This window comes from Staurois parvus, unplaced genomic scaffold (assembly GCF_062004578.1).
Source record: "Staurois parvus isolate SC_StPar_1 unplaced genomic scaffold, SC_StPar_1.0 ptg003877l, whole genome shotgun sequence".
In the NCBI taxonomy this organism is placed as follows: Eukaryota; Metazoa; Chordata; class Amphibia; order Anura; family Ranidae; genus Staurois; species Staurois parvus.
The window spans coordinates 1-53,628 of NW_028321672.1; the positions used below are offsets into that span (position 1 = coordinate 1).

The 53,628-nt window shown below is 51.8% G+C and overlaps 2 protein-coding genes across 3 annotated transcripts; one reads left to right on the plus strand and one right to left on the minus strand.

Moving 5' to 3' along the window:
* Positions 1 to 1,507: 1,507 nt before the first annotated feature.
* On the minus strand, positions 1,508 to 33,836 carry SLC2A4 (solute carrier family 2 member 4). Of its 2 annotated transcripts, XM_089668128.1 has the most exons (12): positions 33,455 to 33,836; positions 31,121 to 31,223; positions 30,904 to 31,017; positions 24,522 to 24,691; positions 9,586 to 9,710; positions 7,424 to 7,539; positions 7,166 to 7,328; positions 6,813 to 7,000; positions 6,596 to 6,700; positions 3,000 to 3,101; positions 2,583 to 2,786; positions 1,508 to 2,360 (listed from the first exon to the last, which is right to left on the minus strand). In XM_089668128.1, the coding sequence occupies exons 2-12, from the start codon at positions 31,157 to 31,159 to the stop codon at positions 2,154 to 2,156; spliced, it is 1,533 nt and encodes a 510-aa protein (XP_089524254.1). In that variant the 5' UTR covers positions 31,160 to 31,223; positions 33,455 to 33,836; the 3' UTR covers positions 1,508 to 2,153. The 2 variants fall into 2 exon arrangements, with proteins under 2 accessions (XP_089524254.1, XP_089524255.1); XM_089668129.1 differs by lacking the exon at positions 33,455 to 33,836 and having other exon boundaries at positions 30,904 to 31,042; positions 31,121 to 31,710.
* An 11,284-nt stretch (positions 33,837 to 45,120) lies between these two features.
* On the plus strand, positions 45,121 to 53,622 carry LOC149427323 (claudin-7-B-like; the record flags this gene model as incomplete). The annotated part of the gene is made up of 2 exons (XM_089668126.1): positions 45,121 to 45,387; positions 53,555 to 53,622. Coding segments are annotated over exons 1-2 (291 nt in total), but the record flags the coding sequence as incomplete, so codon positions are not given.
* Positions 53,623 to 53,628: the final 6 nt, after the last annotated feature.

Sequence of the window (53,628 nt, forward strand, 5' to 3'; positions counted from 1 at the left end):
AAGGTTCGGTTGCACGAATACTGACTTCCTATTGGTCTGTTCCTGTGTTCTGCGTCACTGACCAATAGCAATGGTTGAGGTTTTATTTGTGTAATCAGGCTGCCTGGGTTTGGGTCTTCCAGGCCGGGTCAGAAGCTGCCTACTCCCTCCTGATAGCGGAGGAGTACATTTATCGGGACACACAGGCCTATTCTAGGGAGAACCTGTACTAGATTTTCATCACGAGTCCCATCCAGAGCAATTCTAATGTGACCTTCTCTATGGTCAGGTAGGTTCTCCCTTTGGTGGAGTCTTTTAATCAAGGAGTGATATTCGTGCCTCTGCTGAAATAAGATCATTTAACCACCATGGACCTCCGACATTTAGAGTGGACTTGATAGACTTTTGTAGTGAGAATGGAACAGTAAAGTGCAATCTCTGTGCAGCGCCACAAAGCATCAACTCCGATCAGCCATAACATTCTGATTACTGACAGGTAAAGGGAATAACATGGATCACCTCCTTACAATGGCAGCTGAAAGTGGGCGGGATATATTAGGGAGCAAGTGAGCATGTTGTCCCTGTAGTTGATGTGATGAAAGCAAAACAAATGGACAAGTGTAAGGATTGGAGGGACTTTTAGACATTACACTTTGGTCCTTGGCAGACGACAGAGGCAGAGCAACTCCAAAACTGACGCTCTTATGGGATGTTCCCCGTCTACAGTGGTCAGGACTGACCAAAATTGGTCCAAGGAAAGAGAAATGGCCAACCAGTGACAGAGTCATGGGGGGGGAGGCTCCAGGATGGAGGTGTGGGAGGGAAGGCTCATTGATGGAGGTGGGGAGGGAAGGCTCACTGGTGGAGGTGGGAAAGGGAAGGCTCACTGGTGGAGGTGGGAAAGGGAAAGCTCATTGGTGGAAGTGGGGGGGCGGGAGGGAAGGCTCATTGATGGAGGTAGGCGAGGGATGGCTCCTTGGTGGAGGTGGGGAACGAAGGCTCTATGATGGAGGTGGAGAGGGATAGCTAATTGATTTGAGGGAAGGGAAGGCTCCTTGATAAAGGTGGGGAGGGAAAGCTCATTGGTGGAGGTGGGGGGGTGGGAAGGCTCACTGATGGAGGTGAGGAGGAAAGGCTCATTGATGGAGGTGGGTGTGGGATGGCACCTTGGTGGAGGTGGGAGAGGGATGGCTCCTTGGTGGAGGGAAGGCTCATTGATGGAGAGTTTTGGGTGTTGACTTGGCCTTCAAATTCTCCAGATCTCAATCCATCAAGCAGCTGTGGGATGTGCTGGAAAATCAAGTCATCCGATCCATGGAGGCCCCACCTCCCAACTTAGAGGACTTAAAGGATCTGCTACTGCTGGCTTAGTGCCGATACCCCAGCGTACCTTCAGAGGACTAGTAGGGTACATGCAGGACAGGTCAGGAAAGGGGGACCTCCCCAGTATGAGGTGGGTGGTCATGTTATGGCTGATCGGGGTATAAGCACATACTCTACAGTGCCCGGAACATCTGCGGAAACCATGGCATGTACCTCATAATTTATTATCACAGCAGAAATATATACAGATTTATACATAATATATACCTCTATAGGACACATTGCACCCAAAATGGCTTCTGCTCCCCTGTAGGCCTCTGTGGTGGACACGCTCTAAGGGGGAACTCTGCCATTTCTCGGGTGATAGGAAAACATGAGCAAATATTAAATTATACATAATATATGAAAATCTAGCTAGGTCAGAGTGTTAGGTTCCAGTGCTTCCTGTACGAGGTCGCGGTTGTTGCTGTACGGCATGTGCAGTGATTTCTAGGAGCTGAGACTACCCTTGGCGTCATCCCTGGTATTCATATGTAATCACACATAATATGTTGGCTATGAACCTTCTCACCACATACACTGGCTGTATGACTCCTGGTCACCTTCTGGAAATGGAAAGAGCCTGCCGATGATGGGGTTGGGGGTAGCTGCCTCCTTCCAGCTCCTTGACCTTGTTATCTAGAGCTGGCACTCCTAACAAGTACAGAATAGCACTGCACCGTCCGTAGGCCGCGACCCCTTCAGAACGTTTTTGGTGAGTTCAGTCAAGTTTTTGTCCTGCATTAGTCTTCGCTCCAGGCAGGTGCCTTCAGAGCTTCCCGACAATGCTTCGCTCAGGATGGGTTCTCGCTTTATGCATCGTCTCCACCGCCAAGACTGTCCAGCTCGGTGCTGGCCTTAATCTCGTGGTCCAACAACGAGGGGTTCCTTCTACGAAAAGCATGAGCAATCTCATCAAACGATCTTCCTCTGGTTTCCGGGACGCGGAAATATGTGAATATCAAGAAACCCAACAATAACGAGGCAAAGAGGAGGAAGACATAGGGCCCACAGAGGTCCTGAAAATGAAAAGTTGAGAAGATGAGTTATGGAGCATCTTCAAGCTTACCCCCTCATATCGTGATAACAGCGATGACCTACTGGGTATCTAAAGGTCGTGTAGGTAGTGACCGTCACCCTCTACGGGTCGATGAATGGGAGCGTTCTACTGTATCTTATGGAGACATTATAAAACTGATCCAATAAATGAGTCTGACAGATAAAATGTTTCGGTTTCTTACCGCAATGTATGGGAATCCCATCCCAATGATGAAGTTCGATGTCCAGTTGGTAAATCCAGCAATGGCCATGGCTGCAGGCCGAGGACCTTGACTAAAGAGTTCAGCCACAATAAACCACGGAATAGGACCGGGCCCGACCTCGAAGAACGCCACAAATCCAAAAACAGCGGCCATGCTGAGGGAGCTGATGGCGGGGATGGTTTCCTGGAGGGGTGGGAGGAAAAAAAAATGCTGACACGATTTCCACGTCAAACGGCAACCAATTTTCTTACACTGGAACATGTATGGCTTCTAGCACCTCAGCGGGTTCTGTTATCCATTATCAATGTGAACGTCTGCTCCAGTGCAGGAATGTCTGGCTTTACCTTGTGACCCCCACCCCCCCAGGGGACCCAGTGTACCCAGACACCTTCTCACCTGTAGGACCATGGCCACCGTCATTAATAAGGCACATAGGATCATCCCCACTAGGCCCACCAGGTGCAGGGTCCGTCTTCCTGCCCTCTCCACTAGGAAAAGCTGCAAAGAAAACAACAAGAGCCCAAAGTCATGGAAGACAACCAGAAACTGGCCAGAACATGGCAGAGGTTCTACAAATGGATGGATACAACCAAGTAGGACCCAAAGGAGACCTCTTAGACATGAATAGGAGGTGTGATGGTGACTCCTGGTGGGAGGGGGGGGGAGGGGAAGAACAAAGGACAGACGTGTGTGAGATGGAATGGAGCCCTAGGCATGGTAGCAGCTTTGCTCAACCTTCATAAGAATGCACAGAGAAGTCGCCCCGTCCATACTGTCTGTACCGGCATGGCCACACCCACCAGACACTAACCGCCTAGCTGGACCCACTGCGCTGCCCCCGGGTTTACTGCAGGAGAACAGGAGGGCAGGAGAACAGGAGGACAGGAGAACAGTAGGGCGGGAGAACAGGAGGGCGGGAGGGCAGGGGAACAGGAGGATAGGAGAACTGGAGGGCAGGACAGGAGGTCAAGAGAACGGGAGGGCAAGAGAACAGGAGGGCGGGAGAACAGGAGGGCGGGAGGGCAGGAGAACAGGAGGGCAGGAGAACAGGAGGGCAGGAGGATAGGAGAACTGGAGGGCAGGACAGGAGGTCAAGAGAACGGGAGGGCAGGAGAACGGGAGGGAAAGAGAACGGGAGGGCGGGAGGACAGGAGGGTAGGAGGACAGGAGGGCAAGAGAACAGGAGGGCGGGAGGGCAGGAGGATAGGAGAACTGGAGGGCGGGAGAACAGGAGGGCAGGAGAACAGGAGGGCGGGAGAACAGGGGGCGGGAGAACAGGAGGGCAGGAGAGCGGGAGGGCAGGAGAACAGGAGGGCGGAAGAACGGGAGGACAGGAGGGCGGGAGGGCAAGAGAATGGGAGGGCAGGAGACCGGGAGGGCAGGAGGACAGGAGGGCAAGAGAACAGGAGGGCAGGAGGGCGGGAGAAAAAGAAGACAGGAGGGCAGGAGAACAGGAGAATAGGAGGACAGGAAGGCAGGAGGGCGGGAGGACAGGAGGGCAAGAGAACAGGGGGGAAAGAGAACAGGAGGGCGGAGGAACAGGAGGGCGGGAGAAAAGGAGGGCAAGAGAACAGGATGGCGGGAGAACAGTAGAACAAAAGGGTAGGAGAACAGGAGGGCAGAACAGGAGGGTAGGAGGGTAGGAGAAAAGGAGGACAGGAGGGTGGGAGGGCAGGAGGATAGGAGGGCAGGAGAACAGGAGGGTAGGAGAAAAGGAGGACAGGAGGGTAGGAGAACGGGAGGGCAGAAGAACAGGAGGGCAGGAGAACAGGAAGGCAAGAGAACAGGAGGGTAGGAGAAAAGGAGAACAGGAGGGTAGGAGAACAGGAGAGCGGGAGGGCAGGAGAACAGGAGGATAGGAGAAAAGGAGGACAGGAGGGTAGGTGGGAGGGCAGGAGGACAGGAGGGCAGGAGAACAGGAGGGTAGAAGGACAGGAGGGTAGAACGGGCCCCCTGGACACCCTGCAGGCATTGGGCTCCATCCTAGGATTCCTGGTGTGAGCCTCATGGTGGCCGACGTTCCTTGAGGAGGTTCCTGGGCGTCACACGGGATTTTCCTACATAAACCTCTCGCCGGTAACGGGCCCCGCCGGCCCCAATGGCCCCACATTCATCATCGACTTGTAAACTCATTTCCCTTCATTGTGTTCATTCCTTGTTCTAATTCTTCCAATGAGTTCAAAGTATTCAAATCAAATTTGACTGGAAAATATCGAATTGATCCGAATTCCTTGTGAAGAACAGCTGCTTCTATCCTATTCCAATTCTGAAAGACGGTTACATTCTATTGTATTCTGTTCTTTTTGAAATTTGAATTTCAGGAGATGGTTATAATCTATTCTATTTTTGTTATTCTACGCTTTAAAATTCTATTCTGTTTTATTCTATTCCTTTTCAAAATTCGAATTTTGAAAGAAGGCTATATTTTATTTTGTCCTATTCTATTCTTTTCTATTCTTTTATTTTCTATTCTAATCTTTTCTATTTTTTTTATTTTCTATTCTATTCTATTCCTTATTTTCTAATCTATTCTATTTTTTCTATTCTGTTCTTTTTAAAATTCAAATTTCGTTAGACGGTTATAATCTATTTTTTTTTTATTCTACTCTATTGTATTTTTTTTCTTTTCTTTTCCATTCTTTTCTATTCTGTTTTATTCTAGTCTTTTCAAAATTAGAATTTTGGAAGAAGGCTATATTCTTTCTATTTTGTCCTGTTCTATTCTAGTCCTTTATTTTCTATTTTAACCCTAACTCTAATATATTCTAATTTTTTTTCTTTTTCTATTCTGTTTTAGTCTTTTATTTTCTATTATATTCTATTTTTTTCATTTATCTATCCTGTTCTTTTCCTTATTTTCTGATCAATTCTGTTTTTTCTATTCTGTTCCTTTCGAAATTTGAATTTCATAAGACGGTTATAATATATATTTTTTTCCTATTCTACGCTATTGTATTTTTTTCTTTCCTTTTCTTTTCCATTCTTTTCTATTCTATTCTGTTTTATTCTATTCTTTTTGAAATTTGAATTTTGGAAGAAGGCTATATTCTCTCTAGTTTGCCCTATTCTATTCTTTTCTATTCCTTTATTTTCTATTATGTTCTAATTTTTATTCTATTCTATTTTTTATTTTCTATTCTTCTCTTTGTTTTCTTATATATTCTATTTTTGTTTTCTATTCTTTTTAAATTTCAGAAGACAATTATAATACATATATTTTTTCCTATTCTACTCCATTGTATTGTTTTTTTTTCTCTTCTTTTTCACCCTTTTCTTTTCTTTTTCTATTCTATTCCGTTCTATTCTATTTTCTCTCCTTTTCTGTTCTCTTCTCCGTCATTCTATTCTGTTTTATTCTATTCTATTCAAAATTCAGAAGAGGACTATATTCTAACACTAACACAAGTCTTTGAGAGGAATCGGCAATATGTTTACATTACGAATTCAGTTTGTATAGTTTGTTATTTCGGATTTCTATTGTAATTTGGACTTTCGGATACATCTGAATCTCTGAATAATGAAAGTTTTGTCAGAATTTTGATTAGTAATGAAATGAATTGCACATGACTACTCATCCCAGCATTCGCATGCTCCTCTAATAGTTGCCCTAAGAAGCCTCATCACCCCGGTGGACCGATTTACAAGCTTAAACTTTATGCCCCGCCCCCGAGGAGCCTTATGTTACATTTTCAGTAAACTCAGCAGCCTGTGACCTCTGAGGCACGGAGCCGAGATTAGTTCCAACTCCTCTGTGCATGATAATGGCTGCTTCCCAATATGAAAGCCAACCCAATCCTCTCCACTCCTTCCTCTTCTACACAGAAGATCAGCAGAAAGAAGATCCCGCTGGTAATATTTCTGGTCACCGTGGATTCCACCAAATAGTGGTGGGATCTCGTGTATGACAGGAAGTAGCCCTGTGCAGCCAGGATGGTAGAGAGACCTTGGACGGTGTCATGGAGAGATACAGAGAATGGAAATAGATCTCGTACCGACACCACAGTAAATGCCGTGTTGACGATTCCGGCCCCAATTGTTGCGTAGATTGGCTGATCCACCCCGGCTTTAGAAAAGATATCGGTGGAGTAATAGAAGATCTGAGGAAAGACAACGAGAACCATCACAGCGGGGAAAATGCCACCCACACCTCAATCTCCTGATCACATTGCTGAGGAACTTCAAATATGAAGGCAAGTGGAGAAGACTCACCGCATTGATTCCGGACAGTTGTTGGGATAGTTGGAGGATTATGGCCACAATGATGGGTTGCCGGTATTGTCTGGATCTGAAGATCTGCAGGATGGAGACTTTCTGCTCTGTGTCCATCTGTCTCTTCTCTTCCTTCATCTCGGAGAGGGCATCCGATACATCCATGAGACCGGTGAGACGCCGCAGACCTGGGAAACGGGTGACGAGCCATGTCAGGAGACCACCATACTTATTGTCATCGGTACACGCCATTCTGTGATCACCTGTACTCCAATATACTCCACTCATACTGTGCTCAGGAAAATATCATGATCTCAATGTACCCTTGGGTAGGTACACTGAATGCCACTTACTGGTCTTGGCATGTCCCTCCTGCTCACAGACAATGTACAGGAAGCGAGGGCTCTCCGGACAAAATGGCAGCAACACTGACTGCAGAGCAGCTGGGATTAGAGTCACCCAGAAGAGGACCGGCCACCGAGAGTTTGTGCCCAAGAACGATTCCAGACCCAGAACCTGAGAGACAAGACACAAGGTGAAGAAAAGAGACACGAACGTGGGGAGACGATCGGGAAACAAAGGAAGAATGGGATTGCCATCCATCAGATTACCTGAGCCACAAGAATACCGATGACCAGTGATAGCTGGTGGAGGGTGCCCAGCGCCCCTCGGAGGTGTGTCGGGGAAATCTCTCCTACATACATTGGAACCAACCCAGAGGCCAGACCTGGCATGACAAAGAGAACGTGTCACTGAGACATCATGGGGAGGAGATGGAACAAATGCAGCAAAGAGAAGGTCCAACAGATCGGTGTCACATTACATAATGAAGACATTACAACACGCACATGATATGTGAGCCGGCCCTCAAACCATTTACATCAGGTGGCCACTCAGAGCCAATATCCTGAAAGTTGGTGATGTCATGTCACCACTCAGATCCAAGGAAGTGAAAGTTGGCGATGTCATGTGACCACTCAGATCCAAGGAAGTGAAAGTTGGCGATGTCATGTGACCACTCAGATCCAAGGAAGTGAAAGTTGGCGATGTCATGTGACCACTCAGATCCAAGGAAGTGAAAGTTGGCGATGTGGTGATGTCATGTGACCTCTCAGATCCAAGGAAGTGAAAGTTGGCGATGTGGTGATGTCATGTGACCACTCAGATCCAAGGAAGTGAAAGTTGGCGATGTCATGTGACCACTCAGATCCAAGGAAGTGAAAGTTGGCGATGTCATGTGACCTCTCAGATCCTAGGAAGTGAAAGTTGGTGATGTCATGTGACCTCTCAGATCCTAGGAAGTGAAAGTTGGTGATGTGGTGATGTCATGTGACCACTCAGATCCAAGGAAGTGAAAGTTGGCGATGTCATGTGACCTCTCAGATCCTAGGAAGTGAAAGTTGGCGATGTGGTGATGTCATGTGACCTCTCAGATCCAAAGAAAATGAAAGTTGGTGATGTGGTGATGTCATGTGACCACTCAGATCCAAGGAAGTGAAAGTTGGCGATGTGGTGATGTCATGTGACCACTCAGATCCAAGGAAGTGAAAGTTGGCGATGTCATGTGACCTCTCAGATCCAAGGAAGTGAAAGTTGGTGATGTCATGTGACCTCTCAGATCCAAGGAAGTGAAAGTTGGTGATGTCATGTGACCTCTCAGATCCAAGGAAGTGAAAGTTGGTGATGTGGTGATGTCATGTGACCTCTCAGATCCAAGGAAGTAAAAGTTGGCGATGTATGAATGTCATGTGACCACTCAGATCCAAGGAAATGACAGTTGGCGATGTGGTGAAGTCATGTGACCTCTCAGATCCAAGGAAATGAAAGTTGGCGATTTGGTGATGTCATGTGACCACTCAGATCCAAGGAAGTGAAAGTTGGCGATGTGGTGATGTCATGTGACCACTCAGATCCAAGGAAGTGAAAGTTGGCGATGTGGTGATGTCATGTGACCACTCAGATCCAAGGAAGTGAAAGTTGGCGATGTGGTGATGTCATGTGACCACTCAGATCCAAGGAAGTGAAAATTGGCGATGTGGTGATGTCATGTGACCACTCAGATCCAAGGAAGTGAAAGTTGGCGATGTGGTGATGTCATGTGACCACTCAGATCCAAGGAAGTGAAAGTTGGTGATGTGGTGATGTCATGTGACCACTCAGATCCAAGGAAGTGAAAGTTGGCGATGTGGTGATGTCATGTGACCATGTAGAATGTAGTTAAATTATATCTAAAGCCAGAATTTTGCTTCTTTTAGCTTTAGATAGAGATGTAGAAGGTGGGGGATGGTACCCTGTCAATGTATTTTTCTCTCTCCATCCATTTCCCATTAAGGTGACTTCCCTTCATGTCTTGTTCTGTAAACACAACAGGAAGTGAAAGGAAATCTTAGCCAGTAGTCACCAGAAATTTGAGGATGTCTCATTCGTTGCTGTTCTGGTGCCAATTCAAAAATGTTGGATTTCTCATCAATTTCTGTATCGGGAACAATGGTCACCAGGATGAAAAGGGTGACTCTCCACATCAGGGACAGAGACAATAATGAAGAACCAACCCCACACCACTCCAGTGGCTGTAGATACATGTGGGACAGAGATGTCATGTGATAACTCAGAGATGATGAGTTGTCAGATGACCTTGGCGATGGTATTTGTTGACCCCAGAAGCTTGAGAAGGTCTACAAGGACCTCTCTTGGACAATAGTGTCCAATCGGTGGCCTGCAGTGTCATTGTACTGTGCGATATCTTCTGATGGTCTGTGTTCACCTCTCCTACCTGAATATACTCCAATAACGAACCTTCCCAGGATCATCATCTCATACGACTGGCTGATCTGACATAGTCCCATCATGGTCCCACCAACGAAGGCAAAGATATTATTCACAATCATGGCTCTCTTCCTGGTCAGGGGTGGAAGGAAAGAAAGACAAACACCATCAGCACAGAAACAAGAGACTCCATGTTCTCTCTGCTCCCGACTTTGATTCTAGTATAACTCACATCATTGTAAGGATCTGCAATTCTGTCCAGCCAGTCCGGAGATGTACGCACCTGACTGATCGAACTGCACAGCCAGGAAGGTGATTATTTCCAGGATCAATTCCCTCCTCATTGGATAGAGGTGAGGATAAAGGTTCAATGCTTAGTGACCCTTCGTGCTTACATCACCCTGGACCTCCTTCCCTCATACTCCTCATATTCCTGATCTCCGTGTACATCCTCCTGGACCTCCTTCCCTCATACTCCTCATATTCCTGATCTCCATGTACATCCTCCTGGACCTCCTTCCCTCATACTCCTCATATTCCTGATCTCCGTGTACATCACCCTGGACCTCCTTCCCTCATACTCCTCATATTCCTGATCTCCGTGTACATCACCCTGGACCTCCTTCCCTCATACTCCTCATATTCCTGATCTCCGTGTACATCCTCCTGGACCTCCTTCCCTCATACTCCTCATATTCCTGATCTCCGTGTACATCATCCTGGATCTCCTTCCCTGAAATTCCTCATATTCCTGATCTCCGTGTACATCATCCTGGATCTCCTTCCCTCATATTCCTGATCTCCGTGTACATCATCCTGGATCTCCTTCCCTGACATTCCTCATATTCCTGATCTCCGTGTACATCATCCTGGATCTCCTTCCCTCATATTCCTGATCTCCGTGTACATCATCCTGGATCTCCTTCCCTCATATTCCTGATCTCCGTGTACATCACCCTGGATCTCCTTCCCTCATACTCCTCATATTCCTGATCTCCGTGTACATCATCCTGGATCTCCTTCCCTCATACTCCTCATATTCCTGATCTCCGTGTACATCACCCTGGATCTCCTTCCCTCATATTCCTCATATTCCTGATCTCCGTGTACATCACCCTGGACCTCCTTCCCTCATACTCTCCATATTCCTGATCTCCGTGTACATCACCCTGGATCTCCTTCCCTCATATTCCTGATCTCCGTGTACATCACCCTGGATCTCCTTCCCTCATATTCCTGATCTCCATGTACATCACCCTGGATCTCCTTCCCTCATATTCCTGATCTCCGTGTACATCACCCTGGATCTCCTTCCCTCATACTCTCCATATTCCTGATCTCCGTGTACATCATCCTGGATCTCCTTCCCTCATATTCCTGATCTCCGTGTCCACCATCCTGGATCTCCTTCCCTCATATTCCTGATCTCCGTGTACATCATTCTGGATCTCCTTCCCTCATACTCATCATATTCTTGATCTCCGTGTACTTCATTCTGGATCTACTTCCCTCATACTCCTGATCTCCATGTACATCACCCTGGATCTCCTTCCCTCATATTCCTGATCTCCATGTACATCACCCTGGATCTCCTTCCCTCATATTCCTCATATTCCTGATCTCCGTGTACATCATCCTGGATCTCCTTCCCTCATATTCCTGATCTCCGTGTACATCACCCTGGATCTCCTTCCCTCATACTCATCATATTCTTGATCTCCGTGTACATCATCCTGGATCTCCTTCCCTCATATTCCTGATCTCCGTGTACATCATCCTTGGATCTCCATCCGTTATACTCCTCATATTCCTGATCTCCGTGTACATCATCCTGGACCTCCTTCCCTCATACTCCTCATATTCCTGATCTCCGTGTACATCACCCTGGACCTCCTTCCCTCATACTCCTCATATTCCTGATCTCCGTGTACATCACCCTGGACCTCCTTCCCTCATACTCCTCATATTCCTGATCTCCGTGTACATCATCCTGGATCTCCTTCCCTGACATTCCTCATATTCCTGATCTCCGTGTACATCATCCTGGATCTCCTTCCCTCATATTCCTGATCTCTGTGTCCAACATCCTGGATCTCCTTCCCTCATATTCCTGATCTCCGTGTACATCATTCTGGATCTTCCCTCATACTCATCATATTCTTGATCTCCGTGTACTTCATTCTGGATCTCCTTCCCTCATACTCCTCATATTCCTGATCTCCGTGTACATCATCCTGGATCTCCTTCCCTCATACTCATCATATTCTTGATCTCTGTGTACATCATCCTGGATCTCCTTCCCTCATATTCCTGATCTCCGTGTACATCACCCTAGATCTCCTTCCCTCATACTCATCATATTCTTGATCTCCGTGTACATCATCTTGGATCTCCTTCCCTCATATTCCTGATCTCCGTGTACATCATCCTGGATCTCCTTCCCTGACATTCCTCATATTCCTGATCTCCGTGTACATCATCCTGGATCTCCTTCCCTCATATTCCTGATCTCCGTGTACATCATCCTGGATCTCCTTCCCTCATATTCCTGATCTCCGTGTCCATCACCCTGGATCTCCTTCCCTCATACTCTCCATATTCCTGATCTCCGTGTACATCACCCTGGATCTCCTTCCCTCATATTCCTGATCTCCGTGTACATCATCCTGGATCTCCTTCCCTCATATTCCTGATCTCCGTGTACATCACCCTGGATCTCCCCTCATATTCCTCATATTCCTGATCTCCGTGTACATCACCCTGGACCTCCTTCCCTCATACTCTCCATATTCCTGATCTCCGTGTACATCATCCTGGATCTCCTTCCCTCATATTCCTGATCTCCGTGTACATCACCCTGGATCTCCTTCCCTCATATTCCTGATCTCCGTGTACATCATTCTGGATCTCCTTCCCTCATACTCATCATATTCTTGATCTCCGTGTACTTCATTCTGGATCTCCTTCCCTCATACTCCTCATATTCCTGATCTCCGTGTACATCACCCTGGATCTCCTTCCCTCATACTCATCATATTCTTGATCTCCGTGTACATCATCCTGGATCTCCTTCCCTGACATTCCTCATATTCCTGATCTCCGTGTACATCATCCTGGATCTCCTTCCCTGACATTCCTCATATTCCTGATCTCCGTGTACATCATCCTGGATCTCCTTCCCTCATATTCCTGATCTCTGTGTACATCATCCTGGATCTCCTTCCCTCATATTCCTGATCTCCGTGTACATCATCCTGGATCTCCTTCCCTCATATTCCTGATCTCCGTGTACATCACCCTGGATCTCCTTCCCTCATACTCCTCATATTCCTGATCTCCGTGTACATCATCCTGCATCTCCTTCCCTCATACTCCTCATATTCCTGATCTCCGTGTACATCACCCTGGATCTCCTTCCCTCATATTCCTGATCTCCGTGTCCATCATCCTGGATCTCCTTCTCTCATATTCCTGATCTCCGTGTACATCACCCTGGATCTCCTTCCCTCATATTCCTCATATTCCTGATCTCCGTGTACATCACCCTGGACCTCCTTCCCTCATACTCTCCATATTCCTGATCTCCGTGTACATCACCCTGGATCTCCTTCCCTCATACTCCTCATATTCCTGATCTCCGTGTACATCACCCTGGATCTCCTTCCCTCATACTCCTGATCTCCGTGTATATCATCCTGGATCTCCTTCTCTCATATTCCTGATCTCCGTGTACATCACCCTGGATCTCCTTCCCTCATATTCCTGATCTCCGTGTACATCACCCTGGATCTCCTTCCCTCATATTCCTGATCTCCGTGTACATCACCCTGGATCTCCTTCCCTCATACTCTCCATATTCCTGATCTCCGTGTACATCATCCTGGATCTCCTTCCCTCATATTCCTGATCTCCGTGTCCACCATCCTGGATCTCCTTCCCTCATATTCCTGATCTCCGTGTACATCACCCTGGATCTCCTTCCCTCATACTCCTCATATTCCTGATCTCCGTGTACATCAACCTGGACCTCCTTCCCTCATACTCCTCATATTCCTGATCTCCGTGTACATCATCCTGGATCTCCTTCCCTCATACTCCTCATATTCCTCATCTCCGTGTCCATCATCCTGGATCTCCTTCCCTCATATTCCTGATCTCCGTGTACATCATCCTGGACCTCCTTCCCTCATACTCCTCATATTCCTGATCTCCGTGTCCATCACCCTGGATCTCCTTCCCTCATACTCCTCATATTCCTGATCTCCGTGTCCATCATCCTGGATCTCCTTCCCTCATATTCCTGATCTCCGTGTCCATCATCCTGGATCTCCTTCTCTCATATTCCTGATCTCCGTGTACATCATCCTGGATCTCCTTCCCTCATACTCCTCATATTCCTGATCTCCGTGTCCATCATCCTGGATCTCTTTCCCTCATATTCCTGATCTCCGTGTACATCATCCTGGACCTCCTTCCCTCATACTCCTCATATTCCTGATCTCCGTGTCCATCATCCTGGATCTCCTTCCCTCATATTCCTGATCTCCGTGTCCATCATGCTGGATCTCCTTCCCTCATATTCCTGATCTCCGTGTACATCACCCTGGATCTCCTTCCCTCATACTCCTCATATTCCTGATCTCTGTGTACATCACCCTGGATCTCCTTCTATCATACTCATCATATTCCTGATCTCCGTGTACATCATCCTGGATCTCCTTCCCTCATACTCCTCATATTCCTGATCTCCGTATACATCACCCTGGATCTCCTTCCCTCATACTCCTCATATTCCCGATCTCCGTGTCCATCATCCTGGATCTCCTTCCCTCATATTCCTGATCTCCGTATACATCACCCTGGATCTCCTTCCCTCATACTCCTCATATTCCTGATCTCCGTGTACATCATCCTGGATCTCCTTCCCTGACATTCCTCATATTCCTGATCTCCGTGTACATCATCCTGGATCTCCTTCCCTCTTATTCCTGATCTCCGTGTACATCATCCTGGATCTCCTTCCCTCATATTCCTGATCTCCGTGTACATCACCCTGGATCTCCTTCCCTCATACTCATCATATTCCTGATCTCCGTGTACATCACCCTGGATCTCCTTCCCTCATACTCATCATATTCTTGATCTCCGTGTACATCATCCTGGATCTCCTTCCCTCATATTCCTGATCTCCGTGTACATCATCCTTGGATCTCCATCCGTTATACTCCTCATATTCCTGATCTCCGTGTACATCATCCTGGACCTCCTTCCCTCATACTCCTCATATTCCTGATCTCCGTGTACATCACCCTGGACCTCCTTCCCTCATACTCCTCATATTCCTGATCTCCGTGTACATCACCCTGGACCTCCTTCCCTCATACTCCTCATATTCCTGATCTCCGTGTACATCATCCTGGATCTCCTTCCCTGACATTCCTCATATTCCTGATCTCCGTGTACATCATCCTGGATCTCCTTCCCTCATATTCCTGATCTCTGTGTCCAACATCCTGGATCTCCTTCCCTCATATTCCTGATCTCCGTGTACATCATTCTGGATCTTCCCTCATACTCATCATATTCTTGATCTCCGTGTACTTCATTCTGGATCTCCTTCCCTCATACTCCTCATATTCCTGATCTCCGTGTACATCATCCTGGATCTCCTTCCCTCATACTCATCATATTCTTGATCTCCGTGTACATCATCCTGGATCTCCTTCCCTCATATTCCTGATCTCCGTGTACATCACCCTAGATCTCCTTCCCTCATACTCATCATATTCTTGATCTCCGTGTACATCATCTTGGATCTCCTTCCCTCATATTCCTGATCTCCGTGTACATCATCCTGGATCTCCTTCCCTGACATTCCTCATATTCCTGATCTCCGTGTACATCATCCTGGATCTCCTTCCCTCATATTCCTGATCTCCGTGTACATCATCCTGGATCTCCTTCCCTCATATTCCTGATCTCCGTGTCCATCACCCTGGATCTCCTTCCCTCATACTCTCCATATTCCTGATCTCCGTGTACATCACCCTGGATCTCCTTCCCTCATATTCCTGATCTCCGTGTACATCATCCTGGATCTCCTTCCCTCATATTCCTGATCTCCGTGTACATCACCCTGGATCTCCCCTCATATTCCTCATATTCCTGATCTCCGTGTACATCACCCTGGACCTCCTTCCCTCATACTCTCCATATTCCTGATCTCCGTGTACATCATCCTGGATCTCCTTCCCTCATATTCCTGATCTCCGTGTACATCACCCTGGATCTCCTTCCCTCATATTCCTGATCTCCGTGTACATCATTCTGGATCTCCTTCCCTCATACTCATCATATTCTTGATCTCCGTGTACTTCATTCTGGATCTCCTTCCCTCATACTCCTCATATTCCTGATCTCCGTGTACATCACCCTGGATCTCCTTCCCTCATACTCATCATATTCTTGATCTCCGTGTACATCATCCTGGATCTCCTTCCCTGACATTCCTCATATTCCTGATCTCCGTGTACATCATCCTGGATCTCCTTCCCTGACATTCCTCATATTCCTGATCTCCGTGTACATCATCCTGGATCTCCTTCCCTCATATTCCTGATCTCTGTGTACATCATCCTGGATCTCCTTCCCTCATATTCCTGATCTCCGTGTACATCATCCTGGATCTCCTTCCCTCATATTCCTGATCTCCGTGTACATCACCCTGGATCTCCTTCCCTCATACTCCTCATATTCCTGATCTCCGTGTACATCATCCTGCATCTCCTTCCCTCATACTCCTCATATTCCTGATCTCCGTGTACATCACCCTGGATCTCCTTCCCTCATACTCCTGATCTCCGTGTACATCATCCTGGATCTCCTTCTCTCATATTCCTGATCTCCGTGTACATCACCCTGGATCTCCTTCCCTCATATTCCTGATCTCCGTGTACATCACCCTGGATCTCCTTCCCTCATATTCCTCATATTCCTGATCTCCGTGTACATCACCCTGGACCTCCTTCCCTCATACTCTCCATATTCCTGATCTCCGTGTACATCACCCTGGATCTCCTTCCCTCATACTCCTCATATTCCTGATCTCCGTGTACATCACCCTGGATCTCCTTCCCTCATACTCCTGATCTCCGTGTATATCATCCTGGATCTCCTTCTCTCATATTCCTGATCTCCGTGTACATCACCCTGGATCTCCTTCCCTCATATTCCTGATCTCCGTGTACATCACCCTGGATCTCCTTCCCTCATATTCCTGATCTCCGTGTACATCACCCTGGATCTCCTTCCCTCATACTCTCCATATTCCTGATCTCCGTGTACATCATCCTGGATCTCCTTCCCTCATATTCCTGATCTCCGTGTCCACCATCCTGGATCTCCTTCCCTCATATTCCTGATCTCCGTGTACATCACCCTGGATCTCCTTCCCTCATACTCCTCATATTCCTGATCTCCGTGTACATCAACCTGGACCTCCTTCCCTCATACTCCTCATATTCCTGATCTCCGTGTACATCATCCTGGATCTCCTTCCCTCATACTCCTCATATTCCTCATCTCCGTGTCCATCATCCTGGATCTCCTTCCCTCATATTCCTGATCTCCGTGTACATCATCCTGGACCTCCTTCCCTCATACTCCTCATATTCCTGATCTCCGTGTCCATCACCCTGGATCTCCTTCCCTCATACTCCTCATATTCCTGATCTCCGTGTCCATCATCCTGGATCTCCTTCCCTCATATTCCTGATCTCCGTGTCCATCATCCTGGATCTCCTTCTCTCATATTCCTGATCTCCGTGTACATCATCCTGGATCTCCTTCCCTCATACTCCTCATATTCCTGATCTCCGTGTCCATCATCCTGGATCTCTTTCCCTCATATTCCTGATCTCCGTGTACATCATCCTGGACCTCCTTCCCTCATACTCCTCATATTCCTGATCTCCGTGTCCATCATCCTGGATCTCCTTCCCTCATATTCCTGATCTCCGTGTCCATCATGCTGGATCTCCTTCCCTCATATTCCTGATCTCCGTGTACATCACCCTGGATCTCCTTCCCTCATACTCCTCATATTCCTGATCTCTGTGTACATCACCCTGGATCTCCTTCTATCATACTCATCATATTCCTGATCTCCGTGTACATCATCCTGGATCTCCTTCCCTCATACTCCTCATATTCCTGATCTCCGTATACATCACCCTGGATCTCCTTCCCTCATACTCCTCATATTCCCGATCTCCGTGTCCATCATCCTGGATCTCCTTCCCTCATATTCCTGATCTCCGTATACATCACCCTGGATCTCCTTCCCTCATACTCCTCATATTCCTGATCTCCGTGTACATCATCCTGGATCTCCTTCCCTGACATTCCTCATATTCCTGATCTCCGTGTACATCATCCTGGATCTCCTTCCCTCTTATTCCTGATCTCCGTGTACATCATCCTGGATCTCCTTCCCTCATATTCCTGATCTCCGTGTACATCATCCTGGATCTCCTTCCCTCATATTCCTGATCTCCGTGTACATCACCCTAGATCTCCTTCCCTCATACTCATCATATTCTTGATCTCCGTGTACATCATCTTGGATCTCCTTCCCTCATATTCCTGATCTCCGTGTACATCATCCTGGATCTCCTTCCCTGACATTCCTCATATTCCTGATCTCCGTGTACATCATCCTGGATCTCCTTCCCTCATATTCCTGATCTCCGTGTACATCATCCTGGATCTCCTTCCCTCATATTCCTGATCTCCGTGTCCATCACCCTGGATCTCCTTCCCTCATACTCTCCATATTCCTGATCTCCGTGTACATCACCCTGGATCTCCTTCCCTCATATTCCTGATCTCCGTGTACATCATCCTGGATCTCCTTCCCTCATATTCCTGATCTCCGTGTACATCACCCTGGATCTCCCCTCATATTCCTCATATTCCTGATCTCCGTGTACATCACCCTGGACCTCCTTCCCTCATACTCTCCATATTCCTGATCTCCGTGTACATCATCCTGGATCTCCTTCCCTCATATTCCTGATCTCCGTGTACATCACCCTGGATCTCCTTCCCTCATATTCCTGATCTCCGTGTACATCATTCTGGATCTCCTTCCCTCATACTCATCATATTCTTGATCTCCGTGTACTTCATTCTGGATCTCCTTCCCTCATACTCCTCATATTCCTGATCTCCGTGTACATCACCCTGGATCTCCTTCCCTCATACTCATCATATTCTTGATCTCCGTGTACATCATCCTGGATCTCCTTCCCTGACATTCCTCATATTCCTGATCTCCGTGTACATCATCCTGGATCTCCTTCCCTGACATTCCTCATATTCCTGATCTCCGTGTACATCATCCTGGATCTCCTTCCCTCATATTCCTGATCTCTGTGTACATCATCCTGGATCTCCTTCCCTCATATTCCTGATCTCCGTGTACATCATCCTGGATCTCCTTCCCTCATATTCCTGATCTCCGTGTACATCACCCTGGATCTCCTTCCCTCATACTCCTCATATTCCTGATCTCCGTGTACATCATCCTGCATCTCCTTCCCTCATACTCCTCATATTCCTGATCTCCGTGTACATCACCCTGGATCTCCTTCCCTCATATTCCTGATCTCCGTGTCCATCATCCTGGATCTCCTTCTCTCATATTCCTGATCTCCGTGTACATCACCCTGGATCTCCTTCCCTCATATTCCTCATATTCCTGATCTCCGTGTACATCACCCTGGACCTCCTTCCCTCATACTCTCCATATTCCTGATCTCCGTGTACATCACCCTGGATCTCCTTCCCTCATACTCCTCATATTCCTGATCTCCGTGTACATCACCCTGGATCTCCTTCCCTCATACTCCTGATCTCCGTGTATATCATCCTGGATCTCCTTCTCTCATATTCCTGATCTCCGTGTACATCACCCTGGATCTCCTTCCCTCATATTCCTGATCTCCGTGTACATCACCCTGGATCTCCTTCCCTCATATTCCTGATCTCCGTGTACATCACCCTGGATCTCCTTCCCTCATACTCTCCATATTCCTGATCTCCGTGTACATCATCCTGGATCTCCTTCCCTCATATTCCTGATCTCCGTGTCCACCATCCTGGATCTCCTTCCCTCATATTCCTGATCTCCGTGTACATCACCCTGGATCTCCTTCCCTCATACTCCTCATATTCCTGATCTCCGTGTACATCAACCTGGACCTCCTTCCCTCATACTCCTCATATTCCTGATCTCCGTGTACATCATCCTGGATCTCCTTCCCTCATACTCCTCATATTCCTCATCTCCGTGTCCATCATCCTGGATCTCCTTCCCTCATATTCCTGATCTCCGTGTACATCATCCTGGACCTCCTTCCCTCATACTCCTCATATTCCTGATCTCCGTGTCCATCACCCTGGATCTCCTTCCCTCATACTCCTCATATTCCTGATCTCCGTGTCCATCATCCTGGATCTCCTTCCCTCATATTCCTGATCTCCGTGTCCATCATCCTGGATCTCCTTCTCTCATATTCCTGATCTCCGTGTACATCATCCTGGATCTCCTTCCCTCATACTCCTCATATTCCTGATCTCCGTGTCCATCATCCTGGATCTCTTTCCCTCATATTCCTGATCTCCGTGTACATCATCCTGGACCTCCTTCCCTCATACTCCTCATATTCCTGATCTCCGTGTCCATCATCCTGGATCTCCTTCCCTCATATTCCTGATCTCCGTGTCCATCATGCTGGATCTCCTTCCCTCATATTCCTGATCTCCGTGTACATCACCCTGGATCTCCTTCCCTCATACTCCTCATATTCCTGATCTCTGTGTACATCACCCTGGATCTCCTTCTATCATACTCATCATATTCCTGATCTCCGTGTACATCATCCTGGATCTCCTTCCCTCATACTCCTCATATTCCTGATCTCCGTATACATCACCCTGGATCTCCTTCCCTCATACTCCTCATATTCCCGATCTCCGTGTCCATCATCCTGGATCTCCTTCCCTCATATTCCTGATCTCCGTATACATCACCCTGGATCTCCTTCCCTCATACTCCTCATATTCCTGATCTCCGTGTACATCATCCTGGATCTCCTTCCCTGACATTCCTCATATTCCTGATCTCCGTGTACATCATCCTGGATCTCCTTCCCTCTTATTCCTGATCTCCGTGTACATCATCCTGGATCTCCTTCCCTCATATTCCTGATCTCCGTGTACATCACCCTGGATCTCCTTCCCTCATACTCATCATATTCCTGATCTCCGTGTACATCACCCTGGATCTCCTTCCCTCATACTCATCATATTCTTGATCTCCGTGTACATCATCCTGGATCTCCTTCCCTCATATTCCTGATCTCCGTGTACATCATCCTTGGATCTCCATCCGTTATACTCCTCATATTCCTGATCTCCGTGTACATCATCCTGGACCTCCTTCCCTCATACTCCTCATATTCCTGATCTCCGTGTACATCACCCTGGACCTCCTTCCCTCATACTCCTCATATTCCTGATCTCCGTGTACATCACCCTGGACCTCCTTCCCTCATACTCCTCATATTCCTGATCTCCGTGTACATCATCCTGGATCTCCTTCCCTGACATTCCTCATATTCCTGATCTCCGTGTACATCATCCTGGATCTCCTTCCCTCATATTCCTGATCTCTGTGTCCAACATCCTGGATCTCCTTCCCTCATATTCCTGATCTCCGTGTACATCATTCTGGATCTTCCCTCATACTCATCATATTCTTGATCTCCGTGTACTTCATTCTGGATCTCCTTCCCTCATACTCCTCATATTCCTGATCTCCGTGTACATCATCCTGGATCTCCTTCCCTCATACTCATCATATTCTTGATCTCCGTGTACATCATCCTGGATCTCCTTCCCTCATATTCCTGATCTCCGTGTACATCACCCTAGATCTCCTTCCCTCATACTCATCATATTCTTGATCTCCGTGTACATCATCTTGGATCTCCTTCCCTCATATTCCTGATCTCCGTGTACATCATCCTGGATCTCCTTCCCTGACATTCCTCATATTCCTGATCTCCGTGTACATCATCCTGGATCTCCTTCCCTCATATTCCTGATCTCCGTGTACATCATCCTGGATCTCCTTCCCTCATATTCCTGATCTCCGTGTCCATCACCCTGGATCTCCTTCCCTCATACTCTCCATATTCCTGATCTCCGTGTACATCACCCTGGATCTCCTTCCCTCATATTCCTGATCTCCGTGTACATCATCCTGGATCTCCTTCCCTCATATTCCTGATCTCCGTGTACATCACCCTGGATCTCCCCTCATATTCCTCATATTCCTGATCTCCGTGTACATCACCCTGGACCTCCTTCCCTCATACTCTCCATATTCCTGATCTCCGTGTACATCATCCTGGATCTCCTTCCCTCATATTCCTGATCTCCGTGTACATCACCCTGGATCTCCTTCCCTCATATTCCTGATCTCCGTGTACATCATTCTGGATCTCCTTCCCTCATACTCATCATATTCTTGATCTCCGTGTACTTCATTCTGGATCTCCTTCCCTCATACTCCTCATATTCCTGATCTCCGTGTACATCACCCTGGATCTCCTTCCCTCATACTCATCATATTCTTGATCTCCGTGTACATCATCCTGGATCTCCTTCCCTGACATTCCTCATATTCCTGATCTCCGTGTACATCATCCTGGATCTCCTTCCCTGACATTCCTCATATTCCTGATCTCCGTGTACATCATCCTGGATCTCCTTCCCTCATATTCCTGATCTCTGTGTACATCATCCTGGATCTCCTTCCCTCATATTCCTGATCTCCGTGTACATCATCCTGGATCTCCTTCCCTCATATTCCTGATCTCCGTGTACATCACCCTGGATCTCCTTCCCTCATACTCCTCATATTCCTGATCTCCGTGTACATCATCCTGCATCTCCTTCCCTCATACTCCTCATATTCCTGATCTCCGTGTACATCACCCTGGATCTCCTTCCCTCATACTCCTGATCTCCGTGTACATCATCCTGGATCTCCTTCTCTCATATTCCTGATCTCCGTGTACATCACCCTGGATCTCCTTCCCTCATATTCCTGATCTCCGTGTACATCACCCTGGATCTCCTTCCCTCATATTCCTCATATTCCTGATCTCCGTGTACATCACCCTGGACCTCCTTCCCTCATACTCTCCATATTCCTGATCTCCGTGTACATCACCCTGGATCTCCTTCCCTCATACTCCTCATATTCCTGATCTCCGTGTACATCACCCTGGATCTCCTTCCCTCATACTCCTGATCTCCGTGTATATCATCCTGGATCTCCTTCTCTCATATTCCTGATCTCCGTGTACATCACCCTGGATCTCCTTCCCTCATATTCCTGATCTCCGTGTACATCACCCTGGATCTCCTTCCCTCATATTCCTGATCTCCGTGTACATCACCCTGGATCTCCTTCCCTCATACTCTCCATATTCCTGATCTCCGTGTACATCATCCTGGATCTCCTTCCCTCATATTCCTGATCTCCGTGTCCACCATCCTGGATCTCCTTCCCTCATATTCCTGATCTCCGTGTACATCACCCTGGATCTCCTTCCCTCATACTCCTCATATTCCTGATCTCCGTGTACATCAACCTGGACCTCCTTCCCTCATACTCCTCATATTCCTGATCTCCGTGTACATCATCCTGGATCTCCTTCCCTCATACTCCTCATATTCCTCATCTCCGTGTCCATCATCCTGGATCTCCTTCCCTCATATTCCTGATCTCCGTGTACATCATCCTGGACCTCCTTCCCTCATACTCCTCATATTCCTGATCTCCGTGTCCATCACCCTGGATCTCCTTCCCTCATACTCCTCATATTCCTGATCTCCGTGTCCATCATCCTGGATCTCCTTCCCTCATATTCCTGATCTCCGTGTCCATCATCCTGGATCTCCTTCTCTCATATTCCTGATCTCCGTGTACATCATCCTGGATCTCCTTCCCTCATACTCCTCATATTCCTGATCTCCGTGTCCATCATCCTGGATCTCTTTCCCTCATATTCCTGATCTCCGTGTACATCATCCTGGACCTCCTTCCCTCATACTCCTCATATTCCTGATCTCCGTGTCCATCATCCTGGATCTCCTTCCCTCATATTCCTGATCTCCGTGTCCATCATGCTGGATCTCCTTCCCTCATATTCCTGATCTCCGTGTACATCACCCTGGATCTCCTTCCCTCATACTCCTCATATTCCTGATCTCTGTGTACATCACCCTGGATCTCCTTCTATCATACTCATCATATTCCTGATCTCCGTGTACATCATCCTGGATCTCCTTCCCTCATACTCCTCATATTCCTGATCTCCGTATACATCACCCTGGATCTCCTTCCCTCATACTCCTCATATTCCCGATCTCCGTGTCCATCATCCTGGATCTCCTTCCCTCATATTCCTGATCTCCGTATACATCACCCTGGATCTCCTTCCCTCATACTCCTCATATTCCTGATCTCCGTGTACATCATCCTGGATCTCCTTCCCTGACATTCCTCATATTCCTGATCTCCGTGTACATCATCCTGGATCTCCTTCCCTCTTATTCCTGATCTCCGTGTACATCATCCTGGATCTCCTTCCCTCATATTCCTGATCTCCGTGTACATCATCCTGGATCTCCTTCCCTCATATTCCTGATCTCCGTATACATCACCCTGGATCTCCTTCCCTCATACTCCTCATATTCCTGATCTCCGTGTAAATCATCCTGGATCTCCTTCCCTCATACTCTTCATATTTTATGAATTCCGTCTACATTGCCTTGACTCCCATTTGCTGGTCATCCACAACTTACCTTCCCAGCCACTGGGACACGACCCCGACACCCAGAGAAGACACCATGCCCCCGATGGAGAATATGGCCACGGAGAGCGACCACAAAGTGCGCAGGAGGCCAACATCGATGGAATGCGACTCTGGACTGTTCCGAATGATGTAAGATTCATTGTAGCTTTGTTCGATGATCTGAGAGAGAAATCACGAGGTACAGATCATTATTATTGCACCCCCATACCATGGACAGGAAGTCAGATGTGTGCAGGGAAAGATTTTCCTTTCAGGAGAACTTTAGTATCTCAGTTCTGATGGACTGACACTATAGACATGGAAACCGACTTGTATTTGAATGGAATCACGTCTTACATTTCAGCATCACAAACACACAAAGCCGGCAGCTGCTTCTCCCGTAATCCGGGATCCAAGGACTCGGCTGTCCCCATAGTTTGTGGCACATGATGTGACATTTCAGGAGCTGAGATAACTGAATGTCCTTGTAATGTAGACGCGCACTTCACACCTTCTATAACTTCTATATTGCTCCCTGAGGATCGGCCCAGCCAAGGTCTCCTCCCGGGGATCGGGGCCTCCTCCTCATCTAAGCAGATGGAAAGCAACCTAACCTATGACTGGATTTCCAAACTATGACTAACCCTATGGATATCACACCTCCACTATAATGTACACTGAGCTGAGGGTCGGGATATCTCACCTCCACTGTACTCTACACAGGGCTGAGGGTCGGGATATCACACCTCCACCATACTCTACACTGGGCTGAGGGTCGGGATATCACACCTCCACTATACTCTACACTGGGCTGAGGGTCGGGATATCACACCTCCACTATACTGTACACTGGGCTGAGGGTCGGGATATCTGACCTCCACTATACTCTACACTGGGCTGAGGGTCGGGATATCTGACCTCCACTATAAATGTACACTGGGCTGAGGGTCGGGATATCTCACCTCCACTATACTCTACACTGGGCTGAGGGTCGGGATATCTCACCTCCACTATACTCTACACTGGGCTGAGGGTCGGGATATCTCACCTCCACTATACTCTACACTGGGCTGAGGGTCGGGATATCTCACCTCCACTATACTCTACACTGGGCTGAGGGTCGGGATATCACACCTCCACCATACTCTACACTGGGCTGAGGGTCGGGATATCACACCTCCACTATACTGTACACTGGGCTGAGGGTCGGGATATCTGACCTCCACTATACTCTACACTGGGCTGAGGGTCGGGATATCTGACCTCCACTATAAATGTACACTGGGCTGAGGATCGGGATATCACACCTCCACCATACTCTACACTGGGCTGAGGGTCGGGATATCTCACCTCCACTATACTCTACACTGGGCTGAGGGTCGGGATATCTCACCTCCACTATACTCTACACTGGGCTGAGGGTCGGGATATCACACCTCCACTATACTCTACACTGGGCTGAGGGTCGGGATATCTCACCTCCACTATACTCTACACTGGGCTGAGGGTCGGGATATCTCACCTCCACCATACTCTACACTGGGCTGAGGGTCGGGATATCACACCTCCACCATACTCTACACTGGGCTGAGGGTCGGGATATCACACCTCCACTATAATGTACACTGGGCTGAGGATCGGGATATCACACCTCCACTATACTCTACACTGGGCTGAGGGTCGGGATATCACACCTCCACTATACTCTACACCGGGCTGAGGGTCGGGATATCTGACCTCCACTATACTCTACACTGGGCTGAGGGTCGGGATATCTGACCTCCACTATACTCTACACTGGGCTGAGGGTCGGGATATCACACCTCCACTATACTCTACACTGGGCTGAGGGTCGGGATATCACACCTCCACTATACTCTACACTGGGCTGAGGGTCGGGATATCTCACCTCCACTATACTCTACACTGGGCTGAGGGTCGGGATATCTGACCTCCACTATACTCTACACTGGGCTGAGGGTCGGGATATCACACCTCCACTATACTCTACACTGGGCTGAGGGTCGGAATATCTCACCTCCACTATACTCTACACTGGGCTGAGGGTCGGGATATACTCTACACTGGGCTGAGGGTCGGGATATCTGACCTCCACTATACTCTACACTGGGCTGAGGGTCGGGATATCTCACCTCCACTATAATCTACACTGGGCTGAGGGTCGGGATATCTCACCTCCACTATACTCTACACTGGGCTGAGGGTCGGGATATCACACCTCCACTATACTCTACACTGGGCTGAGGGTCGGGATATCTGACCTCCACTATACTCTACACTGGGCTGAGGGTCGGGATATCTGACCTCCACTATACTCTACACTGGGCTGAGGGTCGGGATATCTGACCCCCACTATACTCTACACTGGGCTGAGGGTCGGGATATCTGACCTCCACTATACTCTACACTGAGCTGAGGGTCGGGATATCTCACCTCCACTATACTCTACACTGGGCTGAGGGTCGGGATATCTGACCTCCACTATACTCTACACTGGGCTGAGGGTCGGGATATCACACCTCCACTATACTCTACACTGGGCTGAGGGTCGGGATATCTGACCTCCACTATACTCTACACTGGGCTGAGGGTCAGACTGTGGGGTATTTTGTGGTCCTCCAGATGTATGTCAGATGTTTCCATTGTCTCTTTATATTACAGCAGTCGTTGCCACAACCAATAACTCTGGTCTAGTAGATGACGGAGGAACTCTGGAGAAGATTTCTGGACCAGGGTGCTCCTCAAACATCACTAAAACATCACCAGAACACCATGAAGAAGCCTCTGACCACCAACGTGCCGGCAGACAGAGGGCATTGTGACAGAAATGGATTTGTTTCCATGCATTAAAAACTTTGTTTGTCGCCCTGATTTCCATCTCTGCTCCCCTTCCTCAGAGAAATCCATCTCCTATCTCAGCAACATGGACACAGCAAAGGGAACCTGTCTCCTATTCCCATCTGCCAAGCCTACAGTATATACTATATATTCTTCACTCAAGTACTGGCTTCACCCATTATTGCACCCTGGGGGAGGGGCTTCTCTGGTTTGGGAAAAAAACTGAAATTCACCTAATGGAAGAGTCTAAGGGAGAGCCAATGGGAGAACCAATGGGAGAGCCAATGGGAGAGTCAACAGGAGAGTCAATAGGAGAGTCAATGGGAGAGTCAATAGGGGAGCCAATGGGAGAGCCAATGGGAGAGTCAATGGGAGAGTCAATAGGGGAGCCAATGGGAGAACCAATGGGAGAGCCAATGAAAGTCAATGGCAGAGTCAATGGGAGAGCCAATGGGAGAGTCAATAGGGGAGCCAATGGGAGAACCAATGGGAGAGCCAATGAAAGAGTCAATAGGAGAGTCAATGGCAGAGTCAATGGGAGAGCCAATGGGAGAGTCAATAGGGGAGCCAATGGGATAGACAATGGGAGAGTCTAAGGGAGAGTCAATGGAAGAGCCTAAGGGAGAGTCAGTCGGAGAGTCAGTGAGAGAGAAAATGGGAGAGCCAATGGGAGAGCCAATGGGAGAGACAGTGGGAGAGACAGTGGGAGAGACAGTGGGAGAGCCAGTGGGAGAGCCAGTGGGAGAGCCAGTGGGAGAGACAATGGGAGAGTCAATGGGAGAGTCAGTGGGAGAGTCAGTGGGAGAGTCAGTGGGAGAGTCAGTGGGAGAGTCAGTGGGAGAGTCAGTGGGAGAGCCAATAGGAGAGTCAGTGTGAGAGCCAATGGGAGAGCCAATAGGAGAGTCAGTGTGAGAGCCAATGGGAGAGACAATGGGAGAGCCAATAGGAGAGTCAATGGGAGAGCCAATGGGAGAGCCAATGGGAGAGCCAAGCTCAGTCACACACACACACATACATATATATTTACTAAATCAACTACAAGGAGCTGAGAACCAGCCAATCAGAGCCCCCAAAATGAACTTTTCAAATCAAATTCCTGGAATTCTGTAGATATGGCTCATCGTATTACCATCTCCAGATGTACGACTCAAAACACAATGACAACATGGCGGTACAATATACCACGGCGCAGTACACTCCTCCATATATCAGATGATATGGCGGTACAATATACCACGGCGCAGTACACTCCTCTATATATCAGATGATATGGGGGTACAATATACCACGGTGCAGTACAATCCTCCATATATCAGATATGGGGGTACAATATACCACGGTGCAGTACAATCCCCCATATATCAGATGATATGGGGGTACAATATACCACGGTGCAGTACACTCCTCCATATATCAGATATGGGGGTACAATATACCACGGCGCAGTACAATCCCCCATATATCAGATATGGGGGTACAATATACCACGGTGCAGTACAATCCCCCATATATCAGATGATATGGGGGTACAATATACCACGGTGCAGTACACTCCTCCATATATCAGATGATATGGGGGTACAATATACCACGGTGCAGTACAATCCTCCATATATCAGATATGGGGGTACAATATACCACGGCGCAGTACAATCCCCCATATATCAGATATGGGGGTACAATATACCACGGTGCAGTACAATCCTCCATATATCAGATGATATGGGGGTACAATATACCACGGTGCAGTACACTCCTCCATATATCAGATATGGGGGTACAATATACCACGGTGCAGTACAATCCCCCATATATCAGATATGGGGGTACAATATACCACGGTGCAGTACAATCCTCCATATATCAGATATGGGGGTACAATATACCACGGTGCAGTACACTCCTCCATATATCAGATGATATGGGGGTGCAATATACCACGGTGCAGTACAATCCTCCATATATCAGATATGGGGGTACAATATACCACGGCGCAGTACAATCCCCCATATATCAGATATGGGGGTACAATATACCACGGTGCAGTACAATCCTCCATATATCAGATGATATGGGGGTACAATATACCACGGTGCAGTACACTCCTCCATATATCAGATATGGGGGTACAATATACCACGGTGCAGTACACTCCTCCATATATCAGATGATATGGGGGTACAATATACCACGGTGCAGTACAATCCTCCATATATCAGATATGGGGGTACAATATACCACGGTGCAGTACACTCCTCCATATATCAGATATGGGGGTACAATATACCACGGTGCAGTACACTCCTCCATATATCAGATATGGGGGTACAATATACCACGGTGCAGTACACTCCTCCATATATCAGATATGGGGGTACAATATACCACGGTGCAGTACAGTCCCCCATATATCAGATATGGGGGTACAATATACCACGGTGCAGTACAATCCTCCATATATCAGATGATATGGGGGTACAATATACCACGGTGCAGTACACTCCTCCATATATCAGATATGGGGGTACAATATACCACGGTGCAGTACACTCCTCCATATATCAGATGATATGGGGGTACAATATACCACGGTGCAGTACACTCCTCCATATATCAGATGATATGGGGGTACAATATACCACGGTGCGGTACACTCCTCTATATATCAGATGGGACATCATGTATGACATCACTATATGGGGGTACAATATACCACGGCGCAGTACACTCCTCCATATATCAGATGATATGGGGGTACAATATACCACGGCGCAGTACACTCCTCCATATATCAGATGATATGGGGGTACAATATACCACGGTGCAGTACACTCCTCCATATATCAGATGATATGGGGGTACAATATACCACGGTGCAGTACACTCCTCTATATATCAGATGGGACATCATGTATGACATCACTATATGGGGGTACAATATACCACGGCGCAGTACACTCCTCCATATATCAGATGATATGGGGGTACAATATACCACGGCGCAGTACACTCCTCCATATATCAGATGATATGGGGGTACAATATACCACGGTGCAGTACACTCCTCCATATATCAGATATGGGGGTACAATATACCACGGCGCAGTACACTCCTCCATATATCAGATATGGGGGTACAATATACCACGGTGCAGTACACTCCTCCATATATCAGATATGGGGGTACAATATACCACGGCGCAGTACACTCCTCCATATATCAGATGATATGGGGGTACAATATACCACGGTGCAGTACACTCCTCCATATATCAGATATGGGGGTACAATATACCACGGTGCAGTACACTCCTCCATATATCAGATATGGGGGTACAATATACCACGGTGCAGTACACTCCTCCATATATCACATTACTCCATAATACAGGTCTATGATGTCACGGAATATCGGGATGAGGACTCTCTGAGCTCACAGGGTGAACCAGGATCAGGACGGGGAAGGAAAGTCCTTGTTGGTATCATCCTCCATCCTCATTCTGGCCCCCCCAACCCCCCTTTTTCTCACCCACCTTTTGGGGTGCATTGATGACTCCAATGTTGTATCCAAACTGGAATGAGCCCAGGATGGCGGTGAAGACGGAGAGGACCAGAGTCTTGGTGACGGCAGTGCGGACCACCACCTGCTGCAAAACAACCAGAAGAATCCACCTGTGACCACCACAATGTCTCCAATGTACAATAATGGTGACACCCCCTCCCCCCACACACAGCCTGTCCCCCCCATACCTGTCCTCCGTCTATGGGCTGGAATCCTCCGGAGGGCATTCTTACTTCCTCTTCCTAGAAAGCCCCCGAGAGGGTGAAACGTTGGGAGAGCTCAGTCTGTGACCTTGTAGGAGAGAAGAGAGAGAGGCGAGGGGGGAGGAGGGCCGCCCCAGGCAAGTCGTCACACGAGGGACACAAACTTTTCCAAAGGTTTAGCAGAATGTGAAGGAAGGAGACAGACTGAGACAGGAGACAAAGGGGGTCCTGGAGATAAAAGGGGTCCCAGAGATAGAGGGTGTCCAGGAGATAGAGGGTGTCCAGGAGATAGAGGGTGTCCAGGAGATAGAGGGTGTCCAGGCTCAGCCCTGGGATAGAGGGGATCCTGGAGATAGAGGGGATCCTGGAGATAGAGGATGGTCCTGGAAGTAGAGGGTGTCCAGGAGATAGAGGGTGTCCCGGAGATAGAGGGTGTCCAGGCTTAGCTCTGGGATAGAGGGTGTCCCGGAGATAGAGGGTGTCCAGGCTTAGCTCTGGGATAGAGGGTGGTCCTGGAGATAGAGGGTGTCCCGGAGATAGAGGGTGTCCAGGCTTAGCTCTGGGATAGAGGGTGGTCCTGGAGATAGAGGGTGTCCAGGAGATAGAGGATGTCCTGGAGATAGAGGGTGTCCCGGAGATAGAGGGTGTCCCAGAGATAGAGGGTGTCCCAGAGATAGAGGGTGTCCCAGAGATAGAGGGTGTCCCAGAGATAGAGGGTGTCCCGGAGATAGAGGGTGTCCCGGAGATAGAGGGTGTCCCGGAGATAGAGGGTGTCCCAGAGATAGAGGGTGTCCCGGAGATAGAGGGTGTCCCGGAGATAGAGGGTGTCCAGGCTCAGCCCTGGGATAGAGGGTGTCCAGGAGATAGAGGGTGTCCCAGAGATAGAGGGTGTCCCAGAGATAGAGGGTGTCCCAGAGATAGAGGGTGTCCCAGAGATAGAGGGTGTCCCAGAGATAGAGGGTGTCCCAGAGATAGAGGGTGTCCCGGAGATAGAGGGTGTCCAGGCTCAGCCCTGGGATAGAGGGTGTCCAGGAGATAGAGGGTGTCCTGGAGATAGAGGGTGTCCCAGAGATAGAGGGTGTCCCAGAGATAGAGGGTGTCCAGGCTTAGCTCTGGGATAGAGGGTGGTCCTGGAGATAGAGGGTGTCCAGGAGATAGAGGATGTCCTGGAGATAGAGGGTGTCCCGGAGATAGAGGGTGTCCCAGAGATAGAGGGTGTCCCAGAGATAGAGGGTGTCCCAGAGATAGAGGGTGTCCCAGAGATAGAGGGTGTCCCGGAGATAGAGGGTGTCCCGGAGATAGAGGGTGTCCCGGAGATAGAGGGTGTCCCAGAGATAGAGGGTGTCCCGGAGATAGAGGGTGTCCCGGAGATAGAGGGTGTCCAGGCTCAGCCCTGGGATAGAGGGTGTCCAGGAGATAGAGGGTGTCCCAGAGATAGAGGGTGTCCCAGAGATAGAGGGTGTCCCAGAGATAGAGGGTGTCCCAGAGATAGAGGGTGTCCCAGAGATAGAGGGTGTCCCAGAGATAGAGGGTGTCCCAGAGATAGAGGGTGTCCCGGAGATAGAGGGTGTCCAGGCTCAGCCCTGGGATAGAGGGTGTCCAGGAGATAGAGGGTGTCCTGGAGATAGAGGGTGTCCCAGAGATAGAGGGTGTCCCAGAGATAGAGGGTGTCCAGGCTCAGCCCTGGGATAGAGGGTGGTCCTGGAGAGAGAGGGTGTCCAGGAGATAGAGGGGATCCAGGAAATAGAGGGGATCCTGGAGAGAGAGGGTGTCCAGGCTCAGCCCTGGGATAGAGGGGATCCCGGAGATAGAGAGTGGTCCTGGAAGTAGAGGGTGTCCTGGAGATAGAGGGTGTCCTGGAGATAGAGGGTGTCCTGGAGATAGAGGGTGTCCTGGAGATAGAGGGTGTCCAGGCTGAGGACCATCACACGGGGGGAGGACAAGGTGACAAAGACAGAACAGAACAGCTGAGAAGACACTGAACCCTCCAAGAGGTCCTACGGCAGGGACACACTGAGATATAGAGGAGGGGGGCTCAGGTGGGTTCATGGAGGGGGGTCAGGAGAAATTTGGGGGTATTGATGGGGTCAGGAGAACACAAAGGTAAGAAGGATGAAGACACTTGGGGGGTATAGAGGTTGGGGACAGGTGAACAGAGAACCACGGGGCACAACTAATTCAGGGGTAAAGGTTGGGGGCCCCTTGATGGTGGTCTATAGGGGGGGCACAGAGGGGTCCCAGAAGGTGGTGGATCCAGAGGGAAGCAGAAGAATGAGGAAGAGGAAGGAGCCGGGGGAGTGAGGCAGATAGAAGAGGTACCTTGAATGGCTGCCAGCTGGAGGAACGTGGCACCACAATGATTCCGAGGTGTGAAAATAAAGAGTGTTGTAGTGTCTACCCTGGGAGGGGGCAAAGGGGGGCCGAGCCGGGGGGGGGGGTGTCTAAATCTGGATACAGCCCTTCATTGAAGGTTTGGAAAGGTTACAAGAGGAGATCACCCCGGCCAAAGCTCAGAGCAGCCAAAGGAGTGGTGGGTACATGGATGGAGGCCGGGGGGGGGGGGAGACATTGTTACACCCCCTCCCCCCAGAATATTCAGTTTAGTCTGGAGCTGCACTGCATGAGGAATATGAGGTGCCTATAGAAGAGAGAAAGCTCAGCGGGGTCAGCTGACTGACAACACCCCCCCCCCCCCAGCCTGTCACTGAAAGGTTGGAGGACCCGAGCAGCTGTCCCTGGCGGAGGGGCGTCATGTCCTCTGACCAAAATACCAAATGAAACCCAACACCCCACTAGGGGGGGCCAGGGGGTCAGCGACACACAGGAGCTCGCCAGCCACACACGTGGGCGCCGACGTCAACCCGTAACCTTTCCAGAGGCTTACACCGGGGTAATAATAGATTGTCAGCTCTCCAGGACAGCCGGCCCAACCACGTGGCTTCCCATAGATACAGACACTGCGTCACAGCCTGGGGGGCGTATGTGGGGCGACGCGGGGTGACAACACCACCTGTATATATATATATACCTACAACACCACCTGTATATATATATATACCTACAACACGACCTGTATATATATATATACCTACAACACCACCTGTATATATATATATACCTACAACACCACCTGTATATATATATATACCTACAACACAACCTGTATATATATATATATACCTACAACACCACCTGTATATACAATCAATTCCATTGTGTCCAGCAGAGGGCGACCACACCCACCATTGTGTCCAGCAGAGGGCGACCACACCCACCATTGTGTCCAGCAGAGGTCGACCACACCCACCATTGTGTCCAGAGGTAACCCTGAGGGGCAGAACACTATACTGACACAAAGTCCTGACCAGCAGGGGGCCCCAGAGAGACGTCACCCTGTCCTGACCAGCAGGGGGCCCCAGAGAGACGTCACCCTGTCCTGACCAGCAGGGGGCCCCAGAGAGACGTCACCCTGTCCCGACCAGCAGGGGACCCCAGAGAGACGTCACCCTGTCCCGACCAGCAGGGGGCCCCAGAGAGACGTCACCCTGTCCCGACCAGCAGGGGACCCCAGAGAGACGTCACCCTGTCCTGACCAGCAGGGGGCCCCAGAGAGACGTCACCCTGTCCTGACCAGCAGGGGGCCCCAGAGAGACGTCACCCTGTCCTGACCAGCAGGGGGCCCCAGAGAGACTTCACCCTGTCCTGACCAGCAGGAAGCCCCAGAGAGACGTCACCCTGTCCTGACCAGCAGGGGGCCCCAGAGAGACGTCACCCTGTCCTGACCAACAGGGGGCCCCAGAGAGACGTCACCCTGTCCTGACCAGCAGGGGGCCCAAGAGAGACGTCACCCTGTCCTGACCAGCAGGGGGCCCCAGAGAGACGTCACCCTGTCCTGACCAGCAGGAAGCCCCAGAGAGACGTCACCCTGTCCTGACCAGCAGGGGGCCCCAGAGAGACGTCACCCTGTCCCGACCAGCAGAGGGCCCCAGAGAGACGTCACCCTGTCCCGACCAGCAGAGGGCCCCAGAGAGACGTCACCCTGTCCCGACCAGAAGGGGGCCCCAGAGAGACGTCACCCTGTCCCGACCAGCAGAGGGCCCCAGAGAGACGTCACCCTGTCCCGACCAGCAGGGGGCCCCAGAGAGACGTCACCCTGTCCCGACCAGCAGGGGGCCCCAGAGAGACGTCACCCAGTCCCGACCAGCAGGGGGCCCCAGAGAGACGTCACCCAGTCCCGACCAGCAGGGGGCCCCAGAGAGACGTCACCCTGTCCCGACCAGCAGAGGGCCCCAGAGAGACGTCACCCAGTCCCGACCAGCAGAGGGCCCCAGAGAGACGTCACCCAGTCCCGACTAGTAGGGGGCCCCAGAGAGACGTCACCGTGTCCCGACCAGCAGGGGGCCCCAGAGAGACGTCACCCTGTCCCGACCAGCAGGGGGCCCCAGAGAGACGTCACCCTGTCCCGACCAGCAGAGGGCCCCAGAGAGACGTCACCCTGTCCCGACCAGAAGGGGGCCCCAGAGAGACGTCACCCTGTCCCGACCAGAAGGGGGCCCCAGAGAGACGTCACCCTGTCCCGACCAGCAGAGGGCCCCAGAGAGACGTCACCCTGTCCCGACCAGCAGGGGGCCCCAGAGAGACGTCACCCTGTCCCGAACAGCAGGGGGCCCCAGAGAGACGTCACCCTGTCCCGACCAGCAGAGGGCCCCAGAGAGACGTCACCCAGTCCCGACTAGTAGGGGGCCCCAGAGAGACGTCACCGTGTCCCGACCAGCAGGGGGCCCCAGAGAGACGTCACCCTGTCCCGACCAGAAGAGGGCCCCAGAGAGATGTCACCCTGTCCCGACTAGCAGGGGGCCACAGAGAGACGTCACCCAGTCCCGACCAGCAGAGGGCCCCAGAGAGACGTCACCCTGTCCCGACCAGCAGGGGGCCCAAGAGAGACGTCACCCAGTCCCGACCAGCAGAGGGCCCCAGAGAGACGTCACCCTGTCCCGACCAGCAGAGGGCCCCAGAGAGACGTCACCCTGTCCCGACCAGCAGGGGGCCCAAGAGAGACGTCATCCTGTCCTGACCAGCAGGGGGCCCCAGAGAGACGTCACCCTGTCCTGAGCAGCAGGGGGCCCCAGAGAGACGTCACCCAGTCCTGACCAGCAGGGGGCCCCAGAGAGACATCATCCTGTCCTGAGCAGCAGGGGGCCCAAGAGAGACGTCACCCAGTCCTGACCAGCAGGGGGCCCCAGAGAGACGTCACCCTGTCCTGACCAGCAGGGGGCCCCAGAGAGACGTCATCCTGTCCTGAGCAGCAGGGGGCCCCAGAGAGACGTCACCCAGTCCTGAGCAGTAGGGGGCCCCAGAGAGACATCATCCTGTCCTGAGCAGCAGGGGGCCCCAGAGAGACGTCACCCAGTTCTGACCAGCAGGGGGCCCCAGAGAGACGTCACCCTGTCCCGACCAGCAGAGGGCCCCAGAGAGACGTCACCCTGTCCCGACCAGCAGAGGGCCCCAGAGAGACGTCACCCTGTCCCGACCAGCAGAGGGCCCCAGAGAGACGTCACCCTGTCCCGACCAGCAGGGGGCCCCAGAGAGACGTCACCCTGTCCCGACTAGCAGGTGGCCCCAGAGAGACGTCACCCTGTCCTGACCAGCAGGGGGCCACAGAGAGACGTCATCCTGTCCTGAGCAGCAGGGGGCCCCAGAGAGACGTCACCCAGTCCTGACCAGCAGGGGGCCCAAGAGAGACGTCACCCAGTCCTGACCAGCAGGGGGCCCCAGAGAGATGTCACCCTGTCCCGACCAGCAGGGGACCCCAGAGAGACGTCACCCTGTCCCGACCAGCAGAGGGCCCCAGAGAGACGTCACCCAGTCCCGACCAGCAGGGGGCCCCAGAGAGACGTCATCCTGTCCCGACCAGCAGGGGGCCACAGAGAGACGTCATCCTGTCCTGAGCAGCAGGGGGCCCAAGAGAGACGTCACCCAGTCCTGACCAGCAGGGGGCCCCAGAGAGACGTCACCCAGTCCTGACCAGCAGGGGGCCCCAGAGAGACGTCATCCTGTCCTGAGCAGCAGGGGGCCCAAGAGAGACGTCACCCAGTCCTAAGCAGCAGGGGGCCCCAGAGAGACATCATCCTGTCCTGAGCAGCAGGGGGCCCCAGAGAGACGTCACCCAGTCCTGACCAGCAGGGGGCCCCAGAGAGACATCATCCTGTCCCAACCAGCAGAGGGCCCCAGAGAGACGTCACCCTGTCCCGACCAGCAGAGGGCCCCAGAGAGACGTCACCCTGTCCCGACTAGCAGGGGGCCCAAGAGAGACGTCACCCAGTCCCGACCAGCAGAGGGCCCCAGAGAGACGTCACCCTGTCCCGACCAGCAGGGGGCCCCAGAGAGACGTCACCCTGTCCTGACCAGCAGGGGGCCACAGAGAGACATCATCCTGTCCCGAGCAGCAGGGGGCCCAAGAGAGACGTCACCCAGTCCTGACCAGCAGGGGGCCCCAGAGAGACGTCACCCAGTCCTGACCAGCAGGGGGCCCCAGAGAGACATCATCCTGTCCTGAGCAGCAGGGGGCCCAAGAGAGACGTCACCCAGTCCTGACCAGCAGGGGGCCCCAGAGAGACGTCACCCTGTCCTGACCAGCAGGGGGCCCCAGAGAGACGTCATCCTGTCCTGAGCAGCAGGGGCCCCAGAGAGACGTCACCCAGTCCTGAGCAGTAGGGGGCCCCAGAGAGACATCATCCTGTCCTGAGCAGCAGGGGGCCCCAGAGAGACGTCACCCAGTCCTGACCAGCAGGGGGCCCCAGAGAGACGTCACCCTGTCCCGACCAGCAGAGGGCCCCAGAGAGACGTCACCTTGTCCCGACCAGCAGAGGGCCCCAGAGAGACGTCACCCTGTCCCGACCAGCAGGGGGCCCCAGAGAGACGTCACCCTGTCCCGACCAGCAGGTGGCCCTAGAGAGACGTCACCCTGTCCTGACCAGCAGGGGGCCACAGAGAGACGTCATCCTGTCCTGAGCAGCAGGGGGCCCCAGAGAGACATCATCCTGTCCCGACCAGCAGAGGGCCCCAGAGAGACGTCACCCAGTCCCGACCAGAAGGGGGCCCCAGAGAGACGTCATCCTGTCCCGACCAGTAGGGGGCCCCAGAGAGACGTCACCCTGTCCCGACCAGCAGGGGGCCCCAGAGAGACGTCACCCTGTCCTGACCAGCAGGGGGCCCCAGAGAGACATCATACTCTCCTGACCAGCAGGGGGCCCCAGAGAGACATCATCCTGTCCTGACCAGCAGGGGGCCAAAGAGAGACATCACCCTGTCCCAACCAGCAGGGGGCCCCAGAGAGACATCATCCTGTCCTGACCAGCGGGGGGCCCCAGAGAGACATCATCCTGTCCTGACCAGCAGGGGGCCCCAGAGAGACATCATCCTGTCCTGACCAGCAGGGGGCCCCAGAGAGACATCATCCTGTCCCGACCAGCAGGGGGCCCCAGAGAGACGTCACCCTGTCCCGACCAGCAGGGGGCCCCAGAGATACATCATACTCTCCTGACCAGCAGGGGCCCCCAGAGAGACATAATACTCTCCTGACCAGCAGGGGGCCCAGAGAGACGTCACCCTGTCCTGAGTAATAGGATGCCCCAGAGAGACATCATACTGTCCCGACCAGCAGGGGGCCCCAGAGAGACATCACCCTGTCCCGACCAGTAGGGGGCCCCAGAGGGATGGCCTTGTCACCAGATGAAGGAAGGTAGAGGATGGCCATGTCACCAGGAGAAGGAAGGTAGAGGATGGCCATGTCACCAGGAGAAGGAAGGTAGAGGATGGCCATGTCACCAGGAGAAGGAAGGTAGAGGATGGCCATGTCACCAGGAGAAGGATAGTAGAAGATGGTCATGTCACCAGGAGAAAGAAGGTAGAGGATGGCCATGTCACCAGGAGAAAGAAGGTAGAGGATGGCCATGTCACCAGGAGAAGGAAGGTAGAAGATGGCCATGTCACCAGGAGAAGGAAGGTAGAGGATGGCCATGTCACCAGGAGAAGGAAGGTAGAGGATGACGATGTCACCAGGAGAAGGAAGGTAGAGGATGGCCATGTCACCAGGAGAAGGAAGGTAGAGGATGGCCATGTCACCAGAAGGAAGATAGAGGATGGCCATTTAATCAGGAGAAGGAATGTAGAGGATGGCCATGTCACCAGGAGAAGGAAGGCAGAGGATGGCCATGTCACCAAGAGAAGGAAGGTGGAGAATGGCCATGTCACCAGGAGAAGGAAGGTAGAGGATAGCCATGTCACCAGGAGAAGGAAGGTAGAGGATGGCCATGTCACCAGGAGAAGGAAGGTGGAGAATGGCCATGTCACCAGGAGAAGGAAGGTAGAGGATTGCCATGTCACCAGGAGAAGGAAGGTAGAGGATGGCCATGTCACCAAGAGAAGGAAGGTAGAGGATGGCCATGTCACCAAGAGAAGGAAGGTAGAGGACAGCCATGTCACCAAGAGAAGGAAGGTGGAGAATGGCCATGTCACCAGGAGAAGGAAGGTAGAGGACGGCCATGTCACCAGGAGAAGGAAGGTAGAGGATGGCCATGTCACCAGGAGAAGGAAGGTAGAGGATGGCCATGTCACCAAGAGAAGGAAGGTGGAGAATGGCCATGTCACCAGGAGAAGGAAGGTAGAGGATGGCCATGTCACCAGGAGAAGGAAGGTAGAGGATGGCCATGTCACCAAGAGAAGGAAGGTGGAGAATGGCCATGTCACCAGGATAAGGAAGGTAGAGGATAGCCATGTCACCAAGAGAAGGAAGGTAGAGAATGGCCATGTCACCAGGAGAAGGAAGGTAGAGGATAGCCATGTCACCAAGAGAAGGAAGGTAGAGGATGGCCATGTCACCAAGAGAAGGAAGGTAGAGGATAGCCATGTCACCAAGAGAAGGAAGGTGGAGAATGGCCATGTCACCAAGAGAAGGAAGGTGGAGAATGGCCATGTCACCAGGATAAGGAAGGTAGAGGATAGCCATGTCACCAAGAGAAGGAAGGTGGAGAATGGCCATGTCACCAAGAGAAGGAAGGTAGAGGATAGCCATGTCACCAAGAGAAGGAAGGTGGAGAATGGCCATGTTACTAGAAGAAAAGTAGAGGATGTCCATGTGACAAGAAGAGGGTGGGTGTAGGATGGCCATGATGTCAGTAGCGGTGGAGGGGTGGGAGGAGTGCAGGATAGCCATGGGACCAGGAGAAGGATGCTCTTCCCACCAGTAGATGGAGGTCATCAGATGGACTTCCCACCATTGAGGAGGTTGCAGGATGATGATCTCACAGTCAGAGATGGAGGATCAGCCGGTCCCAGTGTCTCACCCATCTAGTGCCTGGGCTGGTCTTGTTGGGTTCCATAAAGAGAACCGGTCGTGGTCAGACCCAAGTAGGAGTCTCATTCTCCATCCTCGGTGACCTGTCCTAACTTACCTGAAGAAGATTCTCATTTCCTCCTAATTTAGGGTCACTTTCTGTGCACCAACCCGACACCCCAGCCTGGGTCAGGGGTCAGAGGTCACTAGAAGCCTGGTATGGTGTCTCCCCGAGAGGCTGGAGAGTCGGTCTGTGTCAGGGGTCAGAGGTCACCAGAAGCATGATATGGTGTCTCCCAGAGAGGCTGGAGAGTCGGTCTGTGTCAGGGGTCAGAGGTCACGAGAAGCATGATATGGTGTCTCCCAGAGAGGCTGGAGAGTCGGTCTGTGTCAGGGGTCAGAGGTCACCAGAAGCATGATATGGTGTCTCTCAGAGAGGCTGGAGAGTCGGTCTGTGTCAGGGGTCAGAGGTCACGAGAAGCATGATATGGTGTCTCCCAGAGAGGCTGGAGAGTCGGTCTGTGTCAGGGGTCAGAGGTCACCAGAAGCATGATATGGTGTCTCCCAGAGAGGCTGGAGAGTCGGCCTGGGTCAGAGGTCACCAGAAGCATGATATGGTGTCTCCTTGGGAGGCTGGAGAGTCGGTCTGTGTCAGGGGTCAGAGGTCACGAGAAGCATGATATGGTGTCTCCCAGAGAGGCTGGAGAGTCGGTCTGTGTCAGAGATACCACCATGGCATTCACCACCATTGAGAGATACCACCATGATAGACTCCACCATTGAGAGATACCACCATGATAGACTCCACCATTGAGAGATACCACCATGGCATTCACCACCATTGAGAGGTACCACCATGGTATACACCACCATTGAGAGATACCACCATGGCATTCACCACCATTGAGAGATACCACCATGATAGACCCCACCATTGAGAGATACCACCATGGTAAACACCACCATTGAGAGATATCACCATGGCATTCACCACCATTGAGAGATACCACCATGGCATTCACCACCATTGAGAGATACCACCATGATAGACTCCACCATTGAGAGATACCACGATAGACTCCACCATTGAGAGATACCACCTTGATAGACCCCACCATTGAGAGATACCACCATGGCATTCACCACTATTGAGAGATCCCACCATGATAGACTCCACCATTGAGAGATACCACCATGATAGACCCCAATATTGAGAAATACCACCATGATAGACTCCACCATTGAGAGATACCACCATGATAGACCCCAATATTGAGAAATACCACCATGATAGACTCCACCATTGAGAGATACCACCATGATAGACCCCACCATTGAGAGATACCACCATGATAGACCCCACCATTGAGAGATACCACCATGATAGACTCCACCATTGAGAGATACCACCATGGTAGACCCTACCATTGAGAGATACCACCATGATAGACCCCACCATTGAGAGATATCACCATGATAGACTCCACCATTGAGAGATACCACCATGGTAGACCCTACCATTGAGAGATACCACCATGGTAGACCCCACCATTGAGAGATACCACCATGATAGACTCCACCATTGAGAGATACCACCATGATAGACCCCACCATTGAGAGATACCACCATGGCATTCACCACCATTGAGAGATCCCACCATGATAGACTCCACCATTGAGACATACCACCATGGTAGACCCCACCATTGAGAGATACCACCATGGCATTCACCACCATTGAGAGATACCACCATGATAGACCCCACCATTGAGAGATACCACCATGGTAAACACCACCATTGAGAGATACCACCATGATAGACTCCACCATTGAGAGATACCACCATGATAGACTCCACCATTGAGAGATACCACCATGGTAGACCCCCACCATTGAGAGATACCACCATGGTAGACCCCACCATTGAGAGATACCACCATGATAGACCCCACCATTGAGAGATACCACCATGATAGACCCCACCATTGAGAGATACCACCATGATAGACCCCAATATTGAGAAATACCACCATGATAGACTCCACCATTGAGAGATACCACCATGATAGACCCCAATATTGAGAAATACCACCATGATAGACTCCACCATTGAGAGATACCACCATGATAGACCCCACCATTGAGAGATACCACCATGATAGACCCCACCATTGAGAGATACCACCATGATAGACTCCACCATTGAGAGATACCACCATGGTAGACCCTACCATTGAGAGATACCACCATGATAGACCCCACCATTGAGAGATATCACCATGATAGACTCCACCATTGAGAGATACCACCATGGTAGACCCTACCATTGAGAGATACCACCATGGTAGACCCCACCATTGAGAGATACCACCATGATAGACTCCACCATTGAGAGATACCACCATGATAGACCCCACCATTGAGAGATACCACCATGGCATTCACCACCATTGAGAGATCCCACCATGATAGACCCCACCATTGAGAGATACCACCATGGTAGACCCCACCATTGAGAGATACCACCATGATAGACCCCACCATTGAGAGATACCACCATGATAGACTCCACCATTGAGAAATACCACCATGATAGACTCCACCATTGAGAGATACCACCATGATAGACCCCACCATTGAGAGATACCACCATGGTAGACCCCACCATTGAGAGATACCACCATGATAGACTCCACCATTGAGAGATACCACCATGATAGACTCCACCATTGAGAGATACCACCATGGTAGACCCCACCATTGAGAGATACCACCATGATAGACTCCACCATTGAGAGATACCACCATGATAGACTCCACCATTGAGAGATACCACCATGGTAGACCCCACCATTGAGAGATACCACCATGATAGACCCCACCATTGAGAGATACCACCATGATAGACCCCACCATTGAGAGATACCACCATGGTAGACCCCACCATTGAGAGATACCACCATGGTAGACCCCACCATTGAGAGATACCACCATGATAGACTCCACCATTGAGAGATACCACCATGATAGACTCCACCATTGAGAGATACCACCATGATAGACTCCACCATTGAGAGATACACCATGATAGACCCCACCATTGAGAGATACCACCATGATAGACTCCACCATTGAGAGATACCACCATGATAGACCCCACCATTGAGAGATACCACCATGGTAGACCCCACCATTGAGAGATACCACCATGGCATTCACCACCATTGAGAGATCCCCTGTTGTAGACACTGCTATGTATGAGATCCCACCATGGACGTTGTAGAGACTACTTCTATACGACCAGAAGTGGTGACAGAAGATGTGACTCCGGATATCCGCGGGGTCACGTCCCTCATAAATGGTATATATAATGTGTATAAACTGAGATATACAGAAGTGCGGCTGGTTGGATAAGCTGATAAGAAGGTGTTTGTGTACACACCCAGCGCCTATCAGTGCGAGACCTTTATCCCCAGCACTGCTACTACAGATAACACTCCCCTCCCCCACCCTCCAATCTGCAGATCATTTCATACACTATATTACCGAAACCGGCCTTCCCACATTTGTCAGGTCAGGCACTGATGTCGGGGGAGGAGGCCTGGCAGGACAGTCAAGTTCCTCCACCCCAAACTGGCTCCTCCATGTCTTTATGGACCTTGCTTTGTGCACTGGGGGCAGTCATGTTGTAACAGGAAGGGGCCATCCCCAAACTCCTCCACAAAGTTGGGAGCATGAAATTGTCCAAAATGTCGCCTTAAGAGTTCCCTTCACTGGAACTAGGGGGCCAAGTCCAACCCCTGAAAGACACCCCCACACCATAATCCCACCTCCACCAAACTTTACACTTGGCACAATGCAGTCAGGCAAGTACCGTTCTCCTGGCCACCGCCAAACCCAGACACGTCCATCGGATTGCCAGACAGAGAAGCGTGATTGGTCCCTCCAGAGAACACGTCTCCTCTGCTCTAGAGTCCAGTGGCGGCGTGCTTTACACCACGGCATCCGACGCTTTGCATTGCACTTGGTGATGGAAGGCTTGGATGCAGCTGCTCTAGAGTCCAGTGGCGGCGTGCTTTACACCACGGCATCCGACGCTTTGCATTGCACTTGGTGATGGAAGGCTTGGATGCAGCTGCTCGGCCATGGAAACCCATTCCATGAAGCTCTCTACGCTCTGTTGTTGGGCTCATCTGAAGGCCACACCAAGTTTGGAGGTCTTTAGCTATTGACTCTGCAGACAGTTGGTGACTTCTGCGCACTGTGCGCTTCAGCATGCGCTGACCCCGCCCTGTCATGTGACGTGGCCTACCACTTGGTGGCTGAGTGGCTGTTGTTCCCAGTGGCTTCCACTTTGTTATAATCCCACTAACAGTTGAGCGTGGAATATTTAGTAGCCAGGAAATGTCACGGATGGACTTATTGCCCAGGTGGCCACCTATCACGGGACCACGCTTGGAGTCACTGAGCTCCTGAGAGCGACCCATTCTTTCACCAATCCCGGCGGTCGGTGGTCTCCGGTGAGTCATCTCTCCGATACTCTTCCTGCACCGATACCGGCTGTGAGTTTTGGTGACGTCAGACGGAGCGGAGTATTGGTGACGTCACTGTCTCACCTGGGAGGGGCGGGGCGGTATATAAGGGGCGGTCGGGGCTCAGGTGCGCTCAGTCGGTCGGTCGGTCGGAGAGTGAAGATGGCGAACTCCGGGCTGCAGATGTTGGGCTTTGTTCTGTCTCTGATCGGATGGATCGCGCTGATCGCAGCGACTATATTGCCGCAATGGAGGATGTCATCGTACGCCGGAGACAACATCATCACCGCGGTGGCCATCTACCAGGGACTGTGGATGAGCTGCGTGACCCAGAGCACGGGGCAGATCCAGTGCAAGGTGTACGACTCCCTGCTGCAGCTGGACGGTGAGTTACCGCCCCCCCAGGTGTTACCGCCCCCCGCCACTACTACCCCCACCACTACTACCCCCATCATCCCCCACCCAGAGCATGGGGCAGATCCAGTGCAAGGTGTACGACTCCCTGCTGCAGCTGGACGGTGAGTTACCGCCCCCCCAGGTGTTACCGCCCCCCACCACCCCCCCCCCTACTACCCCCATCATACCCCCCACTACTACCCCCATCATACCCCCTACTACCCCCATCACCCCCACCCAGAGCACGGGGCAGATCCAGTGCAAGGTGTACGACTCCTGCTGCAGCTGGACGGTGAGTTACCGCCCCCCCAGGTGTTACCGCCCCCCATCACCCCCCCCCTACTACCCCCATCATACCCCCCCACTACTACCCCCATCATACCCCCTACTACCCCCATCACCCCCACCCAGAGCACGGGGCAGATCCAGTGCAAGGTGTACGACTCCCTGCTGCAGCTGGACGGTGAGTTACCGCCCCCTCAGGTGTTACCGCCCCCCGCCACTACTACCCCCATCACTACTACCCCCATCATCCCCCACCCAGAGCATGGGGCAGATCCAGTGCAAGGTGTACGACTCCCTGCTGCAGCTGGACGGTGAGTTACCGCCCCCCCAGGTGTTACCGCCCCCCACCACTACTACCCCCATCATACCCCCTACTACCCCCATCATACCCCCTACTACCCCCATCATCCCCCACCCAGAGCAAGGGGCAGATCCAGTGCAAGGTGTACGACTCCCTGCTGCAGCTGGACGGTGAGTTACCACCCCCCCAGGTGTTACCGCCCCCCGCCACTACTACCCCCATCATCCCCCCCCCTACTACCCCCATCACCCCCCCCTACTACCCCATCACCCCCACCCAGAGCACGGGGCAGATCCAGTGCAAGGTGTACGACTCCCTGCTGCAGCTGGACGGTGAGTTACCGCCCCCCCAGGTGTTACCGCCCCCATCACTACTACCCCCACCACTGCTACCCCCATCATCCCCCACCCAGAGCACGGGGCAGATCCAGTGCAAGGTGTACGACTCCCTGCTGCAGCTGGACGGTGAGTTACCGCCCCCCCAGGTGTTACCGCCCCCCACCACTACTACCCCCATCATACCCCTACTACCCCCATCATACCCCCCACTACTGCCCCCCCCCTACTACCCCCATCACCCCCACCCAGAGCACGGGGCAGATCCAGTGCAAGGTGTACGACTCGCTGCTGCAGCTGGACGGTGAGTGTTACCGCCCCCGCCAGGTGTTACCGCCCCCCGCCACTACTACCCCCACCACTACTACCCCCATCATCCCCCACCCAGAGCACGGGGCAGATCCAGTGCAAGGTGTACGACTCCCTGCTGCAGCTGGACGGTGAGTTACCGCCCCCCAGGTGTTACCGCCCCCCACCACTACTACCCCCATCACCCCCCCCTACTACCCCCATCATACCCCCCCACTACCCCCATCACCCCCACCCAGAGCACGGGGCAGATCCAGTGCAAGGTGTACGACTCGCTGCTGCAGCTGGACGGTGAGTGTTACCGCCCCCCGCCAGGTGTTACCGACCCCCGCCACTACTACCCCCCACCACTACTACCCCCATCACCCCCACCCAGAGCACGGGGCAGATCCAGTGCAAGGTGTACGACTCCCTGCTGCAGCTGGACGGTGAGTGTTACCGCCCCCCATCACTGCTACCCCCATCATCCCCCACCCAGAGCACGGGGCAGATCCAGTGCAAGGTGTACGACTCGCTGCTGCAGCTGGACGGTGAGTTACCACCCCCCCAGGTGTTACCGCCCCCCATCACTGCTACCCCCATCATCCCCCCCCCCTACTACCCCCATCATACCCCCCCACTACCCCCATCACCCCCACCCAGAGCACGGGGCAGATCCAGTGCAAGGTGTACGACTCGCTGCTGCAGCTGGACGGTGAGTTACCGCCCCCCCAGGTGTTACCCCCATCATCCCCCCCCTACTACCCCCATCATCCCCCCCCTACTACCCCCATCACCCCCGCCCCCCCCCACTACCCCCATCACCCCCACCCAGAGCACTGGGCAGATCCAGTGCAAGGTGTACGACTCCCTGCTGCAGCTGGACGGTGAGTTACCGCCCCCCGCCAGGTGTTACCGCCCCCCGCCACTACTACCCCCATCACCCCCCCCCACTACCCCCATCACCCCCACCCAGAGCACGGGGCTGATCCAGTGCAAGGTGCACGACTCCCTGCTACAGCTGGACGATGAGTGCCACCGCCCCCCGCCAGGTGTTACCGCCCCCCACCACTACTATCCCCATCATCCCCCCCCCCCACTACCCCCATCACCACCACCCAGAGTACGGGGCAGATCCAGCACCAGGTGTATGACTCCCTGCTACAGTGGGATGGTGGGTACTACTACTCCCATCATCTCCCCCACCTACTACTGACCCCCCCCCCCCCACTTATCTCCTTTGCTTTGTGGTAACAATCAGTGGTGACATTGGGGGCTGGCTGGAGGGGTCATGCTCAGATGGGTGTATTGGCTGGTTCATTGTGTGGTGATCAATTAGGTGGCCCGGGGTATGGCGGGTGGCTCTGGTTGGGCGGCCCGGGGTATGGCGGGTGGCTCTGGTTGGGCGGCCCGGGGTATGGCGGGTGGCTCTGTTTGGGCGGCCCGGGGTATGGCGGGTGGCTCTGGTTGGGCGGCCCGGGGTATGGCGGGTGGCTCTGGTTGGGCGGCCCGGGGTATGGCGGGTGGCTCTGGTTGGGCGGCCCGGGGTATGGCGGGTGGCTCTGGTTGGGCGGCCCGGGGTATGGCGGGTGTATTGGCTGGTTGGGTGGATCTGGTCTGGTGGCTCGGAGTATGGCAGGTGTATTGGTTGGATGGCTTGGGGTATGGCAGGTGTATTGGTTGGATGGCTTGGGGTATGGCAGGTGTATTGGTTGGGTGGCTTGGGGTATGGCAGATGTATTGGCTGGTTGGGTGGCTCGGGGCATGGCAGGTGTATTGGTTGGATCTGATTGGGTGGCTCGGGGCATGGCAGGTGTATTGGTTGGATCTGATTGGGTGGCTCGGGGCATAGCAGGTGTATTGGTTGGATCTGGATGGGTGGATCTGGTTGGGTGGCTCGGGGCATGGCAGGTGTATTGGTTGGTTGGGTGGATCTGGTTGGGTGGCTCGGAGCATGGCAAGTGTATTGGTTGGATCTGATTGGGTGGCTCGGGGCATGGCAGGTGTATTGGTTGGGTGGCTCGGGGCATGGCAGGTGTATTGGCTGGTTTGGTGGCTCGGGGCATGGCAGGTGTATTGGCTGGGTGGCTCGGGGCATGGCAGGTGTATTGGCTGGTTGGGTGGCTCGGGGCATGGCAGGTGTATTGGTTGGTTGGGTGGCTCGGGGCATGGCAGGTGTATTGGTTGGGTGGCTCGGGGCATGGCAGGTGTATTTGGCTGGTTGGGTGGCTCGGGGCATGGCAGGTGTATTGGTTGGGTGGCTCGGGGCATGGCAGGTGTATTGGCTGGTTGGGTGGCTCGGGGCATGGCAGGTGTATTGGCTGGTTGGGTGGCTCGGGGCATGGCAGGTGTATTGGTTGGGTGGCTCAGGGCATGGCAGGTGTATTGGTTGGGTGGCCCGGGGCATGGCAGGTGTATTGGCTGGTTGGGTGGATCTGGTTGGGTGGCCCGGGGCATGGCAGGTGTATTGGCTGGTTGGGTGGATCTGGTTGGGTGGCACGGAGTATGGCAGGTGTATTGGTGGGATTCCCAGGGCAGGCCATGTAGTATAGTTTGTAGGCTGGTTTCTTCTCTACCCCCCCACCCCCTCTCCGGTGGGTATCGGGGCCCCTGAGTTCTCGGTCAGACGTTGGTGATAGGAGGCCGGCTGGTTGGGCGGTGGCCGATTTCTTTCTTTGGCTCCCCAGAACCGGTCAGACCAGTTTCAAGTTGAACTTTCCTCGGGGCCCCCCCCCCCCCCCTGGCATTGCATGTGTTCCCGGCTCTGTGCTGGCTCCCAGCCCGGAGTGCCCCCTGTAGATGGGAGAAGGTCCCGGGAAGGCGGTTGGCGTGTCTGTGGCCTCCTCCAGACATTTCCGTTATTTCTTATCTGCTGATAAGTCAGTGAAAGGACTGATAACCCCCCTTATCTGAGGGCGGCGGCCACGTGGAGCCGCCAATCCTGTGTGAGCGCCGGCCGACCTTCAGGACTGTGTATGGGGGGGGGGGGGGAGAGATCAGTGTGTTGGGGGGCATATTATGTCTTCATGGGGTTTGTATGAGAATCTTGTACCCCCCAATGTGCAGACCCCCTCATACCTGGGGTACTGTACCCCTCTTCTCCCCTATGTCCCCCCCAATATCACACCTTGTATGGGGCCCTGTTGGGGGGGGGGGGGGGGGGTTGATGGTGAATTGTCCCATCGGGGGGGGGGGGTTGGGGGGAGTTGATCTCTGGGGCCCCATGAAGTGTTTTGTAGAAGGTTCTTGGGGTTCAGTGTGGTGGTGCCCCTCAGTGGGGTTGTTGGGGTGACCCTGTGCTCGGTGGTTGGAGGGGGGGGGGAGGGGGTTGTAGTTTCCTGTGTTTACCTCTCGCTCTGTTCAGTTTCTGTGAAACTCTCCCCTCCCCCTCCTCAGGGTGTGACTCCATTGTGTCACCTGGGACTCTCCTACCTGTCCTGTAATGGCTGCTGACTCATCGCCGCCATATACTGCAGTGTAGTACAGACTGTACTGTGCCACGTATGGGGGGGGGATACAGGGACCTCTGTGCCACGGTGTATGGGGGGGATATAGGGACCTCTGTGCCACGATGTATGGGGGGGATACAGGTCCCTCTGTAGTATATGGAGGGACCTCTGTAGTATATGGAGGGACCTCTGTAGTATATGGAGGAGATGGAGGAACCATGTATGGTCGCATGCTGGACACATGAGGTACAATCTGTACAATCTCCTTACGATTTCCCTCGGTCTGTAGGACCTGATTGAGTAGAACATGCAGACCGGTGCCTGAGACATAGCGGGTAATCTGCAGCAGGTTGTACCATCAGATTGGTTGGTGGGTGGTTGGCTCTGTATTCCAAGTCACCCAACCAGATCCCCAGGAGGGGGCGAGTGCCCTCCCATACAGATGTGGTCAGGGCCCCCCCCAGGAGGGGGCGAGTGCCCTCCCATACAGATGTGGTCAGGGCCCCCCCCAGGAGGGGGCGAGTGCCCTCCCATACAGATGTGGTCAGGGCCCCCCCCAGGAGGGGGCGAGTGCCCTCCCATACAGATGTTGCTGGGGGGCCCCCCAGGAGGGATGAGTACCCCTATACCTTTTGGTCAGGGCCGCCTCCCATACATGAGCTGGGTCCTGCAGTCTGCTGTATAATTGATTCCCGGCACAGATCTCCGGTTACTTTCCGTCTCTGAACTGCAGATAAGGAGTCTCCTGGCATCAGTCTGAAGGAGATGAGACTGAGGTGGTCTGGCCTGGGATTAGGGGGTTGACCTGTCCACAGCACCCGTGGTCTTGGTGTTTGTAGGCATGCCCAGTACTAGGTGGACCAGTGTGCTTGGGGTTTTGGAAGGGGGCAGTGTGGCCTTTACCTGATGGGGGGGGGTTGGGAGAAGAGGTATGGTGGGGGGGATGTGCAGAGTGGCCAGTGCTCTGGGGGTATGGTGTGGCAAGGGTTAAAATTTGGGGTACAATGTGCAGACCTCTTGCAGTGTGGCTCATGTCCAGCTTGCTCCTCCATTCATGACTTGTACACTGATCACACCCCCCCTAATATAAAGTAGGCCCCCCTCTTACTGCCAATACAGCCCTGACCCATGGTGGAATGGACTCTACGAGACAGTCATGACCGTGCAGAAGAGCCAGGAACTCGACCAGGATAAATAAACTAAAGATACATAAAACCGCATCAGATATTCCCTGTGGGAGGGTTGGGCCCATCAGAGGACCTAGACCTCCTCACACTCCAGAAGCTGTGTTGGACCTCCTGTCACTTTTCGGGGTTATTTGATGGTGAGCAGACTGGATGCAGTTGGGTGTGGAGAGAACACGAGTTTGCTGCTGGATTGAGGAGCCCTCTGGATTGTTGGATGAAGCTCTGTATTTGTGAGTGGAATGTAGAAATCTTTCTATAGGACATCGGTGAACTCTATGGTCTAGCCTTCTGACTGTTTTGGGAAGGAAAAGTATGTCTTCCAAGATTGAATGTTGCAGTTGAGGAGTGGATGTTGGAGTGGTGGAGCCCCCTTGTCTGTCCTTGATGACAAATGTGCTGATACTTTCTATACCAGAAAAGGACTAGTTATGAAGGCAAGATCTAGGCTCTCAGATTCAGGAACATTACCTCACGTGTTGGGAACCTTGCTGAAGATAGACTTTGAAGATGTTTTCTGAATGGTTAGGACTTCTGCGTTTTGGGACTATTCTAATACTTTGTAGATTTCGGCATCTTTGAGGTCTTCTGTTATTGGTGCTGCAAGGTTTTCATTTGAACTTTGGTGTGAAGTACTTTCCTGTGCTGGCTAGCTTTAGTTGTTTGTTGTTGGGGTTGGGCATAGTTGGGCATGGAGCTTTTCCTGTAATATGTGGCCTCCACTAGTCCTCTGAAGGTACCTGGCACCAAGCCATCAGAAGCAGATCCTTTAAGTTCTGTAAATTGGGAGGTGGGGCCTCCATGGATTAGACTTGTCTTTCCAGCACATCCCACAGATGATTGGATTGAGATTTGGGGAATTTTGAGGCCAAGTTGGCACCTCAGATCTGTTGTGTTCCCCCAAACCATTCTTGGATTCATCAGACCAGGCCATCCCTCCTTGGTCCCGTTATGATGCTCAAGTGCCTGTTGTAGGCCCCTTTGGCTTTGGACACAGATCAATGTGGGCACCCTGACCGGTCTGTGGCTACACTGCCCCATACACAAACTGCGATGGACATCAACTTCAGGGACAACATGTTCACTTGCTGTCTAGAATATCCTACCCACTTTCAGATGCCATTTTAACCAGATCAGTGTTTTTCACTTGATTGGTCAGAATGTTATGGCTGGTCAGTGTAGGTGGAAGATGTTCAGACTGATGTCGGGTACATGAGCCGTAGCGTATGTGGAGGATAAGATCTGCAGGCTGATGTCAGACATGATCTGTAGCGTTGGTGAGGAGTGGAACAAGCTTTGTTTTTGTCTTCTCAGCAGTGAGGAATGTGCCGGGTGTTGAGGACAGGAATCGGCAGGCTCAGGTATGGGGGCTTCAGGGCTCTCCCTGGGGGGGGGAATTGGTCACATGATCTCCTCACCATGTGAAATGTGATCCATAGAAAATGTCCACCTGTCCTCCCCGTCCTCTGGAGGCTTATAGCTGTACAGGGCAGAGGATGTATGAATGTGGACATCTCTACAGTGCTGGCTGTCTGTGTGGAGATTGTCCCTCATGGTGGCAAGTTTCTGCAGCTGATTTCTGAGCTCTTCTCATGCTGAAGAAACTCAACACACAACCCCCCCCCCCCCCAATCTTCCTCACCTCTCAGCTGAGCAGACCATAACAGGTCCTCTTGGGGTTTGTCTGGTTCTGCTCTGTGGCTTTCAGATGGTCTGCACATCCTGTAGAGTCCTGGCTGGCATTGGTAGTGAATGGTCTGTGCCTTCCACTGATTGGTTGTTGGAACACGAAGTGGAAACTTTTTATTATGAACAGCTCCTCTATTGGGGGGGAATTGACCTTGAAGTGGTATAAGCTTTAGTTTTCAATGGAGTAGACAAGATGGTAGCTCTGCCAGGTTTTTTTTCCCTGTCGGGGAGATTTCCCTTCATTTCCTGTCTGAGACCCAACAGGAAGTAAGGGAATCCCTGCCTTTCCCATGACAGCTCCTGTTCTGTTGACAATAGGGAGGTTCCCACTCGTTGTCTTGCTGACACTAGGAGGAATGGAGGACCCAGAGGTTGTAATCCTTCCACACTCCATCCAAATCTGAAAAATGTTTTGGCTGGAGACACTGTAACCCTTTTCATGAGAATTACAAAAGCCACCATGTCTGGTAGAATGCTGGTTGCCTGGCTGAGGGTTCTTCTGGTTTCATGACTTTGAGCCGCCGATCCAGAAGACATGTACATAGCGGACAGGCCAAGTCCCATCTTTAGATTTATTCTCCTAGTATTGAAGCTGACTCTAATCCGCCTTCTCTTCTCTCCACAGCTGCCCTACAGGCCACCCGTGCTCTCATGGTGGTCGCCATCATTCTCGGGATATTCGGCATGGCCATTTCCACC

What these genes read in the sequence shown, in the direction of transcription:
- SLC2A4 (XM_089668128.1), bottom strand. Translation starts at nt 31,159, where the DNA reads ATGCCCTCCGGAGGATTCCAGCCCATAGACGGAGGACAG. An exon ending in GTGTCCCAGTGGCTGGGAAG is followed by an intron (nt 9,711 to 24,521) that starts GTAAGTTGTGGA and finishes ACCCCTGACCAG; the next exon opens with GAAGAGAGCCATGATTGTGA. An exon ending in CGTTATTGGAGTATATTCAG is followed by an intron (nt 7,540 to 9,585) that starts GTAGGAGAGGTG and finishes TTGTCATGCCAG; the next exon opens with GTCTGGCCTCTGGGTTGGTT.